General features: G+C 35.9%; 1 protein-coding gene across 7 annotated transcripts; it reads left to right on the top strand.

Annotated features, from left to right (window-relative positions):
* Positions 1 to 13,955: 13,955 nt before the first annotated feature.
* NAALAD2 (N-acetylated alpha-linked acidic dipeptidase 2) lies at positions 13,956 to 71,701 on the top strand. Of its 7 annotated transcripts, none has more exons than XM_037011025.2 (19): positions 13,956 to 14,143; positions 14,808 to 14,919; positions 27,306 to 27,492; positions 28,968 to 29,069; positions 31,725 to 31,850; positions 33,489 to 33,675; positions 37,033 to 37,126; positions 38,236 to 38,328; positions 41,316 to 41,401; positions 41,689 to 41,808; positions 41,916 to 41,998; positions 44,054 to 44,117; positions 44,882 to 44,949; positions 47,898 to 47,989; positions 49,277 to 49,367; positions 50,927 to 51,191; positions 53,713 to 53,794; positions 54,871 to 54,963; positions 61,462 to 68,001. In XM_037011025.2, the coding sequence occupies exons 1-19, from the start codon at positions 14,062 to 14,064 to the stop codon at positions 61,649 to 61,651; spliced, it is 2,217 nt and encodes a 738-aa protein (XP_036866920.2). In that variant the 5' UTR covers positions 13,956 to 14,061; the 3' UTR covers positions 61,652 to 68,001. The 7 variants fall into 7 exon arrangements, with proteins under 7 accessions (XP_036866920.2, XP_073072004.1, XP_036866922.2 ...); XM_073215903.1 differs by lacking the exon at positions 61,462 to 68,001 and adding an exon at positions 69,964 to 71,701 and having other exon boundaries at positions 13,968 to 14,143; XM_037011027.2 differs by lacking the exon at positions 61,462 to 68,001 and adding an exon at positions 69,887 to 71,701 and having other exon boundaries at positions 13,968 to 14,143.
* Positions 71,702 to 72,089: the final 388 nt, after the last annotated feature.

Here is a 72,089-nt window from a genome sequence, read left to right as displayed (position 1 = left end):
AATGGGTACAGGCATTAAGAAATACCTAGATTGAGTAAATGGTTAAATAACTTCATGCAATTTTATGTTCCCTGATTAGTTTGTATGCTAGAAGCAGGAATTATTGTTTTTATTTTTGATTTTTTAAAATTTTGAGATAACTGTAGATTCACAGGCAGTTTCAAGCTATGATACAGAGAGGTTCCTTATGGCCTTTCCCATTTTCCCCCAATGGCAGCATCGTGTGTAACTGTGGTACATTATCACAACCTGGAAATTGACATGTGTACAGTTCACAGGCCTAACTCAGATTTCACAAGTCTTACATGTACTAATTTGAATGAGAGCTTTTATTACATGTGTGGATATGTGTAATCACCAACACAATCAAGATACAGAGCATTCCATCACAAGGGTCCCTTGTCTTACCAGTTAGAGCCACAACTAACACCTTCATTCTCCCTGGCAACTACTAATCTATTCTTCATCTCTATGATTTTGTCACTTCCAGAATTTTTAATAAATGGGGTCATATAGTATTAAACCTTTTGAGACTGACTTTTAAAATCAGCATAATTCCATTGGGATGCATCCAAGTTTTGTTTGTATTTATAGTTTGTTCCTATTTACTGCTGAGGAACATTTCACGGTATGGATTGCCATGATTTGTTTGACCATTCACCTACTGAAGGACATTTGTTTTCAGTTTAGGGCTATTGTGAATACAACTTATAAACATTCATTTGCATGTTTTTGTATGAACATGAACCTATTTCATGTCTCTAGGATAAATGCCCATGAGTTCAGTTGATGGGTTGTTAGCGCATATTTAGTTTTATAAGAAACTGCTGTAAGAAACTTTTCCACAGTTACTCAGCCACTTTACATTCCCACCAGCAAATGATCTGGTTTCTTTGTATCCTTGCCAACATTTGGTGATACCACTATTTTTATTTCAGGCATTCTGATAAATGAGCAATGATATCTCATTGGGGTTTCCCTGTGCATTTCCCTAATGGTTAATGATATTGAATCTATTTTCTTGTGCTTATTTTCCAGCTGTGTATCACTTTCAGTGAAATGTCTATCCATGTTTTCTGCTTGTTTACTAACTGGATAGTTTGGGTTTCTTTTTAATTTTGAGTTTTGGGAATTCTTTATATTTTGTAGACACAAGTCCTTTATCAGATGTGCAGTATGCAAATGATTTCTCCCAGTCTGCAATTTATCATTTTATCCTCTGCAAAGTCATACCCAGGACTAAGTTTTAATTTTTTTGAAGTCCAATTTTATACATTTTTTTCTTTCTGTGGATAGTGCTTGTTTTCAAGCTTAAAAATTCTTTGCCAGCTTTAGGTCCCAAGGGGTTTTCTCCTGTTTTGTTTTGTTTCTAAAAGTTAATAGTTTTACATTTTACATTTAAACCTGTTCCATTTAAGCAAATTTTTATATAAGGTATACATTTAGGCCAAGGTTCATTTTTGTGCCTGTGGATATCTAATTGCCTGAGCACCATTCATTAAAAAAGTTATGCTTATTCCTTTGAATTGCTAGGCATTTCTTTTAGAAAACCAGTTGGGTGTATTTGTGTACATTCATTACTTTAACTGAGATAAAAATTTGATGTTCACCAGTTATGGCAGTGGCATACTCTAAAAATTTTTAGAATTAAAACATCTTCACAAGTCAAACTGGTCAATATCCATAGTACTACTTCCTTTAAAAATATTGAAATGAAAAATAATTTAAGCCACTAAAATTCTCATCCAAGACTTTAAGTAATAAAATCTTATTAAGTTGAACTGCTTTATTCTATACATCAGAATAAATTTAGAAAGGCCCATTTTATCCTTGAGTAAGCAAAAGTTTTTAGTCCTTTAATTTCAGAGGCTGAAATTGATGGACTATTACCACATTGTGGAAATATTCTCCCATTATAGGCTATTAAAAAAAGCAGTGAGGGTTTTTAATTCTTGCAAAGGCCATTTCCTACTTTCCCAAATTTTTAAATACAATGCAACTTTAAAGAAGACTTTTGTCTTTTCTTATAAAAAGTTGTAATTTGCCTAACACTGGTAATATACCTTAATCGTTTAATTTGCTAGATCAGAATATATAATAAAACTACAAACCCAAGCAGGATTTTTTTTCTGTGAAAAATGAAAGTTGATTCTAAAAGCAACATAAAAATTTGAAGTGTTAAAAATATTCCAATTAATCCTGAAGAATATATTCTGCAGGACTTGAATTCAAGATATCAATTTATTTTAAGAACTTGAGCCCCTATGAGCCCCAATGGAGTTTGTATGTTTTCTAGACCAGTGTTTCTCCAAAGTAAAGTATATTTAGATAACCTGGGTATCTTGTCAAAGTGCACATCCATTATTGAGTAAATCTAAAATGAAGCCTGAGACCATTCCCAGACGATACTTCTGCTGCTGACCATTGATCTTTGACCAAACTTAGAGTAACAAAGTTATAGATCAGTGGTTTGCAGCCTATGCTGTATATTCACCTGGGGAACTCTTAATTACATCAATACCTGGTGTCAGACCAATTAAATTAGAATCTCTGGGATTGGGCTCCAGTCATGTTTAAAACTCCAGATGATTCTAATGTGGAGTCATTATGTTAAACATAAAAGATCCAATATATAGAGAGAAGCAGACATCTAAAGTTAAAAGCTACAAGGAGCAGTGCTGTTTATATCTTTTACTTTATATCTTCCTCTTGGAGACCTCAAATGAATGTCAAAGGTAGACATGTAAAACCATACAAAAATTATTCTGAAAATACCCAGCAGTGAAAGACAGTGATAGACATTTGTGTACAAGCTGAACCATATGGCATGAGGTCAACTTCCTCAGACCATTATTAAGAATAAAGTCTCATAGAGTCTAACAAATAAGTGGAAAATCACCCTACATTCATGGTTTGGAAGAATTAATTTTATTAAAATGTCAATACTATCAAAACTATCTATAGTTTCAGTGCAATCCCTATGAAAATTCCAATGGCATTTCTCAGAGAAGTGGAAAAAACAGTCCTAAAGTTTACGTGTAACCACAAAAAGATGCAAATAACCAAGGCAGTACTGAGAAAGAAGAACAAAATGAGAGGAATCACACTTTCTGGTTTCAAGTTATACTATAAAGCTATAGTCATCAAAACAGAATGGCACTGAAATAAAAACAAATGCATCCATGGAATAGAATGAAGAGTCCGGAAATAAGCCTAGACATATACAGTCAACCAATCAATATTTGATAGGGGAGCCAAGATTACTCAATGGAGAAAAGACAGTCTTTTCTATAAATGGTACTGGGAAAATTGATTATCAATCATGCAAAGGAGTCAAACTAGACTCCTTACACCACTCACAAAAACTAACTGCTAATGGATTAAAGACTTAAACATTTAGTACCTGAAACCATGAAATTCCTGGAATAAAACATAAGAAAAAAGCTCCTTGTTATAGGTCTTATAAATGATATTTTGAATATAATACTTAGAGCACAAGCAACAAAATAAAAAATAAACAAGGGGGACTACATCAAACTTAAAAAACTTCTGCACAGTAAAAAGAAACCATTCCCAAAATGAAAAGCCAATCTATGGAATGGGGAAAAATATTTCCAATCATATATCTGATAAGGGGTTAATCTAACATATATTTTTTAAAAAAACCCTCATACACTCAATAGCAAAAAACAAACAATACAATTAAAAAGGCAAAAGACCTGCGCAAACATCTTTCCAGAGAAGATATATGAAAGGCCAACAGGTACATGAAAAGATGCTGGTAAAGGAAATGCAAACCGAAACCACAGCAACATAACCCATGATCAAAATGATAAATGGTAACAAATGCTGTTGAGGATGTGGAGAAAAGGGAACTCTTGCACACTGCTGGTGGAATTAAAAACCAGAGCAGCCACTATGGAAAGCATTATGGTGGATCCTCAAAAAATGAAAAATAGGACTTGTATATGACCCAGCCATTCCACTTCTGGGAATATATCCAAGGAATACAAAAACACCTACTTGAAAAGATATCTGCACCTCATGTTTATAGAGAGCAGCATTATTTACAATAGCCAAGACTTGGAAACAACCTATGTCGGATGAACTGATAAAGAAGCTGTAGTATAGTTACACAATGGAATATTATTTAGCCATAAAAATGAGGACATCCTGCCACTTGCAGCAACACGATGGACCCTGGGAGGCATTATGTTGAATGAAATAAGTCAGACAGAGGACAAATACTCTATGACCTTATGTATATATGGACTCTAAAAACCAAAATCATAGGAAAAGAGATAAGACTTGTGGTTACTATAGGTGGGGTGGGGGGAGAAGAGGAATTGGGGGAAGGTGGCCAAAACGCATTTCCAGTTATAAGATAAATAATTACTAGGAGTGTAATGTGTACATGGTGGCTATACCTAACACGGGTGTATAGGAAAGTTAGAAAAGTATATCCTGAGTTCTCATCACAAGCAAAAACAAATTTTTTCTTTTTTTGCTTTTTATTGTATCTATATGAAATGTTGGATGCTAACATTATTATGATCATCATTTTACAAAATATTTAAGTCAAACCATTACACTGTACACCTTAAACTTACCCAGTGATGTATGTCAAAAACTTTAAAAAACTCAGTGTTAGGCTGATTGATTCTTCAAGATGATGTATTTTTCTTAAGTTATAAAAAAAAAGTTTAACTTTTGAATAAAGCCAACTAAAGGTTTCTCAGCCAATCTGAACGGGGCCCTTAAGAACCATGCTTGCAGACCATGTGATTGAGTAAGTGGTTCTCATGTATAGGGCATATAAGAATTTTCTAGAAATCTTGTGTTCAGTAGGAATCAAAATTTTTGAGTAGAAAAGCAGGCAAAAAAATCAGTGTTGGTCTAAAAACAAAAACGTTCTCTAAATTTTCCTACTTGGATTCTGTGAACTCAAGCCTGTTGTTTATTACAATATTATAATAAATGTGAACATAATAGTGAGTGATAATATTGTCAACATATGAAAGGTAGAAAATGCTGTTGTACCCATGACATATACAGGAAAATAGAGGCTCATATATAAGTTGCAACTTTAAATTAACCTTCCAGGTTACTTACTCTCAAAACCATTCCACTTAAACATATCTGTATGCTAATATGTATGAGACATAACTTCTAATGTCTATAAAGGCAGAAGGAGAATATTGGTTGAGTCCATTGTTTCTATTTCCAGTGGTTGGGCTAAAACAGGAAAACAACTACCAATTTTCCTTTTTTAAAACAGCGTTGTTGAAGTGTAATTGGCATTCAGTAAACTTCACATCTGTAAATGTCTCAATTTGGTAGGTATTACATACGTATACATGTGTAAAGCCACCACCACAATTAAAATAATAAACACCCACCACCCAAAGCTTCCTCCTGCACTTTGTAACCTCATGCCCCTAACCCTCCATTTAGCTCTCTTCTTGGCAACCACTGATCTTCTTTGTCACTACAAATTAGTTTTCATTTTCTAGAATTGCACATAAATGGATCATATAGTAGATACTTGTTTTTACCCAGCTTCTTTCAATCAACATTTATTTTGAGACTCATCCATGTTGTTATGTGTGTGAATTTTTATTGCAGAATGAAAGGAGGGTAAGGCAGTTTCTCTGCAGGGGCCTCCCCCTCCACTCCACTTTAAAATGCCAGTTTTTGACAATACGCATAGTGTGTGTATATGAGTGTGTAGATTATGCTTTTTCTACTGATTACAAGTAGACTGAGTTGGAAGTGAATTTTTCTACTCAAAATAAATGGAATTGCAGTTCACTTAAACTCCTATGTAGAGCTGGCCACTCAGGCGTTGTGAATAAGGCAGACTGGGGATTCCATCAAATTCAATGACTTCAGCCCTTGGCAGTAATTTTCCCTACCTAGAAATCATTCTGGGAAGGCACGCTCAGCAGAAGATCAAGGACCACTGAACACCTGCTGTTTTATATCTTCTAAGTAGAAGACTTCCAGAATTCAACGAAAGCAACACGTTGAGGAGAATGAACCCTCACTATTAAATACATTTTGAACAGTTTATTTAACTACGTTCCTTTAGGATGGATAGCAGTAACTAATACATTCCTCTCTGTTAGAGTGCAGTAGGAAAAACCTTCGTTCTGAGTGTCCTGAGAAGCACGTGTTGGGATTCTGGTCTAGGCCCCCTTCCTTTCTTTGCTTTGTTTACTTTCATACTCTGCGTCTGCATCCTGTGATATGCACACCCTCAACTGGGGATAACGCTGTGTCACAGCTGATACTCTAATTGCAGAGATGATTGTAATAAAGGTTTCACATTAAAATACTGAAGGCTGAAAGGTTCACAAACTTACAAAATGTTGCCAATATAGTGCAAAGATTATTTCTTTTTTCCAAAACCATCGGAAGTTTTGACCTGAGCCCTATTACCTGTGAATGTGTATTTCCTACAAGTAAGGATGTTCTCCTATGTAACTACAATACCACCATTCATTAGAAAGGTAACACTGATACGTTACTGTCATGTCATCTGCAGACCCCTTTCAAGATTTGCTGGTTTTCCCAATAATGTCCTTTGTAAACAAAAGGATTCAATTCAAAATCTCAAGTTGTATTTGTTTGTCATGTCTCTTTAGTTTGTTTATTCCAGAACAGTTCCTGAGTCTTAACTTTTACGCACTTGATACTTTCAAAGATGAAAGATTTCGTGGAATATTTCTTAACGTGATTTTGTCTGATGTTTCCTTATGATTAGGAATGGCTGCATATTACAAGAAAATCACGAAAGTAATGCTGTGTTTTATTGTTTTAATGGTGTAAGATTTCAATGGGTTCATATGATGATGTTCATTTAGATCACTTGTTGAAGGTGATGTCTGAAAAGTTTCCCCATTTTAAAGTTCCTTTTCCCTTAAATGTTTGTGTGGCTGGGTACTTTGAAGCTATATAAATAGCTAATTTCTCATTAAACTTTAACATTAGTTATTTATATCATTTCAATTTATTTATTCATTTATAACTTTTGGACTCAGGGTTTCCATTTTTATTCAGTTATTTAGAGCTACTTACAAGCATTATTTATTTTTATGTCAAATTATCCCAGATATGGTCAATAATACATACATCTTCTAAATGCCCTCCCTGTCCTTTTGACATGTCTCCATCATTCTTTGAGCATTTCCTTGATTTCGGGCACAAGAAGATGTTCTATACTTTTCCTGTATTTTCTTTGCCACAGTCCTGGAATAAAGCATTTCTTGAAATATCCTTTGCCCACTTGGAGAATGGTAGTTAGAAGTAAGGATCTGGGAGATAAGTGTATTCACTATCATTGAGATGTGTGGCTTCTGGATCCTCTCAATAGATAAAGCTAGAGAATATATGTATATGTCTTTTTGTTTGTTTTTAGAGTTCCCTTAAGTGAGATTGTATGATATGTGTCTTTTTCTGTTAGCATAAGGCACTCACGGTATATCCATGTTTTTGCAAATGGCAAGATTTCATCCTTTTTTATGGCTGAATAATATTACTTTGTACATATATAGCATATCTTCTTTACTCACTCATCCAATAATGGACATTTAGGTTGCTTCCACTGTCTTGGCTATTGTACATAATGCCACAGTGAACATGTAGGTGCATATATCTTATAATTAGTGTTTTCATTTTCATCAGATAAACACTGGGACGTGGAATTACTAGCCCATATGGCAATTCTATTGTTAATTTTTTAAGGAGTTGTTTTAATTACAGGCAACACCCATACACTTGGGTGAGACGCCATTTCCCAATACCTACAGAACAAGGATCTAAAACAATTTTTAAACTAGAAGATAAACAGGAATCACCTCACTCTAAATTCTGTCTTTATAGACCAGTTTAAAATTGGGTTTCACTAAAACTAATTAAATAAGAAAAGGTATAAAGTTTAGTGAATCTGATTGTCCATGAGGGAAGAGCCTCTCTCCTTGGGTGTATTTTGCTGAGAGTGGTGGTGGGGGGTCTCTTGAGGCCAATAAATTGCAAAAACAGAATCTTTCTTTTCTAAGCAATACAGAAAACACAGTGTTTTGATGTTAAAATGCCAGCTTTACAGTACGCCTGCTCACCACATCCCTTTTCTTTACAAAGGTGACAAGGATAGACCACGTTAATGGTTCTGGGGTCTATCTTTCCAAGTTGATTGGAATTAAATGCCTTTTAAATCCTTTTGAAGAAAACCTGTGACAGTGTCTACAGATGGCTATAATCATCCTTTGAATGTTTTACGCACTTAAAGTCCAGCTTATTTATTTAGTCCTAGGGGCTTTTGTCCTTCTCTGCAAGATGCAAGCTACCCTTAGATATTTTGTTTTAATGTAAAGGAATTTTCATGAAATATTCTAATAACATTCTTATTTATGAAAAGAGACTTTAAAAGAAGCACATAAAATGTCTGTGTTTTTTAGAGACTTACTTTTGTCGTGGAAGGATGACCTGTGTTTTAAGAATCAGGATAGATAGATGAAAAGTTTGGTCTCTGAAAGCCAGAGAGGTCTACTGAATCACTGTTCATCCCCATGCCCGTATGGTTTTCTTACTATTTTGTCTCTTCTTTTGATCTTTCTCACCCTCTTTCTATGTCCAAAACAGTCTGCAATAATGTCACCAATCGATAATCTAAAAAACCTCTTTCACTCACTCACTAATAGCCTTGCTTGTCTAGATCTAACAAAAAAAAAGAAAGAAAAAAAAAGAAAGGCATTGTACCTGAAAACTGGCAGCAGTGAGAAGCCTGGAGAATGTCTGGCAGCCTTTTTCAGGATGGTTTGAGATTTAGGGAACCGAGGATAAACACTGAATCCCAAATAACGGCAAGGCAGTTCAGGGAATTGTAGGTTTGATCTTCATTACGGATAGGGTTTGCAAAATAGGGACTATATTGCTACTCCTATGAATTATATGGTCCTTGGCCGGTCTAGCTAGTCAAGAAGAGTTACCAGTTCATTAAAGAGTCACAGCTCACTGGAGTAAAAACACGAAATTTTGTTTTTTTCCAATACCTGCTTCCAATTGTGAAGTTGTTGAATTTTACTCCTTTCTTGCTGTTTTGTCTTCTTAGGGACAATGAGGCAAGAAGGCTTGGCCATTTGCCATTTACCGGTGCCTCCTTCATCTGTAGACATATGGGCACACTGCACTATCCCTAGGAGATTGTAGGGCCGCAGGCCTCTCTTTGCGATTGGCTGGCTCTTTGTGATGCTGGTGGTCTCTGCTGACTGGTGGTTTCCTGGTCTTCCTGCGCTGGGTTTTCATGTTTCCTTAGTGCGGTCCTCCCTTGACGAGAGGAGAGATTCAAAAGCTGGATCACGGGGCTTTGGCTGTCCCTTGAAGGAGTGCGAATTTTATTTTTAAGTTTATCGAGAAAGAGATGAAAGATATTAATAACAGGATCCGATTGCTACTTTAGGAAGAAAACTCTACTGAGTCAGAGATGGTCTGTATGAGAGCAAGAGTGGAGGCAGAGACCAGTCAGGGGGCTGCTGCAGAAGCCTAGATGAGAGATGATTGGCTACGTTTACATGAATACTGGTGAAGCATCTGGATTCAAGCTGTGTTTTGATTGCAGACCCAGCGGAAGTTACTGGTGTACTGGATACAGGGTGTGAAAGAAAATGCAGAGTGAACGGCCAGAGGTGTGCCCCAAATTGACAAGGCAGCCATTAAAACCACTGCAGAAGGTGGGAGAACATTTTGGTGCTCAGCTGGGGACAGCGACGAGAATAGGAAGCAAATGATGTAATCGGAGGGTAGCAACTTCAAAAGAGAATACATAGTGGAATGATGGTGACAGAGCAAAGTCCATCCTTCCTCTCTGACCCCATGAGGCCCCATGGGACTCATTTCTACTTTCCTATGAAGTGGGAATTTATTTGGTTCTGGGAAAGTGGTATCATTGAGGGAAAATAGGGGTCCGTTAAGATGTAGTAGAGAAAGGCTGCTAGAAGGAAGATCCTGAATCTAGACGGATTTTCCCATAACGAATGATACTGATGGTACATGTGACTGGTTGTAAGTGATGCTAGAGGATGAAAGGGTAGGAATAAAAGTCCTGAGGAGTCTCCTGATCTTAGTACTATTAGGTAAAAGCTATCATGGAAAACAGGCTGAAGGCATGTTAATAATAAAGAAGGAGAAATGCCAAGCTGGACAATTTGCTTTAAAGGTCGGCCAAATAACATACCTGTGCCGAAGTTCCGCCTGAAACGGGAGCATCAGTGCACACCCCCTGTGTTAGGAAGGCACGGGAGCAGGTCCACTTTCTGTTTTACACTTTACCTGGGTGGGTGTTCTCTGATTTCTCCATGTACTGTTGAGGTGAGTGATTGTGACATCAGAAGCAAATCATACAATCGTGGTTTTCTGCTTTTCTTTTAAAATGCCTTCTCACTTTTATTATCTTTTACCCTTTTCTTATTATCATCATTTCTCACCTGCTTTATATCTCATAGTATATTGTACAATAGACTAACATCCTAACATTGTATTTTAAGTCTGAAACTGACTGTTGGAAGTTTTTGGACCCAGGATTTTGGAAATACTTAACTGAAATCTATCTCTTGTCATGAATCTCAGTCAGCATGATATCAGCCATTCACGTTTTCGAAAAGTGAACATTACTGTCTGGATAACCAGACCATCATGTCACTTGTGACATCATTAATGGCATAATGTCCATATCTGTGTAGTGAGCACTTAGGTGATGAAAGATAGTTCAGCAGCATCTTCAAAACAAAGCAAAAGGAATTTCAAAATGAAATTTGTGACCCAGATAATCATTTTAATGAATTGTGACATTATTCCTTCCCTTTTAGATATCAATTTTAGGTATGTTTATTAAGGAAATTTACATATACTGCTTTATTAGTACATATGTCACACTTTGCTTTCAAACCTTGTTATGACACATTTAATGGGATTTGAACTTTGAAGTTATAGGATTGCCTCTTCTAGGATATGAGAAGAAGGAGTAAAAAAGATTAAATAAGAGCAGTTTAACTTTATGAATGGAGAAGATAATGAGTTCTGTCATGTTAGAGGCTCACTGAATAAGGAGCAGGTAAAATATGTTAAATAATCTTACTGAAAAACTGGTTTACTAATACTAAAGTTTCTTATATGGTCTTTAGCTTTGAAGGAAAGATTGGAAGGGGTTGGTACAAATCAAAAATACTACTTTGTTGAAACGTGCTTTGTGAAATGTAATTATCTTCCAAGATGCTGATAATTAGAAACTGTGATAGCAGCCTTCTGTTATAAGCATAAGTAAGAAGGAATAATGAATCTGTATCTGAATTAACAAGAGGTCAAAGACTTGCTGAACCAGCTAACTGAACATTTTACAATGGATTGGCAAGATAAAGATCGCAGATGCCACCTACTGAGACAGAGGCAACATTCACAATTAAGGTAATGCAGTTCCTTCCTAAAACTCCTTACATCTAGTTATGTATTCAGTATTTGCCATCTTATATTGTAGACTTCCTAAAGACCAGGATCATATCTTCAGAATTTTTCATAATGTCTGGCATGCTACAGCCTCTCAATAAATTGATTCAATAAATAATCTTTTTTTTTTTTTTTTTTTGCTTTGAGAAGATGATTCAAGTTGGGAAACTGTGCTAATGAATACACTGATTTCTTCCATTAGTCAAACGTCAGCTATAGAAATTAAGACAGGAGAGGAAAATACAAATTTACAAATAATGTAGTCATTTTAATCATTAGTTCCTACCTTCTTTCTCCAACAAACCTTTTTCTAGAGATTATTTTGATCTGCCTTTTGAGAGATATATGGTCAATAGCCAATGGTCCCATACGTAGCAGACAGAAAAAGCCAAAGGTCTAGAAATTATTATCTAATCAATCCTGAAAAAGTGGATGTGTAACACATTTTGTATATACCGACATAAATAACATTTAATATTGTGGCGTGGAGGACACTCTTGTTATCTGTTAAAGGAGAAACTGGTTATTTACTGAAATCCCAGTATTATTTAATAATAAAACATGAAAATAATTCTAGATGCTCTGGAGAACTGTTTTTTACCATGTTTGAGGAGTATAGTTGCTTCACTGGCTATCGCTTCTGTTTGAGTAATTTCATTCTAGTTCGTTGCACATGCTGCTGTATGTGTATGTGAGTGTGTGTGGGGGGCTTATTTTGTTATGAAAATGATGTATTTGTAAAGGTGTTTGTTCATCTTTAAAATAGAAAACTTTGGAGGCCTCAGTTGAAGAATGGCAAATGGGCTAGTAGTTGAAAGAGCTGATGTCAGGGATTTCACAACAAACGAGTATTTTGAAATCAATTAGCTCACTAAAGATATCAGTTTGAAGTTAACTATCAGGGATTCTACAAAAGCTCTCTTAATGGTTGAGTTTGTTCTCCTCCTTTCTAGTCCCCGCCAAAGCAAAGAATTGAAAGGCGGAGACACAATAGCGAAGCAGAGTGAAAGTTTTATTTGAAGGCACTCCAAGGAAAGGGTGGGCCAGGGTCAAGGGAGACAAAGGCCCCAAACTCTCGGGAGGATTTGTTGATCTTGTCCTAGCTGGGACACGGAAAACCCCTGGGGAGTAAACCGCAATTTTATTTTAATGAGATGAGGTGTAGTTTTGTTCGTTTGCGCCTGCATTGGACCTGGTTGGGACCTGGTTGAGACCTGGTTGGGAGCTGTTAGGCCTGTTCGTGATAGGCAAGGAACTTCCTGCAAATCCTTTGTTGTTTTCAAATGGGACCCTCTACATGGGTGTTTCTTTCCTTGAACCTTATCTCTGCCTTCCCCGGCTGCTCATGTCTATCTTTCTACCTAACAGTTCAAAGGGAAAAAAACATCACATAGATATATCCATTATGGATATATCTTACAGAGCAAGAAATGGATATTTCTTACAGAGCAATAAAATATTCAATAATGGATATTTCTTACAGAGCAAGAAAAAGAAATTAGACTTTTCTGGCAACTTGTTAGTGGAAAGAAAAGTGCCTAAATTAGCTCATTAAAGCCACAGACAATCAGTGAAGACTGGGGATACAACCACAGATATACTTACTATCCCCTTTAGAATCCACCCAGTAGGCATCTTTGCTGTGGCTGCAAAACTGCTTTCGCTTGGACATGAGTCCAGTCATGAATTCCTAACGACCTCCTCTAGAGTGAAATGCATGGATGCAGGAATCTTATTTACTAGGACCACCATTTTGCAAACCTTCTGAAGGCTTTTAAGAAAAATGCTCTATGAATGCGATAGGAGGGGGAGGACAGGGAAGATGGCATTTGTGGAGAACGTGCTGTCAGTTACCGTTCAAGGCACTTTCAGTGGTTCATTTTACTAATTTGAATCTACAACATTCTAAAGAGGGAGGAAAAATCCCTGTTACAGACTAAGAAAGTGAGAGTTAAAGAAATCTGGAGACGTGTCAGATAAGGGGCAACGGAAGAAGTCAATCCCATCAGTTTTGACGTTGCCGCCCATTATTTAATGTGCTAATAGTGGAGCAGCAGGACCAGAAATGTTTCCCGAGTGTGACCAGTTAGAAATTAGGGCAGAGAATCCGGTAATCAACAGACAGATGCCGTAGATTTAATTGCACTTTGCTTCCCAAATTCAGCAGTTTCTGGAATGGGGGGTGGCAGAGAGGATCAACAGAATTTTTAGGAGATAATTAGCATTTTTCTGGAGCCCACCGTGGACTCCATCTGCGTTACTGCGGAGTCAACAGAATGCAAGTCGTCTGCCAAACGGAGGAATGAGCCTCCTCCCGCTGCAGGACTTCGTCCGTCCGCCTGAGGCCTCCCGGGGACGGAAGGGGCCGGGAGCCCTTTGGCTCTGGTTTGCGCGGCCCGCGGCCCGCCCCGGAGGGCGGAGGCAGGGCTTCGCGGAAGGTCATTGGCGCCCCTGCTCCGGGGCGGCCTGACGCTCACCGCGTGCCCGACGCGCTCTCTCTTCGCCCGCAGTCCCGAGGCTCGGCCCTGCAGCCGCCGCTCCGAGCTCAGTCGCGAGGAAGCCATGGCGATGTCCAGGGGCCGTCTGTACCTTTGGATGTGCTTGGCCGCGGCCGTGGCCTCCTTCCTGGGGGGATTCATGGTGGGTAAGTGTCGGGGCGCCTCCCCGCCCGAGCACAGGCTGCCGCTCCTCCCTGCAGCCGGGCCTCCCGGGACGCGGGCGTGCTGTGCGCAGCGCTTATGCCGCCGGCGGAGCTCGCCGCGTCTGGCGAACTCCGCGTATGTCAGCAAAACTGCAACCGATGGCATTAATGTGTGCCTGGAATTCAAATGTCTTAAATGCTCAGTGAGCTCGGGGAAGGGTTCCTGGAGAGACAATTTAGAGCTGTCACTGTCTGCAGGGATGAGACACATGGTTTCATTTCCAAGCGCTATTAAATGAGTCCAAACTTGCTGCTAATTTGTGTAGCGCTGCAAAAACACAGCTCTTCCCTCATCATTTATTAAGTACATACTTTTGGAATGTGCCCTGTGTGTCAGGCACTGTGCTATGAACTAGATCCCCGGGGAAAACAAAAAAGACAGAGGCCAGTGCCTTGGTACTAACGCTCAGGGAAATGAAAAGAAGACCCCATATAAAATTAGATTACACAGCATATTTTGAAGATTTTTCTGTGTTTAATAGGAACATTTACATAAAGCTTACCATCCTATTTCTTAAGTAAGGGGTATTTTTTGGCTTCTGGTTTTTATGAAAGTCAAAAGCAATTACGTGTGTATGTGGTATGTATATATCTGTTCTCCACACAGGGTGGTTTATTAAACCTCTCAAAGAAACAGCCACTTCACTGCGCAATCACCAAGGTCTACGGTGGAAACTGGTATCCGAGATGAAAGCCGAAAATATTAAGTCATTTCTTCGGTAAGTTTGTTTTGCCCAGTTTGATCTCAGAAATAGTGTTTGAAACATTGCAGTTTTTATTGACTAGTTTTTATTCATGCCGGTAATCTTAGTGTGAAATCATGATATCACAATTTATGATAGTTTAAAATGTCCTTTTTAATGACTCTTAAGGTCAAATTTCTTTGTTGCAGAAGTAGGTCTTCTCTAACTTCATCTGTGCAAAAAGTATCTGCTTGCTGTATTGAGATGTTTCAACTTCGTGAATTTTGGACTGCAGCTGAATGCTAGCTACTCTTTGTTTCTTAGGCCTAGGTTTAATCAGTAGTTTTATTTAAACATACTCTGGTCAGGAAGATTTAAATGGTTGTAAACTCTAGTTTGAGAGGAGATGAAAGTTTCAGATTCTGTGTGCCACAAATTAAACCTTTATCCCAAGTTGCAAATATAAGGAACACAAATAGGACAAAAATGACAGGAGAAGGATTAGTGCAAATTGACCAGCATTTATGCATGGAAAAGAGTGACATTCAGGGGAGTGGTTTAACTCCTTGAAGGCAGTCACTATAATCTTTATTTCTGTATTCAGATTCTTCTAAAGGAGTGTCGTTAAAAACCAAAACAAAATCAGCTTTATTGAAGTATACTTTGTATAAAATAAACTGCATCCATATAAAGCCTGGAATTTGAGAGTATTGACAAATGTGTAGTAAACTCAACAGACCTTTCTCAATGGAGATACAGAAATTTTACACCATTATCTTTGTAGTTTATTCCTCCCTTCACCTCTAGCCCAGGGCAATCACTGATCACTTTATGTCAATATGGGTTCCTTTGCATTTTCTAGAATTATATGTAAATGGAATCATGCACTATGTGCTCTTTTGTGTTAGTGTTCACCAAACGTAATGATTTTGGAATTCATCAGGTTGCTGTTTCTATCAGCAGTTTATTACTTTTATTGCTGAATATCATTCTATTGTTTGGATGTATTATAATGTATTATTAATGGACCTTTGAGGTGTTCTTAGTTTTTGGTTATTGTGAACAAAGCTGCTATGAACATATGTTTACAAATTTTTTGTAGGTATGTTTTCATTTCTTTTGGAATGGTTGTGTTGAATGAGAAGCATGAGTTTAGTTTTTAAGAAAATGCCAAACATTTCAAAAGTGGTTGTGTCATTTTATGTGTCTATTATGTATGAGTGTACCTGTTGCTCCATGTCCTGGTCAGCACTTAGTATGGTCCCTTGTTTTAATTTCAACCATTCTAATGGGTGTATAGTGTTATCTCACTGTGATTTTAAATTGCATTTTCCAGATGACTGGTCATATTAGGTGCCTTCTCATATGCTTATGGACATTTGTATGAATTCCTTATAAATTATCTGCTCAAATATTTTCCTATTTTACATTGTTTTCTTATATTGAGTTGTAACAGTTCTTTATTTTGGATACAATTCCTTTGTCAGACATGTACTGCGAATATTTTCTTCTGTTCCAAATTTTTAATTTTGGTAAAGTCCAGTTAATGAATTTTTGGTTTTATGTTTCATATTTTATGTCCTAACTTTGCCTATCTATGAGAAGTTGTAAAGATTTTTATTTCTGTTTTCTTTTAGAAATTTTATAATTTCAGCTTGCACACATAGGTCAGGATCCACTTCAAGTTAATTTTTGTAAATGGTATGATGTAAGAGTTCATTTTTTAAAAATTGAAATTAGTTGATATACCGTATTAGTTTCAGGTATACAACATAGTGATTTGACAATTGCATGTATTATGAAATGCTGACCGTGATATGTGTAGTTACCATCTGTCACTACATAAAGTTGTTACAGTGTTATGTTATTGAATATATTCCCTATGCCGTACCTTTCATCCTTGTGATTTATTTATTTTATAATTGGAAGTTTGTACCTTTTCATCCCCTTCACCTATTTTGCCTGTTCCTCTCCATGCCCTACCTTATGGCAGCCACCAGTGTGTTTTCTCTGTGTGTCTGAGTCTGTTTCTGTTTGTTTGTTTTGTTTTTCAGATTCCACATATAAGTGAAATCATTTGGTATTGGTCTTTCTCTTTTCTGACTTATTTTACTTTGCATATTACCTTCTAGGTCTATCCATGTTGTCAAAAATGGAAAATTTCATTCCTTTTTATGTCTAAGAGTTATTGCATATATGTACCCCATCTTCTTGGTCTGTTGGTCTATTGATCCATCGATGGACATTCAGTTTGCTTTCCTATATCTTGGTTATTATAAGTAATGTTTCAGTGAACCTACGGGTACGTATATCTTTTTGAATTTGTGATTTTATTTTCTTCAGGTAATTATCAAGAAGTGGAATTACTGGTTCATGTGGAATTCCTATTTTTAATCTTTTGAGAAACCTCCATACTGGTTTCCATGGGGGCCACACCAGTGGTAACAGTGCTGAAGGCTCCCCTTTCTTTATGTTCTCGCCAACATTTGTTATTCCTTGTATATTTTATAATAGCCATTCTCTCCTAGTGTGAGGTAATACCTCATTGTAGTTTTGATTCGCATTACCCTGATGATTCATGATGTTGGGCATCTTTTCATGTGTCTGTTGGCCATCTGTATGTCTTTTTGGGAAAAATGTCTATTCATATCCTCTACACCATTTTTGGTGTTGAATTGTAGGAGTTCTTTATATATTTTGGATATTAACTCCCAACTCCCTATTGGATATATCATTTGCATATTCTATTCAGTAGATTGCCTATTTGTTTTGTTGAGGGTTTCCTTTGCTGTGCAGGAACTTTTTACTTTGATATGATCCACCTGTTTACTTTTGTTTCCTTTGCCTGAGTACACATATCCAGAACAAAATTGCTAATGCTGATGTTTAAGAATTTATTGCCTATTTTCTTTTAGGAGTTTTATGATTTCAGATCTTATATTTAGGTCTTTAATACATTTGAGTTCATTTTTTTTTATGGTGTAAGACAGTAGTCTATTTTATTCTTTTGCATGTAGCTGTCTAGTTTTTCCAATACCATTTATTGAAGAAACTGTCTTTTCTACATTGTATATTCTTGCCTCCTTTGTCATATATAATTGACTATATAAGCGTGGGATTATTTCTGGACTCTCTATTTTGTTCATTTGATCTATGTGTCTATTTTTGTGCCACTACCATACTGTTTTGAATGCTGTAGCTTTGCAGTATAGTTTAAAATCAAGGCATTCATGTGATACCTCCAGTTTTGTTCTTTCTCAAGATTGCCTTGGATATTTGGGGGTCTTGTGGTTCCATACAAATTTTAAGATTATTTGTTCTAGTTTTGTGAAAAGCACCATTGGTATTTTGATATGTATTACGTTGAAGCTGTAAATTGCTTTGGGTAGTATGAACATTTTACCAATATTAGTTCTTTCAATCTGAGCATGGAATATCTTTTCATTTGATTACATTATCTTCAGTTTCTTTTATCGGTTGTAAAAAATGGGATTGTTTCTTAATCTCTCTTTCTTCTAGTTCATTATTAGTGTATAGAAATGCAACATTTATTATATTAACTTTGTATTCTGCAACTTTACTGAATTCACTTATTCATTCTAATAGTTTTTTAGTGGCTTGGGGTTTTCTATATGTAGTATTATGTTATCTGCAAATAGTGACAGTTTTATTTCTTCCTTACTAATCTGGATGCCTTCTATTTCTTTTTCTTGTCTGACTGCTCTGACTAGGACCTCCAGTACTATGTTGAATAAAAATGAACTTGTGCATCCTTGTCTTGTTGCTGATCTTAGTGGAAAAGATATCAGCTATTCACCATTGAGTATGATGTTAATTGTGGGCTTGTCATATCTGGCCTTTATTATGTTGAGGTTTGTTTCCTCTATATCTTTGTTGGGAGTTTTTATCATGAATGGATGTTGAGCTTTGTCAGATGTGTTCTCTGCATCTTCTGAGATGATCATATGGTTTTCATCCTTTTGTCAGTGTGGTATATCACATTGATTGATTTATGGATATTGACTATCCTTCATCCCTAGAATAAGTCTCATTTGGTCATGGTCAATTATCCTTTTAATCTATTTTAAAATTTGGTTTATTAATGTTTTGTTGAGAATTTTGCATTTATACTCATCAGGGATATTAGTGTGTAATTTTCTTTTTTGTAGTCTTTATCTGGTTTTGGTATCAGGGTAATGCTTGTCTCATACAATGAATTTGGAAGTGTTCCTTTTTTTGGAATAGTTTGTGAAGGATTTGAATTGACTCTTAAGCACTTGGAAGAATTCACCTGTGAAGCCATCTTGTCCTGGACCTTTCTGTTTTGGGAGTTTTTTTTATTACCAATTCAATTTTGTTAGTAATCCTACTGTTCAAATTTTCTATTTCTTCCTGGTTCTTTCTTGGGAGATTGCATGTTTCTAGAAATTTATCCATTTCTTTTAGGTGGTCCAGTTTGTTGGCCTATCATTTTTCATAGTAGTCTCTTATAATTCTTTATATTTGTGTTGTGTTTGTTGTAACTTCTCTTTCACTTTGGATTTATTTATTTGAGTCTTCTCTTTTTTTTCTTGATGAGTCTGTGGTTCTATTTTCATTAGTCTCCAAGTATTTTTTGATTTTATCTTTGGTATCTTCGTTAACCCACATGTTGTTTAGTAGCATGTTGTTTAGCTTCCATATGTTTGTTTTTTCCAGTTTTTTTCTCATATTTGATTTCAAGTTCATACAGTTGTAGTCAGAAAAGATGTTTAATATGATTTCAATCTTAAATTTATTGAAATTTGTTTTGTAGCCTAACATGTGATCTATCCTGGAGAGTATTCCATGTGTACTTGAAAAGCATATGTATTTTGCTGTTTTTGGATGGAAAGAATATGTATTCTGCTGTTTTTGGATGGAATATTATGTATATATCTGTTAAGTTCATTTGCTCTAATGTGTTGTTCAAATCCACTGTTTCCTTATTGATTTCTTTCGGGAGGATCTATTCATTGATATAAGTGGGGTGTTAAAGTTTCCTACTATTATTTCTGTCATTGTTTCCTTTTATTTCTGTTAATATTTGCTTTATATATATAGATGTTCCTCTATTGGATGGATAGACATTTATAATTGTTAATCTTCTTGCCTGATTGAACCCTTTATCATTGTGTAATGTCCACTTATCTCTTGTTACAGTCTTTCTTTTAAAGCCTAGTTTGTCTGATGTCTGCTAGTACACCTTTTCTTCATCTCCGTTTGGGTGAATATCTTTTTTCATCCATTTACTTTCAGTCTATGTTTGTCTTCAGGTTTGAAGTGAGTAGGCAGCAAAAAGATAGGTCTTTTTAAAAAAAATCCATTTTATTTAGTCACCCTATGTCTTTTGATTGGAGCATTTAGAGTAATTATTAATTAGTATGTACTTGTTGCCATTTTGTTAAATGTCTTCTGGTTGTTTTTGTAGCTCTTCTCTGATTTTTTCTTCTTCTCTTGCTCTCTTCCCTTGTGCACGATGACTTTCTTTAGTGATATGTTTGGATTGCTTACTCTTTTGTGTGTGTATCTATTATAGGTTTTTGTGGTTATCATGTGGTTTGTATGACATCCTACAAATATAGAAGTCTATGTTAAGTTGAAGGTCACTTAGGTTTGAACGCCTTCTAACAGCATTATATTTTTACTCCCTCTCTTCCATATTTTATGCATATGATGACCTATTTTACACATTTTAATATTTTGATGCCCTTAACTAATTTTTAGATGTAATTGATTCTACTTTTATCTTTTAATCTTCATAGTAGCTTTTAAGTGATTGGTCTACTGCTTTTACTATGTATTTGTTTTTAGCAGTGAAATCTTTCTTTTCACAATTTTCTTACTTATGGCCTTTTCTTTTTCTCTTAAAGTATTTCCTTTAACATTTATTTTAAGGCTGGTTTAGTGGTGGTGAACGTCTTTAACTTAGTTTATCTGGGAACCTCTTTTATCTCTCCTTCAGTTCTGAATAATAACCTTGCCATGTAGGGTATTCTTGGTCGTAGGTTTCTTTCCTTCCAGCATTTTGAAATACATCATGCCACTCCCTTCTAGCCTGTAGAGTTTCTGCTGAAAAAAATCAGTGAATAGCCATATAAGGTTTCCCTTGCACATAGCTCATTGCTTTCCTCTTGCTGCTTTAAATACTCTCTGTATCTTTATTTTAATCTTTGACATTTTAATTTTATGTGTCTTGGTGTGGCCCTCCTTAGATTCATGTTGTTTGGGACTCTGTGCCTGCTTGTCCTGGGTATCTATTTCCTTCCCCAGGATAGGAAAGTTTTCACCTATAACTTCTTCAAGTATGTTTTCCACCCCTTTCTCTCTCTTTTCTCCTTCTGGGACTTCTGTGTTGTGAATGTTAGTATGTTTGATGTTGTCCTAAAAGTCCCCTTGCCTATTCTCATTTTTAATTTCTTTTTTCTTTTTGCAGTTCAGCTTGAGTGCTTTCTGTTACCCTGTATTCCAGATAGGTTCCCCCCGTGCTTTACTTTATTGTATTCTTCCGCTCTGATTGGTTCTTTTTTATAGTTTGTGTTTTTATTGAATTCCTCCTTGAGTTCATCCACTGTTCCCCCAAGTTCAGTTAGCTTCTCGGGCCGTTACTTTGAATTTCTAGCAGATAGATTGCTTAGTTCCTTTTCATTTAGTTCATTTTCTGATGATTTGTTTTGTTCCTTTGTGTGGAACATTTTTCTCTGTCTCTTCGTTTTACTTCACTGTCTTTGTTTCTGTGAACTAGGTGAAACAGCTACCTTCCCAGTCTTGTAGGAGTAGCCTTGCGTAGGGACATCCCCTGGCTAGACTGCTTGTGCCTGCTGGTTCTGGCTGGCCGGACGCTAGGTAAGTGAAGGCCAGGAGTCCTGGGTGCTCCATGCAGGTGCATCTCCTATGGATGTCTGTTTGCTCTAGTCCTGTTTGTTGAAATGCTGTCCTTCTCCCATTTAATTACTTTTCCACTCTTTGTCAATTAATAGACATGTGTGAGTCATTTTCTGTGTTGTCTGTTCTGCTCTGTTGATCTATATGTCTATTCTCTGCCAGTACCACACTGTCCTGATTATTGAACCTATACTGTAAACTTTAACAATGCATGGAGTGATTCCTCACATTTTATTCTTTCAAAAAATTGTTTTAACTATTCTATATGCTTTGCCTTTTCATATAAAGTATTGAATAGTATTCTATGCCTAGAAAAATCCTTCCTGGGATTTTGATAGGAATTGCATTAATCTTTAGAATAATTTGGGGGCACTTGACATTTTTTCTGTTCAGTCTTCTAATCCATGAACATGGAAAGTCTCTCCAATTATTTAGGTATTTGATTTCTTTTATCAATATTTTATAATTATTAGGATGCATATTTCTGTATATGTATTATTGGATTTATAGTAAGTATTTCATTTTCTTTGGAGCAAATATAAATTATATTATGTTTAATTTCAGTTTCCACATATTTGTCATGAGTATATAGAAACACTGTTGATTTTTGTGTGTTGATCTTGCATCCTGTGGCCTAAGGTCCAATGTTAGTTCTAGGAGATTTTGTAGATTCATTAGGATTTTCAATATAGGCTACCATGCCATCTTCAAATAGGGACAATTTTATTTCTCCAAAATTATGCTTTTTATACTTTTTTTTTTGATCCTTATTGTGCTGACTGGAATTCCAGTACTATGTTGAGTAAGAGGGATGAGAACAAACATCCTTGCTCTGTTTCTAATTTTAGGGTGAAAGCATTCAGTTACACCATTAGATATGATGTTCATGTGTAAATCTTTTTGTAGATGCTTTTTGTCAATTTAAGGAAGCTTCCCTCTATTCCAAGATTGCTAAGAGGTTGTTTTGTTTGTTCTTAATCATTAGATAGTTTTCTTGCATCAATTTATATGATCATATGAATTTTCTGTATCTGGTCAGTGTTGTGATTCTTTTATTTCTCGACTGACTTTTTTGGGGGAGGGGAGATCAAATTATGTTAGATTGTTACAGTTTCCTACAGAGATGAGAAATTGCCTATTTTTCCTGTTACATTTTTGCCGTATATATTATGAGGCTCTTTTACTATGCATATATACATTAATGTTGCTATGTCTTTAAGGCAGAGCTACCTTTTTATTTTTATGAAATGACCTCTTTGGTAATAATGTCTATCTTTAAGTCTATGTTATTTGGCATAAAGATAGTCACATCAGCCTTCCTATATTTGCCTGGTATGTCTTTTTCCATCCTCTTACTTTTACCCTTTCATTTTCCTTTTAATTAAAAGGTACCTTCTATAGAGTGCATGTAATTGCCACTTACTCTTTTATCCGTTTTATTAACCTCAATTAAAATGTATCCTCTGTGGGCAGCTATAGTAGCAACTTGCTGTTTTATCCATTTTGGTAATCCATGCCTCTGATTTTGGGAATTTATTCAATTAACATATAATTTAACTCTTGATAAGGTCAAACTGAGTTCTACCACTTCCTGTCTTCTCTTTGCTCCCTTTATTTTTGTTTCTGTACTTCTCATTTTCGACCTTGTTTTTGGTAGTAAGGGGAATATTTGAAATTTTGTTTCATTTCAGTTTATCTTTTGGCTATAGTTCTTTGCATAGGTTTGTTAGTAGATGCTCTAGTTATTACATGATACATCTGTAACTGTTCACTAAATTCTTAAAATTTCTATTGTACTCCTTAATATAAAATGCAGAAAATTCACATTTCTAATATCTATTTGTTCTCTCCCCTACCATCCTTTATACCGTAGCTATCTAAAGTATCCTATATACAATATAAACACCAGGAAACAGTTAAAAACTTTTTTTTGGCCTTCAGTACATATAACTGTTCAGGTAAGAGTTAAAAATAGTATTTTATATTTCTCAGATATTTTTTATTTCCAACGGCCTTCATTTGTTTCTGAAATTTAGGTTATCCTATACTATTTTATTTACTCTGAATAACTTTCTGACACATTCCTGTGATGTAGGGTCTGGTGGTGACAAATTCTCTTAGTTTTTCTTCATCTACAAAATCCTTATTTCACCTTGATTTTTGGAGCATATTCTTCCTGGATATAGAATTCTAAGATGACTTTGTTTTCTTCTCCTTTCAGAACTTCAAATGCTTTTTCACTGTCTTCTGGCTAGTATTGGCATCTGATGAGAAGTCCACAGTCATTTAAGTTATAAAGTATGTCATTTTTGTCTTTAATTTTCAGCAATTTTACTATGTACGTAGGCATAGTTTTCTTCAAATTTATTGTTATTGGTGCTCTGAGATTCTTGACTTTGTAAATTTATTTATTTGTACTGATTTAGGACGGTTTCATTGATTATTTCCTAATTTTTCTGAAGCATTCTTTCTCCCCTCTGAGATGCTATTTATACCCTAGAATCAAATAAATGAAGTGCATTTATTCTCTCCCCTACCATCCTGTGATTTGATGAGGTCACAAAGTCCCTTCTTAGGTTCCGTGGATGAACAAAACCGAGTTATAGTAATGAGGAATGAAAACACCTATACCATTCTTATGAATTTTGAGATGATTTACAGTTGACATGCGTCAGGTATGAGGAAGCTAAGTCTGTTTGGAGGTGCTTGTTTGGAGATAGATGTCCTCTGAAGGGAGACTCCCTCTATACTTCCCAGTCAAGACAGTAAAATGGCAGCATGTCTTATCAAGTGAGACAGAAGGCTAATATCTAAATTTGCAAAAGGTAAAAGACCAGGTAAAATGTTCACATATTGAACTGTCTGTAGCATATCATAAAATGTCCAAAAGAAATCATGTAGAAAATAACATGTGGTGGTCAGAAGCAAAACTTGGTGATTCTCATGACCGAACATGTCTGTTTATTTATCTTTTATTTTGCATTAATGTGTGATATAGTGTAAGTGATAAGTTATATATGAATAGTTTGTATGATGATTATCTTTTTGGAGTTGGCTTTCTTTCCTTCACATCCAACTGAACACAGAAATTACATACCAAGAATGATGACAAGAATAGAGGTAGAGTGAAGTGAATTGAAATAGAGTCCTAAGACTTTAATGAATGCCGAGGAGTGATCCACAGTTTTGACAGCACCTAGGAGATATATAGGTGGGTGACTTGACTTTTGGTGTGTGCTCTAAAAGAATTGTTATTTTTTAAAGAAGAAGAAGAAGGAAAAATATTTTGAAGAAGTCAGTGGACAGTCAGAAGGACTTGTGATCTCTGAGCCCTGATATGTGGGGGTCATGGGCAGTAAAACAGCTTTCAGGTGAGCAGGGTCTTCTGAGGAAACCAGTTAAGAGAAGGAAGTCAAGCAAACACTCAGGGACAGGGCTGAGGATACAGAACTGTTGACCGTCGATCTGAGGGCTTATGGTCAGTGAGAGAGCCTAGGAGGGAAAGGAGGGGTTCGAGGGATTAATATAGTGGGAGTAACTGGAGTTCTCCCCAGCCACCCTCTTGTTGGCAGAGCCTCACCTGTTGAGCGTTCATCCTCTTCCTTGTGTTGCATAAAGGTTGCCTTCCTTCCAGCCCAGGAATCCCTCAAATCATCAAATCATTATAACTCTCTTCCCTCGGCAATGATTAGTGTGATAAGAGGCATATGCCCCTGTTATGCATAATGAAATGGAGGGAAAATTTAGCTGAGATCTTCTACAAAAAGTTCGCCTCTGTTAAAGAAAAACATAAAAGGAGGGAATCGCTGTTCTTGTTTGTACTTGTTTCTCCTGAACATGACAGTGTGAATGTTTAATGCCTGATTTGTGATACACAATTTGGGATCATAACAGAAATTCAGATGTGGAGTAAAGGACATTTTACCTTGCTGCTCTTTTTCATACTTCTGTAATTCATTTCAGTGAGTTCTTTAAAAGATGGGAGGCAGAAGTTCATGGTTAATTCTCTATCTTAATTTAAGGAAATGCATATATTTTTTTCCTAATTGTAACATTATTATCTGCTCACTGTGGAAAATAAAACAATAACAAATTATATTCGGGAGAAGTTAAATGTCTCCAGCCTCAATGTTTTTGTGTGTATATAAAATAAATTTTGCCTGTAAGCCCTTTCATACCTTTTTGAAAAATGCATATTGTAAGATACTAAATATCTGTAGCCTCTAGTTTTCATTTAATGATATAGAAAGGAAAGCTTCACAGAAGAGAAGAGGCTTGAGGGGTCCTAATGGACGGCTAACAGCTTGCAGGTAGGAAAGGGAAAATGATAGAAGGAAAATGATAGAAAAAGCTAAAAAGCAGTCATTTGGGGAGAAAAATGAATATCCCAAATGACATAGGAAAGAAGTTTATAAGGAGAATGGTAGGAAATGAATACAGAAAGGTAGAAGGGTGGATAAGACGAAGAAAGGCCGTATACGCTGTGTTTGAGTGTGACCTTTATAATGGGTGTTAGGAGCCACAGAAGGATTTTAAGCAACTGAATAATGTGATCAGATGAATAATTTTAAAATAATCACTATTTCTCAAGGTCAGACCACTGTGACTTTCAGAATCTAGCTGCAGCATTTAATACTATGAAATTATGAATAAGTTAGCTACTATCTCAGTTCCCTCAGTTGCAAAATGGGGCAATGGAAGAAGGGTTGTGATAGTTAAATGAGATAGCCCAGTTGGAGGGAACCTGGTCAAGTGCCTGGCATATGGTAAGTTTTCAATAAATGTCAATTTTCCTTCACTGCTGATTTTTATTTTTTTGGTTGTCCTATGGTGGTCTAAAAAGCTAATTTACAAAAGTATTATTGCTCTACTGGTTGAGGGGACTTTAAAATATTATTTATCCTCATGTAAAGTGAATCTCAGTAAGAACTATGTAAGGTCACTTAAGTGCTATGACTCATTTACTCTCAGAACCAAGAGAACACTGCCTAAATTCAAATCAACAGGCTTATAGAGCATAACTGATGGATAACAGGGAGGAACTAAGCAAAGGGGAATATAAAAACAAGAATGCATGGACTCTAACTTCAATGAGATAAACAACAATATGATAAAAGCAACAGTAGAAAGTATATGTTAAGTAGATTGCCCAACTGGTTTCTGGCAAAAACTATGATCTTTTTTTCCAAAATATCCTCACTTAGTGATGAGCAGCTAGAAGGAGCACCATTAGTATAGAGGAATGACATTTTTCTCAGGTGGCTTCTCATATCTGGGCCTCTGCTTATTGTATTTATCATGGAATGTGTTATTTTGAGGAGCCTAAAGTGAAAACTGAAACTATACACAGATAATTTAAAAATTGATAGACCCAGAAGTTGGTATGTCTAGCTGGTTTTTTGTATGTCTGATGTAGAAACGATAATACCCAATGGATGAGTAATGCATCTAGAATAGTTCTCAGGCATATTGTCTGAATATAGTCTTTAACTCCTACTTCTATTTTGTTTTCATTTTAGTTCTTTTACAAAGCTCCCTCATCTGGCAGGAACAGAACAAAATCTACTTCTTGCCAAGAAAATCCAAGCCCAGTGGAAAAAATTTGGACTGGATTCAGCCAAGCTGGTTCATTATGATGTTCTCCTGTCTTACCCTAATGAGACAAATGCCAACTATATATCAGTCATGGATGAACATGGAATTGAGGTGGTATAGAATTGCTGGTACCTTTGGTATTTTTAATCCCACCTTTAAAAAAATGTGAATTAGAATGTAAGGTCAGTAAAAAGATAACTTTGTTGATAGTACAGTGGAACCCATATTTTATAGAAAGTAAGTTACAAACTACTGAATTCCGTGTTTGCTATGTTTCAGGCATAGTTCTAGGTCCCCAAGCCATAATGAAGACTGGGATGTGGTTCTTTTGCTTAAGTAGGGTGAGCTAGACATCAGAACACATCATCTCAAATCAATATCACAAGTGCTCCAAAGAATATGATTAGGGTTGCTTATCTGTGTAGAGAAGGGTCCTCAGCCTGGGAGTTAGAGAAGGCTTTGTGAAAGGTTTGATATGTGAGTCTTGAAAGATCCTAAGGGCTTAACCACATGAAAAGAAAGGTAAGAGAATTCTAGGCAGAAAAATATTGGCAAAGGTCTGGAGACATACACTAACTTAGTATTATGGGGGAACTTAAAGATTTTTCTGTACTATCAGAGTGTGAAATACAATGTGGCCCATGGTAAGAAGTAAACCAGTATGTATGTTTTGGGGACAGGTCATGGGAAGACTTATACATTGTCCTTAGGAGTTCAAGTGCTAAGCAGTAGGGCGATACTGCTAGAGAGGCATTTTGGGCCATCTATAGGTTAGACCTAGATTAGGCAAGGAGTTAAAGCTGGAGTCTTAAGACAACAGTCCGGGTAGAAGATGAGGAAGCCCTGCATTAGGATGTTAGCAGGAATGAGGAAAGAGGGATGGATTTAAGAAGTAGCTAGGAAGCCGTATCATCAGGACTTGATTTGTGATGATGGACAGGAGGAGGGGGTGGACACAGAGTTCCAGTCCTAGGTGTCTGGTGTGCGTGGCTGGCTGGTGCTGCTGTTAATAGTGGCATGAATGCAAGACCAGAAGCAGCTCAGAGAACATAAATTCAAATGCTGATGTGACATGTTGAGTTTGGACATCCAAGCTGAAAAAACTTCCAGGCCCTTAAAGATACAAGTCTGAAAAGCTGGACATCATAAGCATATTACCTACGGATACAATTTTGAGAGTCAATGAAATCTTACAGGAAAAGAGTGTAAAATGAGGCAAGCCGCAGACTGGGGCACATTGTTTAAATGCAGTTGAAAGAAAAGGGGCCCACAAAGAAAGCTGAAAAGGAATGACTGGAAAAAGGAGTTAAAGTCATGAAAATGCCACCTTCAAGGCCCTGTTTTTAATACTTCATATGGGAAATCTTTCTTACCTGAGATTGCATCCATTTACAGCAGTTTCCAGTATTTGAGGGCCATAATAATGATAAAGCTCTTTCTCAGTGTTAGTGGAATTTACCTATTTAATTATGGAAGTTGGTATCAGGATGCTTAATTTTAAATGTATATTTGGAGGCAGGATGCATTATTCTTCACTAACAATCTGGAATATTTCTCTCCAACTTTTGTGTTTCAATTCTTGCAAGGTTTTCAAAACATCATACTTTGAGGCACCACCAGAGGGATATGAGAATGTTACAAATATTGTACCCCCATATAATGCTTTCTCAGCCCAAGGCACGCCAGAGGTAAAAGATCTTTTCTGTTCAACTCTTTAAACCTTTCTTTGTTATATAAAACCTATGTAGAGGACGTAAGCCAAGGAAATTAGGTGGATTTTACATGCTGATCCATGCTTTGAAGTTCAGTGCGATGAACACCCTCCCTAGAAATGATTAAAAAAAAAAAACCCAACAGAATAAGAAAAAAAAAAAGAAATACATAAAAATCAGACCCTGGTAAACAGAGCCACATAAAAAGCAGATGCTACTCTGAAATAGCCAGTTGCTAACCATGCGTTTAGTTCAGTAGGGGCTATAGATTTTTTATAACCTCTTCTCTTCTGTTCACTGTCTGACTTTGTTATAGATATATAGGTCTGATTTTATAGAGCAAACCTCAAAAGTTCTTAAGTTAATATCATGGTTGAAAATTAAACATAGTTGGGATTTTTTAAATGACTTTTGTTTACTTCCTGTGACTCAGTATATCCTGATAATTTCTTCAAAACAGAATATACTGTGTAAAATATATTTTATATGCTGTCATTTTTTAAAACTTCTCAGCATTTTGAAGTATTTTTCTAAAGACTTCTGTGGGATTAGCATGGATCTCTTTAGTAAGCCCAAATGGAGAAAGATAACTTTTGATGATTCAATAAGGTGGAACAAAGTCTTTGGTTTTCTTTTCACTTACAGCAGTATTATATATACATATACATATATATATATTTTTTTCATTTTCAAATCATATTGATAAGGGCATGGTATCCAGAATATATAAAAAATTCTTACAACTGAAAATAAAAGACAACACGAAGGCAAGAAAGTCGATTAAAAAATGGGCAAAGAATTTAGATAGATATTTCTCCAGATTAAAAAATATTTAATTTTTAAAAATGAAATTTCAAAAAATACTAATTTATAAAAATATAGGTCTCTGATTAATACCAGCTGGACTTCAGTAGCATATAAAAACTTTGCACCTATTCAGCTCCATCGTCTTATGCTGTTATCACAAATTACATCTTTATTCAGTGTTCCTATCAACAGATTTATAATCATTGCTTTATGTAGTTGTCTTTTATATCAAATAGGAAAGAGGAGTTATAGACAAAAAATACATGAATACTTTTCTATTTATCTTTACCAGTGAACTTTACTTCTTCATGTGGATTTTAGTTACTCTCTAGTGTGTTTTCATTTCAGCCTGAAGCATTTCTTTGGCATTTCTTGTAGCTCTCTCAGATTTTGCATACCCAGGAATGTCTTCATTTCTCCTTGTTTTTATATTTTTTATTTTTTAATTAAGGTATTATTGATATACACTCTTATGAAGGTTTCACATGGAAAAACAATGTGGTTACCACATTTAGCCATATTATCAAGTCCCTACCCATACCCCAACGCAGTCACTGTCCATCAGTGCAGCAAGATGCCACAGATCCACTATGTGCCTTCTCTGTGCTACACTGTTCTCCCCATGATCCCCCACACCATGTGTACTAAACATAATACCCCTCAATCCCCTTTTCCTTCCCTCCCCACCTGCCCTCCCACACCCCTCCCCTTTGGTAACCACTAGTTCATTCTTGGAGTCTCTGAGTCTGCTGCCATTTTGTTCCTTCAGTTTTGCTTCATTTGGCATTTGTTTTTCTCCGCCTGGCTTATTTCACTGAGCGTAATGTCCTCCAGCTCCATCCATGTTGTTGCAAATGGTAGGATTTGTTTCTTTCTTATGGCCGAATAGTATTCCATTGTGTATATGTACCACATCTTCTTTATCCATTCATCTACTGATGGACACTTAGGTTGCTTCCGTATCTTGGCTATTGTAAAAAGTGCTGTGATAAACATAGGGGTACATATGTCTCTTTGAATCTGAGAAGTTGTATTCTTTGGGTAAATTCCATGGAGTGGGATTCTCAGGTCAAATGGTATTTCTATTTTTAGTTTTTTTGAGGAACCTCCATATTGCTTCCCACAATGGTTGAACTAGCTTACATTCCCACCAGCAGTGTAGGAGGGTTCCCCTTTATTGGCATCCTCTCCAGCATTTGTTGTTCTTAGTCTTTTTTTTCTTTTTTTTAAAATTCATTTTATTATCATTAATCTACAATTACATGAAGAACATTATGGTTACTAGACTCCCTCCTTCACCAAGCCCCCCCCCCCCACAAACCCCATTACAGTCACTGTCCATCAGCATAGTAAGATGCTGTAGACTCACTACTTATCTTCTCTGTGTTGCACATCCCTCCCTATGCTCCCCCCTCCACATTATAAATGGTAATCGTAAGGCACCCTTTCTTTTTCCCTGCCCTTATCCCTCCCTTCCCACCCCTCCTGCCCAGTCCCTTTCCCTTTGGTAACCATTAGTCCATTCTTGGGTTCTGTGATTCTGCTGCTGTTTTATTCCTTTGGTTTTTCTTTGTTCTTATACTCCACATATGAGTGAAATCATTTGGTACTTGTCTTTCTCCACCTGGCTTATTTCACTGAGCATAATACCCTCTAGCTCCATCCATGTTGTTGCAAATGTTCTTAGTCTTTTCGATGCTGGCCATCCTTAATGGTGTGAGGTGATATGTCATTGTGGTTTTAATTTGCATTTCCCTGATGACTAGTGATGTGGAGCATCTAGAAGTATTATATATTATTTTTCCTTTTTTATTTTCCCTACAGGGAGAGCTTATTTATGTAAACTATGCTCGGACTCAGGATTTTTTCAAATTAGAAAGAGAGATGAACATCAACTGCACTGGAAAGATTGTTATTGCACGATATGGAAAAATCTTCAGAGGAAATAAAGTAATATGTTGTTTGCTTTTCTTGGGGGGAGAAAATACAATTTATGCTAGAAATGTAAATGACCAGCATGCGTCATGTTTTTCAAAATTCCTTTAAAAGTACACGAATATTTTGCAATTTGCTATGGTTACATAGAAAATCCTGTTCTTATGTTACTTATGTAGCTAGAAAGGAAAGTTATTTTTATTACAAGAGCAAAGTTTGCTTTTTAAAAATTCAATTGAAGGAAATTTTATGTAAACTAATAAATGAAAAGCTCCCCTACATTACCAACTTCATTGCCCACATAATCTTAACTGCTCTTTCCAGACCTAATTCTGTGAAATATGAATATAAATGGTTCTATATATTAATTTTACATTTTTTTCCCACAAAGAAGGCATCATACATTACATTCTGTACAGCTTTATGTTTTCCTCAGTAGCAGCTCGTAGTCATTCCTTCATGTCAGTACATTGAGAGTCGTATAATATGGTTAAGAGAGGGAGGTGTAGATCCATAGAGGCTGGGTTCTGGTCTAGTCTGGGCTTCCTACGCTCTAGATCTTTTATCATGAGCAAGTTATTTAACTACTCCGTTCCAGTGTTTCTGCATATATAAAATGGGAATGCTAATAATAGCACTAATCTCAGAGTCCTTATTAGGGTTAAATGACTTTATGGGTAAGAGCATTTAGGCTAGTGACTGTTTTTTTCTAATTTTATATAAATGTTAATTAAGTAAATACTATTTTAGATGGTGTATAGAATTTTGCAGAATTGATAAGCAGTTTAACCATTCCTCTGTTGACGGACGGTTGGCTTGAATTTATTACTTTCACAAATCCATTGTGAACATCTTTATCCATATGTGTCTAACATTTGTGAAATTTTTTCTAGTATAGACACCTTGAAATTGCATGGCTGAATCAGTGTATATTCTTTCAGAAACTTGAAAAGCATCATCAAGTTGCCCTTCAAAAACGTGACAAATTGTACTCCCGCTAATACAGAAAAGTGTATTCTGAATATTGAAATGCGTTTTAGTTAATCAAGACTGATGGTTATATCTATTTTTTGCTGTAATACTTCTGGTATGAAGAATTCAGTATCTAACAGGATAAATTTTCCTATTCAGTTGACATTAGAAAAGTATTTACAAACTTCTCTGGGCAATTTTCCACACACTATGACTGTTCTGAACAGAGTTTTAGATTAGTTTATTTCCACAAATATTTGTAGAATGTTTACGATAGGCCAGATTTAGGAGAGTGGATAGTTAAAAGTGAGTAAGATATGATCCCTGTTCTCAAAAACACCCTTAGTTTAGTAGGGGAGAAAGATATTTAAAAGATATTTTGAAGTCCTATGACCCATCCTATTATAGAAATACATACAAAATATAGAAGAAGTTCAAAGATGGGGGACATTAATTTTGCAATTTTAGGGGCAATAGGAATATTTCACGGAAGAGGCAATAACTTTTTTGAAGCTGTCAATGAGAGTTGTCAGGTCTACTAGAAATTGTATTCAAGGCAAAGAGAACTGAATGTGTAACAACTTGATAAAAAGCAGTGTCTAAATTTCCCTACGTTATTAAATTGACTGTCTTGTCAGTCATTTGTCATTTCTACATTATGGATTACACATTCCTCTGCAGGTTAAAAATGCCATGTCAGCTGGCGCCATAGGCATCATCTTGTACTCAGATCCAGCTGACTACTTTGCCCCTGAGGTGCAGCCATATCCCAAAGGATGGAACCTTCCTGGCACTGCAGCCCAGAGAGGGAATGTGTTAAATTTGAATGGTGCTGGTGACCCACTCACTCCAGGCTATCCAGCTAAAGGTAATAGGGGAGCCTGTTACGGTTCACCCTGTTTTGCAAAAATACTACTTCCTCTTATGGAAGGCATAAGATGAAGCATCTACAGAATAACATTAAAATTGTGTGCCATTATAATATTTCTGATTATTGCTAGAATTGGAAAAAAAAACGTTTCCCTTGTGTTATTTTAATTTAAAATTTTTATGAGGTGTAGACATGGCGAGAAAAGGGTCAGTTGGATTCCCTCTATTTTTAGTATAGTAGAAGTTTAGAAACACAGAACTTGCACCCACATACCCAAAGTGAGAATTCTCTGACCAAAATAGAACTTAGGTTTCTGAATCGCCTAGTGATTTCATCCTTTTCTAGATCATACATTTGTATTTGTAAAAATCCAGTGAGTTTTTTGGTGTTATTAAATATGTAAAATGTGAGAACTTTTGACACCTCTGTCACTGCCTCTACACTCAAGATAGTGAACATACCCATTATCCAAAACAATTTCCTCTCACCTTTTTGTATTTCTTTCTCCCCAAGCCTTCCTGCCCCTTCCTTGTTAATCCCTAGGCAACCACTGATCTGTTTTGAGTCAGTATAATTATTTTGAGATCCACCTGTATGATGTCTGGGTCAAATAGTTCATTCCTTTTTTTTTTGCTGGTAGTATCCCATCAAGTGGCTACACTACAGCTTATTTATTCATTTACACACTGATAGACATTTGGGTTGTTTTCAGCTTTGGGGCTATTTATTGTACATAAAGCTGCCAAAAACAGTTGTTGTATGTGTATGTACATATGCTTTTATTTCTTTTGGAAAAATACACAGACATGGGATGACTGGGTAATATGATGTATGAATATTTTTTAAAGAAAATTTCAAATTGTTTTCCAAAGTGATTGTACCATTTTACATTCGGCAGCAGTGAGTGAGTGAGCTAGTAGCTAACAGTATAGTCAATCTTTTTACTTTACCTTCTAGTAGAGATCTAAGCCTCTGAGTTACAATTCTTTCTCAAAGTTCTGTGGCTATTCCAGGCCCTTTCCATGTGGATTTTAGAATCAGCTTATGACTTACAACAAAAGACCTCCTGGTAGTTTGAGACTATAATTAAAATCTATAGGTCAGTTTGAAGAGAACTGACATCTTAAAAAATATTAACTCTTTTGATCCTTGAACATGGTGCAGCTTTGTACTTACTTATTCTTTAATGTCTCTCAACATGTTTATAGTTTCACTGTCCAGATCATGCACATCTTTTTTCCTTTATATATATGTGTGTGTGTATGTGTACATATATATATATACAAATATATATATATATAATTTTTTAAATTAAGGTATCATTGATATACAGTCTTATAAAGGTTTCATATGAGCAACATTGTGGTTATTACATTCACCCAAAGTATCAAAGTTCCACCCCCCCACCCCCACACACAACCCAGTGCATGCACAGCTTTTTTCACATTTATTCAAATGCATTTCATAGTTTTGTTATTTTTAATTACATTTTAAATTGCAGTTGCCTATTGTTTATTGCCAGTAGTTTGAAATACTATTCTGTTTCTAGAAGAAATACATTGATCTTGTATCCTGTAAGCATGTTAAACTCACTAATTAGTTCTGTTAGGTTTTTGTGGATACTCCAGAGTTTTTACATAGATGATGATGTCATCTGCAAGTGAAGACACAATTTTGTTTCTTTATTTCCAGTCTAGATGCCTTTTCTTTCTTTTTCTTGCTTTATTGTACTGACTAGCACATTTTTAGAAAAAGGGTGTTAGAGTAGAAGTCCTAACCTTGTTCCTGCCTCAAGGAGAACACCGTCCAGTCTTTCTCTGTTAAGTAGGATAGTAGCTGCAGAGTTTTGATAGATTCTTTTCATCAGATTGAGGGAGTTCACTCACTTCTGTCCTAATGTGCTAAGAGTTTTTATCATAGCACATTTATCTAGGAATGTACAGTGGATTTTGTCAAGTGCTTTTACTGCATCTTTTGAGATGATCTATTATCTATTTTTGTTGAATTACACTGACAGCTTTTCAGTGTTGAAATACTGTCATCCTGGGATAAACTCTACTTGGTTGCAGTGTATTGTCCTCGTATGTATTGTGGTTATATTGTTGGATTTGTGCTAAAATTTTGTTAAGAATATGTCTGTCTTTAGTCATAAGGAATATCAGCCTATAGATTTATTTTCTTGTAATAAGTTTGTCTCAGTTTGGTATCAGAGAAATAATGAGTTGGGACCCATTTCATCTTTATTTTTCTGCAAGAGTTTATATAGTATGGATTTAATTTTTGTCTGCAAACGTTTGGTAAAATTCCCCAGCAAATCCATTTGGGTCTGAAGTTCTGTTGGTAGGAATATTTTAAATTAAAAATTTAATTTCTTTTAGTATATAGCTCTTTAGGTTATCCATTTATTCTTGAGTGATTTTTGGTAATTCGTATCTTTCAAGGATTTTGTCCAGTTATCTAAGTTTTATTGGATAGAGTTGTTCATAATAGTTTCTTCTTTTTTTTCAGTCTGCAGGAACTGGAGTGTAAGTCTCATTATTCCTGACATTGGCAATTTATGTTTCTTTTCTTTTTTCTGTTTTTTTTTTTCCTAAACTGTCTTGCTAGAGATCTATCCATTTTATTGATGTCAGAGAACTTGTTTTGGGTTTCATTGGTAATCCTTACCATTTTTCTATTTCTTATTTTTTAGATTTCTGCTGTGATCTTTATTATGTCCTTTCTTCTGCTCATTTTTTGCCTTATTTGCTCTTCTTTTTCTGGCTTCTTAAAGTGGAATCTGAAGTTGTTTGTTTGAATCCTTCCTTTTTTCTAAGATCGATGCTTTCGTGTGCCACAACTTCATTTTCCCTGAAAGCCAAAATCCCAGGGAGGTTTTAAGCCTGACAATACCTTCCCAGCTTCCTTTAAAGAGGGACTAGTGTGCTAGTTTTGAGTAAGATCTTTATCCTCTAGTTCCACGATCCCCTAAATTCCACCCTTTTCCAGTCATGTCTAGTTTCAGAATCTGGGACACCTTTTCTGGACAACTGGTTAACTGAAGCTTCTCTAAGATTCAAGATACTCTGAGGCAATAAAATATTCTTGTAGAATTCAAGAGAACTTTGTGAAGTATCGAAACAAACCTGGGAATCTATAATCCCTATAATTGATTTTATGCTAAATGATTTAATTTCTTACTATTGAATTAAATAGGCTGTATTAGATGAAACAATCATTGATTGACTCATGGGGAACTTTAAATTCTGACATAATTTCAAGGGGATAGCAAATCTGCAATAGTAAGAAAAAAATTCCTTTGTATGCCTTGCTTAGGTTCTAACTGTTTTCATTTTATGCAACTGATTTTTGCAGAGTACACCTTTAGACTTGATGTTGAAGAAGGCGTGGGAATTCCTAAAATCCCTGTACATCCCATTGGATATAATGATGCAGAAATATTATTACGGTAGAGTTTTCTCATTGGATATGTGATTAAGATATTTTGCACGAATGTGTCCATTTTCTCATCTAAAACCAATGTAACCTAGTTATGTTAAAAGTCAGTTCTTGTCATACCTGAAACCAACATAATGTTATGTCAATTATACCCCAATAAAAAATATCTTAAAATATAAAAATAAACAAAGTAGGAAAAAGAGTTTAAAAAAGTAAAGGCTGGTATCAAAAATAGGTCCTAAGTAGAAATAACAAGAGTACAGCTTTTTATTCTAGAAGAGAAGGGCAGTCAGTTTAGTGACTAAGAAATAGTAAGAAAACATAACTACAAACGAAAGTCTCAAGTGCCGAAGTATGTCCAAAAATTAAAGTAATGATTTGAGATTTCTAAGTAGTTGGACTTTCTTAGTTATTCATTTGATATTTGTACTTAACCTGCATTTTGAAAATGATAATGCCCACCACTTACTAGGTGTGTGAACTTGGACCAGTTACTTAATCTTTCTCTAGTTCAATTTCCTTATCTGTAAAATGAGAGTAACAGTTTATCCCTAATAGGGTTATTATGAGAAGTGGATAGATCTATGGAATCATTTAAGGTATCCGGAATGGAGTAAACATTCAAATAATGTTTGCTGTTGCATTCTATAACATGTTCCTTTACAAATCTCCAAACTTCTATTTTTTAAATGTCTGTACCAGTACAATATAATTGCTTTGAGTGCTTTCTATATCAGCAGCTTCTCTAGCAGTTACTTGCTTCTCCTTAACACAGTCATGAATTTCCTCTTTTCAGGATTTCTTGGACATCATGCGTCCTTACATAATTAAAGTCAGTACAGAGGCTGATACTTCCCATGTTCCCTCACTATTATGTTTTTTCCCCCTCCTTAGCTCTTAATACTAACATTAAATATTTTACTTATTTATCTCAGTTAAGACTCTCCCTAAATTACAAGTTTCACGAAGGAAGGGAATTGTGACAGTATCTGGCACTTAGTAAATGTTCAATAAATATGTGATAAAAATGTGAATGAACTATCTCATCATTAAAGTTTGTTCCCCCTAAGAAACTGCAACACTCAGACTTTTTCTGTTGTTTTAATTTTCTCTGGACAGGCATATGGGAGGAATTGCTCCGCCAGATGAGAGCTGGAAGGGGGGCCTTAATGTGGATTACAATATCGGGCCTGGCTTTATAGGGCATGTCAGGTAATTTTAATTAATGGTCTGGAAAACTTTTATGTTTAATGGAAAACTGCCAAGATAACTGTTCTGCCAAGTATATTTTGCTTATCTTTTTCTCATTTTTCAAAGCATTTGATCATTTTATATCACGTAATAAGTACTTACAGAATGATGTATCAATTTCTTCTTTCAATAGTGATGTCACAATATTTGCTTCATAAAGTCTCAGAAATGACTGCATTTGAGTTATAGGTTTAACATTTTAATCTCCCATTTCACATAAAGATTTAAAACAGTTTTTCAAATAGCTTTCAAAATGCTATATACATGGGAAACACTAGGTTAACTTACAGGAGAGGATAAAAGAGAGGAAAGGAACCAATATTATTGATGACTTAACTGTGTGGGTAAGTTAGATGAATTGAAATGTGTAAGCACATAACTACTGTAACGATCAAAACATTTACCATTATCATTATTATAAATTCCTTTAATATAAGAAAATGTATTATCTAATTTACTAATACCCTCCAGAGGTAAGAAAACCATATATACCCTGAAAGATAAAGGCCTTTCTGATTTACAAGCATAAGAGAACAGAGAAAACAGACAACATAGCTTCAGTTCTACCATTTCTGTCACAGTTGAAGACTAAGTTCAGAAACAGAAATTTCCTGTTCTAGATATCAAAAAGCTTCACTGTGGGTACAAAATTCTTAGTTGATTTGAGCTCACAGTGGACAACTACACACAAAAAAATCACCAAAACCAGCTTTTCTGTCATTTCTCACCCCAAAGGGATCTTAATAATCTATTACCCACTTAACAGGGATTGCCAAATGTCAAGACATAAAACCAAATTCCTAACTGTTGCTGCCACCAGTGGGGATTAATTCCGCCATAAGCAAACTAGAAAAATAAACAGAACACAAAATCAGGAAAAAATATGGAGAGATACTGAGAATCAGCAAAGTTAAAGTTTTATTGCCGTTTGGGACTTACCCTAACCAAAAGAAGAAATGTCTAGGTTTAAGCTGCCCATACCTGGTTCTCTGAGATGAGTCCATTGTACATCTCAGTGGGGTTTCCAGAAATGATAAAGGATGATTTTTTTTATACAGTAAGACCATGATTCTTATACAAGTATAAAATGAACATGTGTCACAATTTTAATTCATGACTTTAAGGGAATCAAAAAGGGGTTAAAATCGGTTCAAGGAAGAATCCGAAGATCATACAAAAAGAAAAAGACCAAGAATGCTGAAATGAATGTATTTAATAGCAGAAAAACTGATTTCTTCCACACTGGGGGAGTGAAGTCAATTGAACATTCACCAGACAGATTGTATGTCTCAGTGGACATGAATTACCTGCATTCCCTTCATGTTTCCACAAGGTAACTTCTGTCCTTATAAAGTTATAAAGTAGGCTAGTCAAAGACTGATAGGCAGAGGTGCTTTTGATACATGAGCTGGGTTTTTCAATTTTTCCTTCATTTCATAAATGAAGTGTATTCATTCATTTCACATAAATATTTATTGAGCATGTACTGTAACCCAGGTAACTTCCTGGGTACTGGGGATTCAGCAGCAAACAAAACAGGCTAAGATCCCTGTCGTGTGGAGTGTACATATACAATTCAGTTTTGAACATGATAAGTTTGAAGTGTTAATAGGGAAACAGCTATTCTTTTAGGGACTTCTGAAGGCAGTGATACTAAAAATTAGAAAGACACAGGGATTAAAGATGTGGATGAGCTTCTTTGAGACTCTGAGCAAATAGCCTATGTTTATTTTCATGTCTAAGTTAAAATAACTTTTTTCTCCTTCCTTATTTGTTACAGTAGTCACATAACATAAATGAACTTGGGTTTCTTACTAATTGATCTTTGGCTCATATTTTTAGAAACACATGCTACTAAAAAATGTTTCTGCTTTTTTGCTATTAAAGTTTTTCTTCTCAATCGCAAAAATAAATCCTTCACCTTAATATCTTAAAATGTAGAAACATCCATTGATCAGTTTCCCCCTAAAGGTACTTTTTGTTGAATACTGTACATGTATTAAATATACATTCAGAAGCATAATGTATTTTTGGAGGGAAAAACCAGAATCTGTTCTTAACAATGTGCAGGATTGACAGCTTCTTGGCTCTTCCATGAAAAAAATAACCACAAATTAGAAGCTGTTGCGATTCCCTGACCCCCATAAAGACTGAATTTTTTCCTTGTGAAAAGAGGATCAGCATTTTCCCATGTCATTTTGGATTCATAAAATGTGAATAGCATTTTTTTTTTTCCTGAGCTTGATTGTATTTTCCCTTGAATTCTGATTTTGTTAACTGCAATTCACAAATGAATATTTAAAAGTCTGGCCCAAATCAGAATCAACGGTGATGACCTGGACAAGTTTCATTATGTAGGTTTCTTGTACATTTTAGCAGGGGCTTCCCAAATGCCCATTTTACAATAGAATTTATCTTGTTTCTATTCAGCAGCACTCAGCCAGCTCCTTAACAATGTACCAACATTCTACTTCAATAGTGTTTAAGTTACTGAGTAGCAGGAATTAATGTAAAATACAAAGACACATTTAAAAGTATGCTTGTTTGTCTCTTAATACATAATGGGCTGTCGATCTTATTTTTGTAATTAATATGGCATATTGAAAAATTTTAGAATAAATACCCAAGACATTTAGAATAGTACAGTATTTTAAATATCAACAATATAGCTATGTGGGAGGTGGAATATAAAATACTGATATTGATTTTTTAAAATTTGACTTTAAGGTGTGTGTTTAAGTACTTAGAAATAAAATGTCATGATGTCTGCAACTTCTAAATGGCTCAACTATATTAACAGTGATCAAATTCAGGTGATGGACATATGGAAATTCATTTTCCAATTATACAGTTTTCTGTACCTTTGATATTTTTCATAATAGCACTGGGAAGAAAACTGTTAGACAGAATGCTCTATGTGAAGTAATTTATTCCCTTTGAAATCCTAGGAAGGTTAGAATGCATGTTTATAACACCAATAAAATTACAAGGATTTACAATGTAATTGGAACTATCAGAGGATCTGTGGAACCTGGTGAGTCAGTGAATTTTTAAATTTTGTTTTTTAAAGATTAAAAAAGTATGAGAAAATACATTTTAGCCAACAACAGATTATCTTTTTTGCTGGCTGATGATAAGAAATTGAAACTAAATTTGAAAACAGATGTACAGCTCTAATGAAGACTCTATTTATAGCAGAGACTTCTACTGTTTATTTTTTCTGTGGAGGGAATTCAACCAAGAGGAAGTTTAGTTTAAAAGCATAAATTACAACGATTTATAATGCAGAGGTGTAGTCCTTTTGAACACATTCTTTCCCAGACAGGTATGTTATTCTGGGAGGTCACCGGGACTCCTGGGTGTTCGGAGCTATTGACCCAACTAGTGGGACCGCTGTTTTGCAAGAAATTGTCCAGAGTTTTGGAAAACTAATGAGTAGAGGTAAATAGTATTTCTTTGATAGTTGATGACAAAAACTGACTCATTTAATTTTTCTTTATTTTTTTTGGGCATGTGTACCTAACTATGGATGTTAACAATTATTACAGGCTGGAGACCTAGAAGAACTATCATTTTTGCCAGCTGGGATGCAGAAGAATTTGGACTTCTGGGTTCCACAGAATGGGCTGAGGTAAATAAGACAGAGAAGGTACTTGTTATCTTTTTTGGTCCACAGAGAACAAATAGTATGTATCTCAGGATGATCATAAGTAGATACTGTCACCTAACATGGTTTTAATTTGGAGAAAGACTCAAGAGAATTTAAGACATAGTTTGTTTTTACTTTCACATCAGGTTCGCAAAACAGAATACCCTCTTAATAACTGGACTATGAATTTATTCATTATTGTCAAAATACATTGTTTTCTATTTGTATTTGCTTTGTGAAAAATAAAGTCTGTAAGCTCAGAAAATGATGAAAACTAGCAAGCTGTTTCTGACAAGTGAATTATATAAAAACTGATAAAGATCCTTGGGGGTTAATTTTCAAGTTTTTGAAGTTTCCTTGGAAATTTCCTAAGAAAACATATGATGTTCTTTTATGATGACTATACTTTTTGATTTTAATTTCACATTTTACAGAGCCCATATAAAATTGAGATCATAGATATATTTTTACCATTCATAAAAAATAAGTGCCTTATTGTTGAGAATGATAATTTTGTTAACTGAATTATTTTAGTAAGTTTTCTTAACTTTACAGTTTCAGAGATGTATTTTTTTCATGATGTATGATTGATTTTCATTTGTCACTGGTTCTTAATGCTTTAAGTGTCTCTCTTAGGCCCCTTTTTTACCTTCTGTCCTTAGCCTCTTTGTCGTAACTAAATTCTTTAATATACAAGGTAAGCTCATACATTTTTATAAAGTCAGGGGGGCATTAAATAAGCACTTAATCTCCCTCCAGCATTCTCTGTTTATCTTTTATAAGTCCAGAGTTTATAGAATCACTTTAAAACATGTCATATACTTCTTGTCATGTGTCTTGTTTTTAAAAAGCTTTCCTTCTGACTCACTTTCTCTTTCTTTAACTTAATATGAATTAAGTAAATATGGGGGTAAAATCACATATAGTTACTTGTCTGATATCAGGTATCCTTTGCTTCCATTTATACTGCAGAGTTGTATTAATACATTGGTATTATGAATACACCTTTTGGAAGTCAACATTAGTTGAACCAAATTTCATTCATTAAGGTCACTTACTTTGAGACATGTAATTTCTTTTGAATACATATATATAAGTACGTCTCTATAATTTTAGCAGCTTGAGATAAAGAGCAAAGAAATCTAAGATATAAAATGATAAATTTGCTTTGCATTAATTTAAATAAATTGAAAAAGACAATTTCAGCACTGTTTCCAGATTCTTCATCATACTCAGCAGCATTCTTGCCCTCTTTATAGTTAAACAATCTTTATTTCCACTGTAAATCTGTTACAATGGAGACCCCAACTCTATCTTCATCTAGAGCAAGGGAAGCTGTCGTCCAGCCTGTGTGGGCAAGTGCAGGCGACAGTCTTCATTAGTACTGTGATCCTTCACAGCTTTACATGTTTTTACTGTAGCATGTTCTTGTATGGTAGCAAGTGGAGAGAGAGGGAAGTATAAAGCACTGTGTACCATACTCCCGTCTGCGTGTGACACGAGTCTTTCTCCACTTTGTCTTTCTTGGATGTGTGTGTGAGAGACAGACTTGTCTGTCCTGATGTCCTTCCTTTTCTACTGTAGTATTTTCTCTATCTTCCTCTCCTTTTTCTGTTCTTTTTGTCATTACTTTGAAAATAATACACTTACTTGGGTATCTGATCTCCAAGGATCTCAAAGTCAGTGTATCTGAGGATTGCTAGGAATAACTTTTAGACAATGCAGATTTCCAGGCCATATGTTCGGCAACCTGACTCCGTAGATCTGGGGTGGGACCCACTCTTTCAAATTCTGGTGCAGGGCTCCCTGATATTGCAGTAAATAGTAGCTACAGCATTGTACTAGTTTTTCAATTTTAATTGCGTTACTGTTGTTAACCCATTATCAGTATTTTCTCAGAAGTTATGATCACAGGCATGGGTATTTGATTCATAAAGGTATTTGTAGACCACTTTCATACAAAATTAACTTACTTTGTTTATATTTCACAATTGCAAATACTGTGAATTAAGTAACAGCTTTGCTTCAACTATACAGGAGAACACAAAAATACTCCAGGAGAGAAGCATTGCTTATGTAAACTCAGATTCAGCTATAGAAGGTAAATTTTATTTCAGGTTGTTACTAAGCAGTATACCATCTTTTAGGTCTGTAAATTCCAACTTCTAAGTTAAGATTATCCTCTTCTTATGAGATACCTCATAAGATCTCTGTTCTATTATACCCCAGAGAAAATCATTATGATTCAAAGGAATATTGCTTCATAACTAAGATATTAATCCTGATTTCTTTAGTATATTTGATATTTGCCTATCTTAGATTACTGCTTCAAACCCTAATATTAACCACATGCTTTCTAAGGAGATATTAAAAGAATCTGGCTAAAATATTTCAGAAGATGTACTTTACATAATGTTTCATGCACAAATACTTTATGTGTATTGGAACGATTTGAAGTAAGCAGAAGCTTCAGACTTCCTTTTGAACCTGACATATGAAATTTGTGTCTCTAGGCATTCATTGTATAATTATTTCTAGGCAAATGTCAGAACATACTCAAGAGCTACTGAAATGCTGTAGTCTGTTTTAATATACTCTGTTGAATGAATAAGATGTTGTAGCCTTACCACTTCCTTTGCCAAAGTCCCCCTTAAGAATGACCCTTACAGTTACTGTGGGAGCTGCCACTCTACCAGCCAGGGTCTGCCTATACCTTCTTCTGACCAAAAGGTACTGTACCCTCTCTCACTCGTGAAGACTATTTGAAGCCTATTATATCTTGTTTGTAATTAGAAAATAAATTTAGAGTTAAATATAAATTGTAATTTCACTTGGAGGTAATAAAATAGGTGTTTTATTTTTCAGGCAATTACACTCTCAGAGTTGACTGTACACCCCTTCTTTACCAACTGGTGTATAAACTGACAAAAGAGGTATATATGTAGGTCTATCTTAATGTTTTCTGATGAATGGATAAGTGAGTAACACTTGTTTTTCTTAATTGTTTTTAAGCTGGTGACAGACATACCTGATTTTTATAAAAAACAAGCTAGAATAAAATCTTTAATATACTACTTATGTGACTTAAATCTAAAGATAGCATTGCTAGTCTCTTTTTCTAATAATAGTTCTTATTATAATCATATACCTGTTGTACGCATAGGAAATATTATTTCGTCTGGCAGAGGCATTTTGATTTAGCAGAAAGAACAGTGAGCTGGCATGGAAAAGGCTTGGGTTCAAAGCTTGCTTTGGCTATTTGTTCATTCATTCATTTAACAAGTATTATTGAGTGATTACTACATGTCAGGCCCTAAAAAATGAATTCTAGCAGAAACAGTGATAAAACAACCAGGTCACTGAAACCAAATGCTTTGTAGTCTAGAGAGAATACAGACCTGTAAATGAAGAATTATTCACTAGAATAATGAATATCATATGCCACAGAGAACAACTGTGGAATAGAGGACCTAAAATCCTGGAGTGGCTAGAGAAGTTGGGAAGCATAGATGACAATGACAGAATAATTCATGCTTGGACTATAAAGTGAAGGGTGTGAAAAGTAAGGGAGAAAGCATTCTCAGCAGCGGACACAATACTAAAAATGATGTGGAGCTATGAAAGAACCTACTGCCCGACTGGCAGGCAGCTCCGTATGAACTAACCCCACGATGTTCACGGAAAGATGATAAGTAATGGGAACTGACGAATAGGCCAAGCATTTCAGAAATCTGGTGATGGAAAAAGTAAAGAATCTTTAATAAGGTTATACATTATCATATTTGTTCATTAGAAAGATCACTCAATGTCAGTGTCATGAATAATTCAGATTGAACTGTAGAAAGCCTAAAAGTAAAATGGACGTAATTCCACATGCTTACTCATCACACAGAAATTTATATTATGAATATAAAAAGTATTCTGAAAACTCTAATGTACTCTGAATCTCTAAAAATTATATGACCTAATCATTTAATGTCTGTGCACTTCATTTAAATAGTTCCCTAAGACTTTGATCAGCAATGTTTCTTTCAAGCAGGTCTGACTTAGACGACAGTGTGATGTAGCTGTCACTTTGCTGTAGGTACTATTTTCCAGTCTCCCTTAATCTTGCTCTTTCCTTTACACTGTTAGTGTCTTTAAAAACTAGTTCTCCCAAATGAGATTCCTCATTCCCATCACAGTCTTCTCACCATACTGGGTAGCTTATGCCCTTGTTCTGTTCACTGGAATGCCCCTTAAAAACATCTGACATCAAGCTGTAAAAAAAATCCTTGATGGGAGACCCCCGTCTCAGCACATGTATTTAAGCTTTGTGCTGTGTCCCCCCCCCCCCCCCGATTGCTCCTGCCTTTGATACAAGAATTTCAGGACCAGTAAGGTCTGTGCCCTTTTGTACAGAGCCAGATGTTTATGTATGGCCATACTAAAACCCAAAGAAGACTTCTTTATTCTCCTGTAAAGTGATTATTACAATGTTATCAACTCCCCCCATTGTGTGCTGGCACAAATAGTCAAACTGTGCTGGTGGCATGAGGACAGGGCGAAGGTGGTGGAGAGGGCTGGGCTTAGAGAGAAGGGCAGTGGCCTGACAAAGGCAAGAAACCGGAAAAGGTGTTGATCTGATGTCTGACAGTGCATATAGCTGAGACAGAGGGGTGTGTTCTAGGATGGTCAGGGCACAGGGACACAGTTCTGGTTAGCGCTAGCCCAAGATGAATTCACGCCAGAGAATGAAGGGGATTTGGCAGGGGATTCGATCTGAGCAGGACGTGAGCACTGGAGCAGGAGCTCAGCTACTGCACATTGGCAGGAGCAGAACCCAGGCGATTGGCTGGTAACGAGCAGAGCATCCCTGCAGCGGCAGCATGCTGGCGTGGGAGGGAGGCCTCTGTGGGGTGCCGAGACTGTTTTTAAGCTGAGGACTGTGTGTGATGGGGAGCGATGCCCGACTCTGTATAAAGGCCAGAGATGTGAGGGAAGAGGGTGTTTAGGTTGAGATCGGTACCATTATCCCCATTTCCACAGGTAAGAAAAGTAGGGTTCAAAGAGGGGAAGCAATACACTTAAGGTGATAATGCTTTCAGAATTGCATAATTTCTGAATTGCCTAAGGAGGGTCTGCCTTGGGTCCATAATTGAATAAATCAGACTGACAAACAAAATTCAGCCAATATGTGTGATAATCTGGATCTAAAATAGACACGTTAGACTCCACAGTCCATGATCTTGCACCATGTAGCACGGTTTTTCTTCCAGTGGAGAAAGAAAAGTATGTTTGTCGGTGTCCTTTAAAGAGGGTAATAAAAATATGTTTATAATACACAGGTTACATAGTTTTTTGAAGCCCATCAGATTCCAACTTAGTTTAAATATAAGGAGACTTTCTAAAATAACAGATCCCCCTCACCCCACGCACCCTACAAAGCCAGGACTTCACGTCAGTTTCAAGCTCCGCATCTTCACCTCAGATGGCTGCTCTGAGGCTTCTTTGTAGGTCTTCTTAGACAAAAGCAATTGGCTAAAGTAAATATTATATCTCAAGTTTTCCCCCAGTGACTTTCCACTAAAAGAAACCTAAGATGCCAAACATTAAAAGTGATGACATTTGTTAAAAATCTGCAACTATTAAAAAATTTACCAAAAGAAGGAGGAAACTTTATCCTAGGTACGTGGCAAATCTATCGATAGGCTGGCATCATAAATGAACAAGAATTTGGGCTGGATTTTTTTTCTCCTCATTTGCAAAAACATGTTTTCCTATAAAGCACATGATATACAGATGTACATATAGTTAGAAGTTGATGTTAACTAATGTGATATTTATTGGCATAATTTAGTTGCTTCTGCTTGGAATTCCTAGTATGGTTTGTTTTTCCCAGATCTCCAGTCCTGATGACGGTTTTGAGAGCAAATCTCTTTATGAAAGCTGGTTGGAAAAGGACCCTTCACCTGAAAATAAAAATTTTCCCAGGTAAATTACTTGTATGTCTCTTTTCTACCAGAGGATAAATTATGAATTCCTCTTTGCCTCTTGTTTCTCCAGACATGCAATTCTCAGATCTCTCATCAAGTCTGAGAAAAGATAATCCCAAGGGATCCTTCTGTGCAGCTTTCCTGATGTGCTGGTCAACTAGAACAGCCAACTCTTTTAACCTATAAGCAAGCAGACACATCTAGTTTTGCAAATTTTCAGTCATAATTATTTTGCCACATTATTAGAAATCGCTTTGCATTCTTGCCTAAAATTTCCTTCAGATGTGTCCTAAATACAATAATAAAGAACTTCAGATGATGATGAAGTAAAACACAGAGGATGGATTATTTCCTTTTAGAGGTACTATCAACAACCACCAAATTGTGTCTTCAACCTGTAATCAATTTAGGTTTCATACAAGTATTAGTTTATTTTTTAATTCTCATTCATTCAACAGCCACTTTCTTGAGTTTATTTTATATTTGTTTTCTCCTGCAATAGTATTTCTAAAATCAGCACATGGTGACAGCTTATAGCTTCATTCCGTATTCCAATTAAGTCTTGTAAAAATTTAGATGCATTTCCATTATAACAACAAAAATGTTTACTAAAAATATTAAAAGTTCATTATTAAAAATAGTATTAAGAGTACTAAAGTAGAAAAAGTATTTTAAAAACTCTGAAGGTCTCGATCTTCATATCTGTTTGGAAATATATAGTTATAATCTTAGTGCATATGCAATTTCATATTCTGTTTTACTCACCATTATGAAAGTGTTTCCATGTCATTATGTTATATATATATATATGTATATTGCATATATGTATAACATTACTTATGTATATAGAAGTCTCAATTATATGCAAAGAAATACATTGTAATTAGTTTTGTGAAATAAGGCACAATTAGAATTGTGAAATAAGATCTGAGGTACACTTTCCTCACGGCAGTTTTCTTATATAGTTCTCTGAGGGCAAGGGCCTCTTATTTGTTTCCCCTCTAAACACTACAAATGCTAAAAATAAAGCAGAGAGCCCAGTCACTAGGCTGCTGTCTTTACTGGCACTGCCTAACTCTGGCTGTAGTCAATACAGATTTATAGGTTCATCACACCAGTTTCTATTAGATGATGGAAAAGTGGGGAGGTAGACCATTTCCTAAATCTTATAAATGTGCCATGCAATTCCTTGCTATTCTTGGGACAGGGTTGTCTTATCTGCTTAACTTCATATTGTTTACTTATTTCTGCACTTCTCTGTGTATTTGTTTATATCTGTATCTAGAATCAGCAAGCTAGGATCTGGAAGTGATTTTGAAGCTTATTTTCAGAGGCTTGGTATTGCTTCAGGCAGAGCCCGTTACACCAAGAACAGGGTAAGCCCTTTTATTTTGGGTACATAGTATGTATCCACATTCATTCTGTTAGGAATTCGGTCAATTGATTTTTGGTACCAGACCCTGGATGGGCATGTGGGAAGAATTACAGGGATACAGACAGACCTCATGTTTCTTTGTAGATGAGTGGTAGGTACTTTGGTGATTCTGTAAATTTTTACTGCTAGAGTTATTCATTGAAATGGTTGTTGACAGAATAATGCTGGGTACTTGGCTGGTTATCAGTACCAAGTAGTTCACATCCCTTTCCTGATGCTGGCTTTGTTGGAAAGTCTCATTCTTCTAATTGTATGGGCACTGATGTACTTTTCCTGAGGAAAATATGCAGGAGGAGAACACGTTTCAGTCACCAGCAATGCAAGGCTGAGATTCTTTATTGTCAAAGCCCTTCTCTACATTCTCACTCCTGCCTGTCATCTGAGTCCAGGGTTCTTGGGAATAAAATAAGTTTCTCTTAATTTTTAACTTGATCCTCTTCTCTGTTCTGCACTGTGACTGGTTTGTACCATTGCCACTCAGACACGTTGGTGATGTGCAAATACCTCGATATGCCGACATGTTTTCTTGTTATGTTATGAATTATATGATAAGCAAACGAAAGATCTCAGTAGTAAGCTCAGACTTGCCACAGACTTCAAAAATTTTCAAATCACAATTGCAATATACCAACCTCTTGCTTGTATAACGTATCCCTCGCAGTTGACTATCCAGAATACAATTAAGAACAATGATGTAAGCAAAAACAGCCCCAGAGTAACCCCCAATAAATGAAATAACCGGCATACTCCTACTCATTACACTTAATACATAAAAGATGTGCTTTCTCTATTTCAAGGCCTGTTCACTTTTATATTCTGTCATCCGTCCAAATAAAGTCATCTAGTTCCTACAAAGAATGCAGATTAAAAGCAGAATATTAGGAGAGAGACTGAATCAGGGATTCCTTTTAGTGACACCAAAAGCAGCAGAATGCTAACCTGATAGCAAAGTAACAGTTAGGTGAAAACTAAAGTCAGGAGAGGCAGACCTGTTACGCAGAATACCACCAGGTTAACTACATTTGTAATGATTGTCCATAATTGCGTGATAAAGTTGAAATGGCATGCGGTTATATACTGGGAAGGCAGGGAAGATGCTTAAACACATAATCCTTCAGCCATAGAGACACTTGTTTTCATTCCTAATCAACTGCTAATTTCAAACTGTGCTTGATACTCAATTGGAGTATGTACTCCTTAATTGTGGTTATCAGAAAAACAGTAAGGAAAATTTTCAGGAAGCAGTATTTGAGTGAATTACGTAGAGATACATTATATGTATTTATATGAATTACAAAGTGAATAATGGTAACATTTAAAATTGGTAAACATTTGGTAGTAGAGTTTTAGTTACTTTTTTGCTTCGTTGTGATAAAACTCAGGGCACCATATGGTTGTATTTTTTTCTACAACCATTATGATTACACAAAGTTCTGTAATTTGAACATTTAATGTCTGTCTATATTCAGTCCTCCCCCACCCCCTCTGTTGTTTTTTTAGAAAACAGATAAGTACAGCAGCTACCCGGTATACCATACGATTTACGAGACATTTGAATTAGTCGAGAATTTTTATGACCCTACATTTAAAAAACACCTTTCTGTGGCACAATTACGAGGAGCGCTGGTTTATGAACTTGCAGACTCTAAAATCATTCCTTTCAATATTCAAGATTATGCAAAAGCTTTGAAAATCTATGCAGCAAGTATCTACAACTTATCCAAGAAACACGACCAACAATTAAGAGACCATGGAGTATCATTTGGTAAGAAATGGCTGGGCAGATATTTTATAATCTGTAATCTGGGGCTTTAAGGTATCACCTCGTATCATCAGGACATACTGTTTCATCCTAGAATTGATCCCTGTCTCACTCACTGATTCTGACTTCTAGAAAAGAAATTGTGAACATCTATTAAATAATATGGTTTAATCTGATATTGGTAGGCTAAATCCATTTTGCTTAGTGCTACAAAAACTGGTAAATATTTCCCCTGTAATGCTACCTTTCAACATATTTTTATTCTTAGAAGAACAGTAATATAAAAATGCAATGTAACACAAAGATGGGAAAGTCGAGAAAACAACCAATTTTACTACATATATATAACTAGTAGGTATTATTACTGCATATATCTTTTAGTGTTTGTCTACACAAAATATATTTTTTACGTAGTTTTAAGTATTCCTTTTATATCCACCAATTTTGTGGCTGCTGTTCCATATCATATATTCCCTGCAATGCAGGGATGAAATATAGTGTAGGGTAGGAACATTAAGGTTTGGGTCTCTAAGCAGTTTCCTGGTTCAAATTCTGGCTCTAATACTTAGTCACTCTGTGACCTTGGGAAGGTTACTGAACCCTTTTTTGTGTCACTTTTCTTACAAGTGGTACAGTTAAGAATATAACAGGTTTACAAGACTTCTGTGGAGGTTCAGGTGGTTAATATATAGAAACAATGGTGACTGGAAATGCTTACAATGTTACCTATTATTACTGTTACTATTTTTTATTATTCTAGGAGTACATATCCTTAGTATACACAAAAATTAACAAACATGTGCTTAGTGCCTACTAAGTATGGTGTAATTTCCTGGAGATATAAGAATGTTTAAGATACAGACATTGTCCTCAAAGAGCTTAAAATCTCATTTGGGGAAGAAGACAAATGCGAAGGACAAGTTGTAGAGGTGCCCAGAGAGCACACAGGGGCACAGCGTCATAGTGGCTAATGAACATTACTACGTAAGAATTAGTATCTTCAGAAAGTTATAAGCAGAGGGTGCTAAGATCTAGAAATAAAGCAGAGAAGGTTTAGCAAGTTGTGTTTACATCAGTATGACTGGAATCTCTGTAGTGATGGGGGAAAGGAACTGGGGAAATAAGCAGAGCCTGTAGCAAGGTGATTATCCACGGTGCTGTGGATTCATCTCTTTTCCTAAATCGCTGATTTCCTTTCCTTAATTTGTCTAAGTCAGGGTCCAATCAAGAGAGAGAAACTACACAGAGTGGAATGACTTTTTATACAAGGCTAGTAGATCCACCTGTTTACCTTCTTAGGAACCTAGTCTGATCCATTAGTGCTTTTCTCCTCGTGTTCAACTCCCCATGTCTGTTGGGAACTGTATCAGTATTATTTGCCTATCTTTTCCATCTTTTAAACACCATTTCTTCTACCTGATGTGCCCTACTTCCTTCACAATCAAAATTTTTCATTTAATGCCAGGTAAAGAGAGTCCTTCAAACGTTTTAAGGAATGATGGTTATGTAATCTACATTCCTTGTCTCCGGTTCTTTACCTCCCCGTGAGCAATCTACTGCACTGTCTTATTTCCTACTATAGTGAAATTGCTCTTAAGTTTCATTCATCTGTGTCACTAAATCCCAGGGACACATTTCAGTCCTTGACTTCTGTGCTTCATTTGATATTTAAAATTACTTCAAAGCCTTTTTCCCTTAGCCTCCACAATATTGACTTATTCATGCATTGACAAACAGCAACAATAATTAAAGCTTAATGAATAAACTAGGACTAAAAGATCCAATTTCTTATATTACATGTACTTACACACTGAATGCACCACTTACAGGTGTGCATAGAAATCCCATGTCTGGAGCTGTAAGTGCTTTATCTGTACAAGGAATTCTGTAACTTCTGCATCACAAGATTAGTGCAAGAAGCAAATCACTAATGTATGGTCATGTCTAGTTTAGAACAGATGAAAAATGATAAGTAGGTTGTATAAGGAGCATATATTGAGAACCTAATCCCTTTCCTTAGAAAGTTTGTAAAAGTTTGACTAGACTGAACCTGATCTTGCTTCTCAGTCTAGATAGATCAGCTGGTCACAGATTGCTTCTAAACAAGATCTTAAATGTACTACTTAAAAAACAAACAAGGATTGGCATTATTTTCATTCTGTAATAATTGCAGGAACATAGCTCATTTATAGCTGTATCCAGTGTCTGTGTCTGATATATAGTAGTTCTCCTAATAAATACGCATTGAATGAATGAATGAATGAATGAATGAATAGCTTTCTGGTAAACTGAGTTAAATTTTTTATTTGTCCTGGACTCTTGAAAGTCATTTCCTTAAGAATCAGTTTAGCCATTTTTCTACTTTCTGGTAATTTCCATGGATCTGCCAGAAAGATAAGTAGAAAAGTGGTTTCAGTATCTATTCAGTCACATCAGCCTGGAATGGCGGGAGGGCAGGAAAACGAACCTCTGAAATATAAAGCACTTGTCCTTACTTATTCTATTTTTTTTATTGTTAAAAAAGATTCCTTATTTTCCGCTGTGAAAAACTTCTCAGTGGCTGCTTCAGATTTTCATAGAAGACTTACACAAGTTGACCTTAATAGGTAAGTTACAAATGGAAAGCTGCCTACTGTTTTGAAAAGCAATTTGGTTTCTAGTATGAACTGTATACTCATAAGCATTTGACTCCAAATCATTGCTACTCAAATTATGGTCTGCAAACCAGGAGCATTGACATCACCTGGGTACCTGTTAGAAAGGCAGGATATCAGACCCCACCCTAGACCTAGTGAATTAGAATTCTGTGCTTTAACAAGACTCTCCAGTCTTGTTTGCCTTCACGTTGAAGTTCGAGGAGCACTGCTCTAAATGTAGCCTAAAAAACTTCCCAGAGACGTGCTTTCAGAAGTTTGCATTGATTAAAACTTATAACTATTGCTGGTAATTCGTAGTTCTCTGGAGTTCTGTGCATTTGTAGTATATTTCTTTACAGTCCCAATACTCCTATGCCCAATATTGAAATTCATCTTTTATTAAGACAGTTTTTTCTTATCGTTTACCTTTTTGCCATTTCGGTTGAAAATAAAAGCATTATTTAACAAGCATAAATTGTTCCACAGTAGTGTCTATGTCCTATTTCTTTGTGCTTTTGAGATTTAGTCAGAATAAGCTTTCACATCTCCCATGTTGGCAGAAAGCTGTGTCATCATTCTGAAAGGCCCCTTTCCCTTGGGTTGTAGAAGAGACCAGAGAATTTATGCAGCACCCCAAAAAAGAGCTGACGACTCCAAATGTGAAAGGGGAGTCCCTGTGCACTGTGTGCAAATTCTCCACCTTTCAGATTTCTGCACCTTCCCTTCATTCTTTCCTATTCAGCCTTTGTTCTCTTTTCTTCCACAGCAGAACTAAATGGCTTACTAAGAATAACTTGATGTATTGTTCTCCTAGAAAGAATTAAAAATCTTTGTTTTTTCTGCTAAAAGTCTGTAGTCTTAAAAAACAATTTCCCAATGTCTGTGTGCTTACAAATACTAGAGATGCCCCTGCTGTTATATATAGCTTACCATGTAAAGCATTACTGTTAATGTGCATTTGCTTAAAAACCTATTGATTTTAGTTTTTTTTTTCCTGTGCCTTATCCTTATTTATCAAACAAAATCTATTTTTTTAATTCTCAAAGTCCCATTGCAGTGAGAATCATGAATGACCAACTCATGCTCCTGGAAAGGGCATTCACCGATCCGCTGGGATTACCAGGGAGGCAGTTCTACAGGTAAGGAAGCAGCAGGTGCCCCACCTAAAGGGCCCCGCCTACCTCGCGAGGGCCAGGGCGAGCCTCTCTGAAGTCTGCTTTGATCTACTGCTATCAGAATAGTGGAAGCTGAATATGTGCACTGAGAGGAACATGGTAGGATTATGCAATAACACTATATTATCAGAAAAATGGATTTATTACTAATTGTTTTGCTGCCATGTAAATGGTGATAGTTGAAAAAGAACTCTTTGTAAGAACATCTAAAAGCCATAGAATATTTTTTATTACAATTTTTTATTAAGGTATTATTGATATACACTCTTATGGTTTCACATGAAAAACAATGTGGTTGCTACATTAACCCATATTACTGAATCCCCCCAACACTCCATTGCAGTCACTGTCCATCAGTGTAGTAAGATGTCACAAAGTCACTACTTGTCTTCTCTGTGCTACACTGTCTTGATCCCCCCACCCCATGTGTGCCAATCATAATACCCCTCAATCCCTTTCTCCCGCCTTCCCTCCCACCCCTCCCCTTTGGTAACCGCTAGTCCCTTGAAGTCTGTGAGTCTGCTGCTGTTTTCTTCCTTCAGTTTTGCTTCGTTGTTATACTCCACAAATGAGGGGAATCATTTGGTACTTGTCTTTCTCTGCCTGGTTTATTTCACTGAGCTTAGTACCCTCCAGATCCATCCATGTTGTTGCAAATGGTAGGATTTGTTTCTTTCTTATGTAAAAGCCATAGAATCTTAGCTCATGTAGTTCAAACTTCTACATGAAAAATTTCTGTGGGATCTCAGGTAGGTACTTACCAAGCCTCTCTTTAAATCTCCCAGTGATGGGAAATTTACTACCTGATGAAGTCCATTTCATTTTGAGAAAGATCTGTTTTAATAGAAAGTTTTCTTCATAAAGATCTGTTTCCCTGTTATTTTCCCCCTGACTCTGTTCTGCTCTCCGAAGTCACACAGAGTCAGTCCCTAGATCTATTTCCATATAACAGTTTATGTCTTTGATGACGGCTGCTATGTTTCCCCTAAAGAATGATCCTCTTACTCTCTCTCTGTCATGTTTTCTTTCAGTATCTTGGCTGCATGCTTTGTATTGTTTCCAGTCTTTCATGGTATCTCTTAAACTGTGGTTCCTTGGTGAAAAAATTAGAAAGGTTCTAGCATTTAGAGTCATAAAATTTGTTCTAATTCACTTACACATGTATGATTGAGAGCAAATCCCTTCCAGGGTTTCCTCCTCTAAACCAAGATGGTGATAACTGATATTTCACAAGGCCATTTATCATCAAATAACATATGTGAGATAACTGTTAGTTATCTTTCTAATATAATAATAGTGATCAGTACAAACATTTAACTAATTAGAAGCATAGGCTTTTACAGCCCAGCTCTGCCACATACTAAGTGTGACCTGGGCAAATTACTTCTCTAAGCCTCATGTTCCTCAGCTGTAACCGTGGCAGTATTTATATACACCAAAAAGCTGAAAGCAAATCTAAATGTTAATAATCCTCTCTTGTCTGTTAGTCTATCATCTACATTATTTAAAAGCAAAACAATCTTTGTCAGAATCAACTCATACTTTATAGAATCATACTGAATAAAAAAGGGACACTGCCCCTTCAGCCTACCTTTCTGTAACCCAGACAGCCATTTCTGTTTTTCTCTTCAGAGAAAATCAAGGTTAAATTTGATGTGAAATTTTTAGTGCATTTGTGTACACATCTACATACATTTATTAATCTATACACATATAACTGTATGGGACCATATATTATTTTGTAACTTGCTTTTTTTCTTTATAAATTTATCTTGGAGATCTTTCTGTATCAGTTTATATAGTTTTAGCTCATCAGTTGCATAGTGTTCCACTGTATGGCTTACATAATTTAGTCCTTATTGAACTTTTAATTGGATCTGTTTTCTCCCCAATTATTCACCGTGGAAAGTCCTCCCATAGGATATCCCTGTGTCCTGTTTGAAAATTTGTTTTACTATCTCTATTGGGATTTCAGGGTCAAAGGGTACACACATTTAAAATTTAACTGCCAAATGGTCCTCCAAAAAGACTGCACTACTTTAAAAACGTATTTGGGACTATTAACTTGAGTAACACTATATTCTAAAGGCTGGGAGAGGAAGTTCAAGGCGGCAATATAGGAAGATCCTGCACTCACCTCCTTCCAGACACACTGAACCTACAGCTACGTACGGAATGATTCATCTTTACAAAGACCTGAAAACTGAGCAGCTCCTTTATATCTGGCAAGCGAGAAAAAGACCACATTGAAGCAGGTGGGAAGCTGAGACCTAGGGTACATACCTCGTCGAGCATCCCAGCTTTTAAGACCTACAAGTGAGATGGTTAGCCCCTAAAATGTCTGGCTTTGAAAACCAATGCGGCTTGTGTCAACGAAACCCAAACTGAGAAATAGCTATTAAAGAGTTTGCATGGACCTTCTCGCCATGGGCACACCACTTCTGAAATGTCTTTTGAAAAGTGTCCAGGTTTTGTGTGAAAAAGATTCACTTTCTAATCTGAAAGCATTAGCTGCAGGAGCATGCTAGGATACTCCATAGGACAAAGGCTGATGGACACCCTGTCATGCTTTGCTATGCTCAAGTTGGAAGGCACTAGCTTCATGCTCTCCCTCTGTGAGCACCAAAGTGCCAGTTTCTCCTGGAGACGAGCTTTTACTTGCATCTGGTACCCCAATTTTTACAGTTACTGCCCAGGAGACACTCCTTGATCACTTGGCTCTGGGGCCCAGAGCCTTGCAATCCTGGGTCCCATGGTACTGTAACAACAGTACAGCTCTTGGCAGCCTACAACACACTCCCAGTCTTTCAGAGAAAGAGGCCTATTTGTCCAGGAGCTTTGGCCTTAGAGGCAGGCTTCTGGTCTGGCACACTTTTGGGGCCTACAGAGTTGCCCTGTAGGGGAAAAACAGACTTTGCGCACTCTCTCTGCCTTGCACCAGCTTGACAATATCTCCTAAAAAGCTTGTATCTTTGCCTCATGCCCTGATTTTTGCAGCTCTGCCAAGGGATGCTGCTACACTGCCTGGCTCTGCAGTTCAGAGGGACTTAATGCTGTCCAGTCCCACAGGACTTTAAACAATGGAGAAAGTTTTTAAAAAGCTGCCACTCTCAGGGCACAGGAGGAGGTGACAGGTGTAGGAGCTTCTGCCTTCCAGTGAAAGAGGCCTAGAGGACTCTCATCATGTTTACAGTCTTAAGAGCGTGACTTCTAATTAAACACACATCTAAAGGCTAACTGTAGACCTTGCCAGAGACCGTGGAGGGGAGTGCTCACACGTCTGCTGCCCTGGTTTTGCAGCTGCCACACGGGGATGTCCCCTTGATCACCTGGTTCTGGTGGCCAGAGGGGCTTGTGTTCTTGGGTCCCCTGGGATCATAACATCTGAGACACAGTGGCAGCTCCCACCCCTCCATTCTCCCAGTCTTTGTATGAGAGATGTATTTGCTTGTCCTGGAGCTTCAGCATGAGGAGTAGGCTCGAGGGCCGTAGGCTGGGGAACACCGTCTTTGTTCCCCCTCTGCCTTGCTGTAGCTGTGTGTAGGCACAAGGGCTTCGGCTTGTGGTCCCATAAGACAGAACATATTTGATACTTTAAAAGCTGCTCTGAGGGTCTGGCTTCCAATCAGCCTGAATCTGAATGTCTGCTGACAGGGATAATCTCTTTCTTTGATACACTGCTAGGTACTGGCACACCCTCAGCTACTGGGACAATGATAAAGGTTTGAGAGGCAACCACAAGCCAGGGCAAGGCTGGATGATTTATCTGCTACAGGAAGCCACTCCTTCAAGACTGGAGAGGTGGATTTTTCATTTAATGCATATAAATCAATCCAGAGAGTACAGCAAAATGAAGTAACAAGAACATGTTCCAAATGAGATAATAAAATCAAACCTCAGGTAAAAACCTTACTGTGAAACATAAGTCATCTACTTGATAATAAGTTTAAAATAATGATAATGAAGCTGGGAGAATGAACACAGTGAGAACTTCAACAGAGAGAAAGAAAATTTAAGTACCAAATAGAAGTCACTGAGCTGAAGAATACAATACCCGAACCAAAAAATACACTAGAGGAGTTCAACAACAGACTACATAAATCCCAAGAAGGATCAGCGATCTAGAGACCTTGCAGTGGAGCTCAATTAGAGCAGCAAAAAGAAAAGAATAAAAAAAAGTGAAAATAGCTTAAGGGACCTCTGGGAAGACACCAAATGTACTCTACCTTTGAATTACTGGGCTCCCAGAAGGAGTGGAGAAAGGGGCTGACAGCATTCCTAACCAGAGTAAATAAACCTCCAGATCCAGGAAGCACAGACAATTCTAAATAAGATGAACGCAAAGAAAATGTCACATTAAAGGAGAGCATCTTAACAGCCACAAGAGAAGAACCACTCATTACATAAAGGGAACGTCCATAAGACTTGTCATCGGGTTTCAGCAGAAACTCTACAGGCCAGAAGGGAGTGGCATGGTAATGGTCAAAGGGCTGAGAAAATCAAAAAAACAAAAAACCAACCTTCCAGCCACAGATACTGTATCCAACAAAGTTATCATTCAGAATTGACAGAGCAATAATTTTCCAGACAACCAAAGGGTAAAGGAGTTCATCACCACTAAACCAACCTTTTAAGAAATGTTAAAGGGACTTCTTTAAGCTGAAAAAAGCTGAAAACATGGTAACACATCCAAGTAAAAATCTCAATTATACTGGTAATATACAGTAAAGTAGTAGATTAACCACTTACAATACCAGTATAAACAAAAGTACTAAAAATACTATAATTAAGGGATACACAAAAGTAGTAGTAAAACGTTGACATGGAAAACAGAATGGGGAGAGTAAAAACGTAGAGCTTTAGAATGCATTCAAACTTAACTTAATATAGACTTTTGTAAATGTAAGTTGTTACATGTAAGCCTCATGGTAGCCATAAAATAAAAATCTATAGTAGACACACCAAAGATAATGAGAAAGGAGTCTAAGCATGCCACTAGAGTCATCAAACTACAAATGAAGAGAAGAAAGGAACAGAGGAACTACAAAACAGCCAGAAAACAATTAACAAAAAATGGCAATAAGTACATACCTATCAATAATCACCTTAAATGTAAATGGACTAAATTTTCCAATAAAAAGACATAGAAGGGATGAATGGATTTAAGAAACACAAGATCCATCTATAGGCTGCCTACAAGAGTCACTTCAGATATAAGGACACAGACTGAATGTGAAGGAATGGAAAATGACATTCCACGTAAATGAAAACCACTGTGATGTTACAGATATGATAGTGTGCTGACTATAAAACACAAGCACTCTGATTCCATAAGCCACTTAGTCATAACTCTGTGCAGAGATTATATATTGCAGTTCTTTTAAATTTATGGGACACATTTACAGAAGTCAGGTAATTTATAAAAGGCCACAGAGGCATTAGATGTCATGTCAGTGATTCAAACAGGTATGAATCCTTTATCAGTATTTTTTTACTATACTTGTACAGTTCTTCAGAAGAGAGCAACTATACTAAGGAATACCTAAGACCTGTATCTCTAATAACTCATATATGTTAGATTAACAATACTTATCAACAACTTAGCACCTATACTTGTTTTAATAAGAAAGATCCATTTGAGATCCTGTTAAGATTTAAAAGCCAAGAGCAATAAATCCTGATGTACTTTGGGAAATGATTCTACAATTATAATCTAAATGATTAGCATTATAAATTTCTGGTTGATCATTAATATTGACTTACATAGAGTTCCATATTGTCTCCTACAAATTATATCTAGAAGCTCTAGGATTGGGCTGTTGGACCTAATTTATGATAAGTGTTTAATAAACTATGTACCTTTTCTGAAAGAATTCCAGTTAACTGGAGAGAGAAGTAGCTTGGTTGTGTGAGCTTTCCTTCTAGATCAGAAATTGTGACTTTGAAATTATTCTTAACATCTATAATATTTTGGGGAATACAAGCTTCCTTAATTATTCTTTTTAATGTCTGAAGAGTATTGGTAACAACTGTCATTCTTGTTGAATCCCTAAAAAAGGCAACACAAATTTTATCAATCTCCTCTCTTTTTAAGTATAGTCACAAAGCATACACATTATCACTGTTTATCTATGTCCAGGCAGTTTGACAAGTAATGCACACAATTTACAAGAAAGAACTTACCTTTCTCCCCACTGTGTAGATTGGCAACACGATATGACTCATAAGACATGTAATGAATGCATAGTCAATTTCTCTCTTTGCTTAAAATTATGCCATTATATATATAGTACCTCATCAATTATGTATGTCTTCATTTTGGAGTAACAAAAATGACAGAAGGAGACATAGGACACTTGATGAGATATTGTAAAACAAAAAAGAGTAAAGAAAAAGTATATAAAATGTAATAGTATGTTACTCTTTAGCTCCACCTGTCTTGTTTATGTATTTTTCTACTAGGCATATCATCTTTGCTCCAAGCAGCCACAACAAATATGCTGGAGAATCATTTCCTGGGATCTACGATGCTATGTTTGACATTGGCAATAAAGCAGACCCTCATTCAGCCTGGGAAGAAGTAAGGAAACACATTTCTGTTGCAGCCTTTACAATTCAAGCAGCAGCAGGGACCCTGAAAGAAGTGTTTTAAGGTCTCAGATGAGTGGCTAATCATTAAAAGTATTACTGAGAGGCTGAGGATAAAATCCGTATTTGTGTTTGATAACTCATGAAGCCAAAGTATCTAAAATCCTGCTTTTCATGTCAAGTTTTTATTTTAGACTTCTACCTTGTTCATCTGCAGAGGTTTTTTTACTCTAAAAATTCAAAATTCATCACCAAAGTGTTCTAATAAAAAAACTCCAATTATGCAGCACAAAGAGATAAAGTAACTGAAAATTAACCTAAAATAAAGTAAGGAACTTGAACTCTCAGACACTGCTGGTAAGAATGCAAAATGGTAGAGCCTATTTGGAAGACACTTTGGTAGTTTCTTGTAAAGCTAAACATATACTAACTTTATGACTCAAAATTCCTTAAGAGAAACAAAAGTAATCAGAGAAGGACTGTACCAGTCATGTTCATAGCAGCTTAAAGTGGAAACAACCCAAATGTCTGTAAATGGATGAATGGATAAATTGTGGTATGTCCACAATATACTACTACTCAGCAATAAAAATGAAGTAACTCCCTCTCTCAGCACTCCTATTCAACACCACAGTACTAGAAGTCCTAGCCAGAGCAACCAGGAAGGAAAAAGAAAAGATATCAGAACTGGAAAGGAGGAAGTCATATTGTCTCTGTGTCCAGATAACATGGTTTTTTATATAGAAAATTAGAGACTCAACTATGAAAACTGTTAGAACTAATCAATGAATTGAGTAAAGTCAAAGGATACAAAATTAACATTCAAAAATCCATCCATAGTGTTTTTATACATTAACAGTGAATTTTCTGAGAAATGACTGATCCCTTTTATAATAGCATTACAAATAATGAAATACTTCTTAGGAAAAAATTTAAGGAAATGAAAGATCTCTACTCTCAAAAATACAGGAAATTAATAAAGGAAATTGAAGATGACAAATAGAAAGGTATCCTGTGTTCATGGACTGGAAAAAATGTTAACATCAAAAAATACCAATAGATTCAATGCAATCCCTATCAAGAGTCTAATGACATTTTTTTCAGTAGAAAAAACACTCCTAAAATTTATATGGAACCACAAGATTCCAAATAGCCAAATAAATCCTGAGAAAGAACAGAGGAGGCATCACACTTCCTGATTTGTTAGGTTGCCTCTAACTCATATCATTTCTGAAGGTGACAAAATACAAAAGTTCATTAATCTATCTTACGTTTCTTCCTGGTGGTAGCTAACCTGAAGACAGACAAGGGTTGTTAAAACAGCATGTGTGGCTGGAAATACGGGTTTGATGGAAAAACCTTTGCAACTCATTGTTTTAATTTTTAATTATTTTGTTTTTGTCATATTTAATCACCATCTGGCCATTAGAATAGAACAAGCAATTATGTGGCATGCATGGTAATCAGGGACATAGATTAAATGATGTGCTACCACATGCTGAACACACAAAATATGTATTAAACTTTAAAACTTTGCTCCCTAGAATTATTTTATGTTCTTTGTAAGCCACCTGGTAATCACAAGCAATCTAGAGTTGAGTCCATGAAACATAGAGACTAAGCAAATCACCATGGTGGAAACCATCACTTTACAAAGGTATACAGAAACAGGGAAAAAGAAGCAAAGGAAATACAAACAACCAGACGGCAAATGGTTAAGAGGGCAGTACTAAGCTGTTACCTATCAAGAATCATTCAAAATACAAACAGTTGAATTTACCAATCAAAATGCAGACAGGCTGGATGATTAAAAAAAAAGATACAGCTACACAATGCCAACAGCAAACATCAGTTCTAGAGACACACACAGGCTCAAAGGGAAGGAATGGAAGAGGGTATTCCATACAAGTGGAAACAACAAAGAAACCAGGCATAGCCATACTCACATCAGACTAAATAGCCTTCAAGCCAAAAACCATAATGATAGACAAAGGGCCAAGAAGATATAAGTCATAAATATAAATGGACTCATCATTGGAGCACCATAATATATTAAGCAAATACTAACACATTTAAAGGGAGAAATAAGCAGCAATATATTAATAGCAGGGACTTCAATATCTCACTGTCATCAATGGATAAATCATCCAGATAGAAAACAAGAAAACAAAACACTGCAATTAAACCATAGTCTAGAACAAATGGACTTACTAACAAATGTAAATAGAACATTCCATCCAAGAGCAGCAAAATAAGCATTCTTGAGTGCATGTGCAACACTTAAAGGGTAGACCATGATAGGTCACAAAACAGATTTCAGCACTTTTAAGATCGAAATCATAACTTTTTTCTGAATATAATATAAAACTAAAAACAGTTGAAAAATTACAAATATGTGGAAATACATTTATGAACGGGTCAAACAAAATTCAAAAGGGAAATGAAAAATCTTAAGTGAAAATGGAAACATGGCATATCAAATTTTATGAGATGCAGAAGCTGTTCTGAAAATTTAGTGACAAATTTAGAAATCAGATCTCAAGTTTACACTTCAAGGAACTAGAGAAAAAACAAATTAAGTCCATAACTAGCAGAAGGAAGGAAATTATAATAAAGATCAGAGCAGAAATAAATGAAATAGTGACCAGAAAATAGAGAGGTCAATGAAACTAACAGATCAACAAAACTGATAGCCAGGCTAAGAATAAAAGAGTTCTCAAAATTAGAAATGAAAATGTAGGCACTACAACTGATACTACAGGAACACACAGGATCATACGACACTATTATGAACAATTATGCCAACAAATTAGACATCCTAGAAGAAATAGATAAATCTCTAGAAATACAACCTACCAAGACAGAATAAAGCAATAGAAAATCTCAACAGAAATAATAATGAGCAAAGAGGCTGAATCAGTAATCAAGACTTCTAACTCAAAACCACAGGACCAGATGGTTTCACTGGTAGATTCTATCAAACTTTCAAAGAATTAACACCAGTCCATCTCAAGCTCTTCCAAAAAATTGAGGAGGGAATACTTCCAAACTCATTAAAGACATCATTAGAAAACTCTAGACCAATACTCCTGATGAATATAGGTACAAAAATTCCCAACAAAATTGGCAAACCAAATTCAAGAACATATAAAAAAGATTATGCACCATGAATGAATGGGATTTACCCCTGGGACACAAGGATGGCTCAACATATGCAAGTCAATAAATGTAATACATTACATTAAAAAATATAAAAAGCACATAATCATCTCAATAGATGCAGAAAAAAAACATTGATAAAATACAAAAGCCTTTCATGATAAACCCTCAGTAGACTGGTTATAGAAGGAATATATCTCAACACAGGCCATCTATGTATGACAAACCTTACATACTACTCAATGGAGAAAAACTGAAAGCTTTTCCTCTATCAGGAAGAAGACAAGGATGCTCACTTTCATTGTTCAATATAATACTGTAAGTACTAGGCACAGCAATTAGGCAAGACAAAGAAAAATGGCACTGATTTGGAAAGGGAGAAGTAAAACTTAACTATTTGCAGAAATGATTTTCTATGTTAAGAACTGCAAAACAAAAAAATCATTGGAAATAACTAATGATTTCAGTGAAGTTGCAGGATACAAAAACACAGAAATCAGTTACATTTCTATACACTAAAGATGAAACATCTGAAAAAGAAAGAAAACTATCCCACTCACAATAGAATTATACATACAAAAAACACTTAGGAATAAATTTAACAAAGGAAGTGAAAGATCTGGCCAATGAAAACTGTTAAGACTTTGCTCAAAAAAACCAAAAACACAAATGGAAAGACATCTTGTGTTCCAGGATCAGGAGAATTAATACTGTTAAAATGTCCATACTACACAATGCTATCTACAGATTCAATGCCATCACTATCAAAATACTAATGGAATTTTTCACAGAAACAGAAAAACAATCCTAAAATTTGTATGGAGCCACAAAAGACCTGCAGTAGCTAAAGCAATCCTAAGGAAAAAGAACAAAACTGGAGGTATTACACTTCCTCATTTCAAACTATACTATGAAGCTGCAGTAATAAAAACTGCATGTACTAGCACAAAAACACACATATACACAAGTGGAATGAAAGAGAGAGCCCAGAATTAACCCCCTGCTTATATGGTCAACTAATATTTAACAAGGAAGCCAAGAACACTCAACGGAAAAGTCTCTTCAATAAATGGTCCTGGGGAACTGATATAACACAAGCAGAGCAATGAAATTGGACTCATATCTTCACCACCCACAAAAATTAACTCAAAATGCATCAAAGATTTAAACATAAGAACTGATACTATAAAACTCTTAGAGAAAATGTAGGAAGAAGCTCCTTGACAAGGAACTGGTCTGGGCTTGATTTTTTGGGTGTGACACCAAAGTACAAACAACAAAAGCAAAGATCAACCAAGGATACTATATCAAACTTAAAAACTTTGGCATAGCAAAAGCAACAACAAAATTAAAATTCAACAGGATGGGAGGAAATTTTTGCTAACAATGAATAGGGGTTAATATCCAGAATACTTCAACTCATACAACTCAGTAACAAAACATTTTAAAATGAGCCGAAGAACTAGACATTTTCCAAAAAAAACACAAAAAAAACGAAACAGCAAATGGCTAAGAGGTACATTATAAGATGCTCAATATCACTAATCATCAGGGAAATGAAGATGAAAATCACAATGAGAAATCACCTCAAACATTTTAGAATGGCTAGCAAAAAGACGAATGATAGTAAGTGCTAGTAAGGATGTGGAGAAAAGAGAACTCTTGTGCACTGTTGGGAATGTAAATTGGTGCAGCCACTATGGAAACAGTCAGTATGGAGGTTCCTGAGAAATTAAAAATGGAACTACCATATATCATCCATTAATTTCATTTCGGGGTATTTATCCAAAGAAACCAAAAACACTAACTGGACAAGATATTTGCACCTCCATATCCATTGCAGCATTATTTACAATAACCAAGATACAGAAACAACTTGTGTTCATTGTTAGATGAACTTATAAAGATAGGGTGGTACATACAAATAATGGAGAATATTCAGCCATGAGAAAGAACATCCTGCACCATTAATGACATGTATGGACCTTGAGCACATTACACTAAGTGAGGTAAGTCAAGGACACATACTATATTATCACTTAATATGTGTAATTTTACAAAGCCATGCTTGTAGAAACAGAGTAAAATGGTAGTTAAACAAGGAGGGGGGTTTTGGGGATAAGACATATACAGATTTATAAGTAGTAGTTAATAAGCTCTAGAAATATAATGCACTTCACAGTGAATATAGATAACAATATTGTATTATAATCATCAAACTTGCTAAGAGACTAAATTATTACAACCACCAAAAAGGTTATGTGATGTAAGAGTGGTGCTAATTATTGCTACAATGGCAATCAGTATATATCAAATTAACATGTACATTTTAAATTTACTTTTATGTCATATATGTGTATATACACATATGAACATATAAGACACTTCTAGAAGAGGGATGGTGCCTAGTTTAAGAGGACTTAGCACCCAGCATGGCACCTCAAGTGCTCATTACATTTCACTAACAAACATAGATCATACAATAGACTCCCCATGTACCTATGACTCCAAGATAAAAAAAAAAAAAAATCCAATAGTATCCCTCAAAAAACTAGGCTTTTATTCTCTAAGCATTTGAGATCAGTTGAATTAAACTGTTAATCATTGTTCCCCTTTCATTCCATTCTTTGGTCCACATCCTGAGCAACATATTCTTTTTCATTAGGGAAATAATAAAAATATTTGCTAGTCACTGTATACTGCCTGTTTTATTACCGGCTTTTACAATCATATTCAAATAAGCCATAAAAGTTCCTATTGTAATGCAGTAATTTAGTCCTTTGTAGTAAAAAAAATTATGTGAAATGTAATTTAAGTGTAATACTTTAATCCAGAAATAAAAATTTTTCTAGAAAAACTTGGCAACCAAGTGCCAATAAATGTGAAAAGTGTTTACTGCAACTTTTACCATAGTAAAAAAGTAACAAATTACTCATTAATGATGAATTAATTTATAATTTAATAATAAAGGATCACAAAATTGATACAAGCATTTTTCATGTTTATGGTAAAGTCTGAGTTACTGTTGAGTTGGAAAAAATGGTGATAAAACTGATGAAGGTACATATATAACGCAGTGTCAACAAGTGCTTACATTGGGGTGGTGGACTTTTATTCTTTGTGTTTTTCTGTATTGCTTCAATTTCTTACATCACCATATACACCTTTTATAATAAAAACTACAGTAAGGCTGTTTGGATTTTGAACAGAAAAGGCACACAAAGTTATGGGATGAAATAAAGTTCACAAATAGAATCCTCTGTGTATCTTTGTATTTTACTAGTTTTTCTGTTGTGAGGATATAAATAACACTCATTTCACATATGTGTACATGGGCTATCAGTATTTTTCATATTTAGCTCAGAATTTCAAAAATATCAACTGACCCTCAAACTTTCAAGTTTATACACGGAAATGAGATACAACAAAAAGTACTATCAATTATTTTCTAATTCTAACTTTTTAAGTATAGAAATAGAGTTTGGGGGCTCAGCAAACCGAGTTCTCTGAACATGCCATTATTTGTACTGTAATACCTAAATTCATAACAGAATTTGTCTTCTAATTAAGTGAATTATAAAGTTGGGTTTTTATACTTTTCCTGAAGATTGTAAGTTATCTGACTGAAAAATGGGACTAGAATGCTACCTAAGTATCTTTCAGTTCTGATACCCTGACTTGGCTTTCTGTCCCCTTAAATTTGTTTACCTCCTCCACCTCCAACTCAGCCTTTTCCTGCAGATAATTTAAGTAGCTCTACAGGCAAGGGGGTGGCTGGGACTGGAAGGAATCCCTGAGGTGTTAAAAACCAGTCCAAGCTGGCCTCTACATAGTCTGGGATCAGGTCTGTTATTAGAATCCAGCTTTCATTAGTAGGGAGCTTTTAAAGTTTCATACAGAATTGTAAAGGGCCCCATTGACTCTAATAAGCCTGATGTACCAAACATTTAATCCACCTTAAGAATGTGTCATGCCTAATGAAATCATTTAATCATGATACTGACAGAATCAAGGGACTGTACTGAATGGATACTGTTTCTGTCCACCCAGCCTCCCTTCCCCATTCTTCTGGTAAAGAACTTTCAAGTAGGAGACTCAGTACAGATGGTTTAGGTGGCACACTGCATGTTCAGGGTGGTCTAAGCCTGAACAATCCTTTGACTGACTTACTTTAATGACTGTGTACTTCTACTAAGTCATATTCAAAGGCAGGATTGCCACTGTTTTTTGAATGAAACCAAGAAGCCCTCAAAACTTCAGAACACTCTTTGTAGTGTCCAAGTTAGCTGTATGGTAACATATTACTGCCTACTTATGATTTTTAAATCCTGAGGGCCAGACAGGGCCTCATTTACTGTAAGCTGGAGTGAACTTATCTGCAGCCTGGACTACTTCACCTGGATATTATGATTCCTTGGACTCAGCAGTCCTCTGTGAAAATCACTTCCTCCAAAGCCTTTTTCTATATTCCTTATCTTGTTTAGGGCTCTCCCTGTGTTCCCAAACCTGGGGGTTCTCCTAAAAGTTTCACTCTCTAGTCCCTAATTCCTATCACTTCAAGATCCTAAATCTCTTATTTACCCCTACTCTTCCTACTGCTGTTGTGTTTCATGCCCTCATCCTAACCAGTCTTTTCATTAAACAACTTCCAGATACACCTATCAAATTTATCTATAATAAAATAAAGCCTTATTACAAATACATGAAACAACCTTAATCAAAGAGGAAGGGGGAAAGGTACTCAAGTAACTCTGAGTCTGTAGGAGTCATTCTAGAGTAAGAATAAAGGCAAAAAATAAAAATTACATAAGCACTGTACTCTAGTTGATGTGTCCCATAGATTAAGTTAATAATTCTGACACTGCTACAAATTCTGTATGCTGAAACTGAACAATTAAGTAAATGGATAGCAGATGGTAGAAGCCAGGTTTTCACTGTAGGAGTGGGAAGTTGCTGATAAGCAAGGGAAGGAAGCTAGAAATAGCTATGTGGCAATATAGTAGTAGTGGAGACTTAAGTATGAACTCATGTTTAGCTTAATATAGATAAAAATGGTTACTTAAGAAATATTTATAGATATACATACAGACCAGTTAATACATACACATGTATTTCCTTCCTATTGGCACACTGTGCCTAGAAGCACAGACACCGCAGTAGCAGTGAGTACACCGAACATCCAGATCCTGGTTTCTAATACCATTCTCCTATGAAAAGAACCAGGGCTCCTTGGAGAAATGGCCGACTGGAGCATCCTGAAGTGCCCAGAAAGTAAGCAGTGACAAACAACAACAGAAACAAACCAACAGTGACAGCACAGGGCTACAACAAAGGAACAAAGCTAACTGAAAAGTCCACAATAATCAAAGTTGGAACAACTTGAGAAACAAAATAAATACTGGATTATAAAAAAGTTATGAGTCCATATTGACTAGATACATGACTAAATGAATTAGAAGAGTTATTCTAATAACTCCCATGCACAAAAATTGTTATTTATGTAAATGTACTGCTCAAGAGGTGGGACGTACCTTCCCATTCCTTTTTGAGTGTGGGTTACACATACTGACATCCTTCTAAATAAGGATAAAGAGGTAAATGAATAACTTCACAGTTAAAAAAACTGACAAACACTACATTAGCCAGGTGTTCAAAGTAAGTCATGTTAACAGTATGGACCCTTGATACTACCAATGACAATGGAACTTCACATCTGTGATTATTTCTCAAAACCTTTAACAGTAAAAACATCAGATAAATCCCAGTTGACGGTAATTCTACAAAATACCTGACCAGTACCTCCTCAAAACTGTCAAAATCAAGAAGAGCCTGAGGAGAGGAGACTTGACTAAATGTAATGAGGTATCCTGGATGGGATCCTGGAACAGAAAAAAGGTATTAGGCAAAAACCAAGGAAATTTAAAGTATGGATTTTAGTTAGGGTAACAATACCCAATGTATCAATATTAGCATGGATTCTAACAAATTTACCATACTAACATAAGATGTAATAAAAGGGGAAATGGGGTGTGGAAAATATAACTCTGTACCACCTTCACAACTTGTCTTTAAATCCAAAACTCTTCTTACAAAGTTAAAAGAAAAAATTAAATTGATAAACGGAAAAAACCAGAAGCCTAACCAGACTTCCATGTTGCTGTTTTTTAAACATTACTGGTATGTCAAAATAAAAGGGAAATGTTTCGATCCCATTCCCAGAGTTTCTGATTTAGTAGGTCTGACAATGACGACTGAGAATTTGCATTTCTAACAAATCCCACAATGCTGATCCTACCGGTCTGGACATAGTATTTTGGTAACCACTGGTTTGACCTGGAAGATGAAAGCCCAAAATTAAAACTATCCTTTGCTATCTGTCTCTATGTTTACAATCTTAATCTGTCTTTCCTATGGAGTTATCTTATGTTGCAGATGCTCTAAATTATAAAATTGGTTTTACCAGGTCTCATAGTAATGGGGAAAATAAAGATAAGTTTGCTGTACACAGATATGAATTAATCTACAAGCTACATATCACTACCAAAATGGCAATGGGAACTCTTTTTTTTGAACTTAAGATTCTGAAACTTCTTTGGAGGCTGTTTAGAGAAACTAGAGACCCTCCCTAAGAGATGTTGAATCACAAATGACAAGTTTTTAATTCAGCTATTATTATGACTAAACCATTCAGGCAAAAAGGCTACATATTTTATTTTATAAATTTTCTTACAAAACATGAGGTTAATTTGTTCCTGGTGACCACTCTGCTGCTAGTTTTCAAAACTATCAGCCAGTGTTTTATAGAACCTGTAAATTCAACTGACAGACATAATCAGCACACAATGGTAGTTAAGGGCACAGAACACAAAGTCAAGGTGCCCAAATTCGAAATCTTTACTGCACTAGTAGTTCTGACTTTGGGCATGTTACTTAACCTGGGCCATAAACCAGTTTCCTCACCTGTAATAAAATAACAGAACCTACCTTATAGGGTTATCATGAAGATTAAGTACATATTCACTGAAGTTAATAGAACAGTGGCTGTTAAGTGCTGCATGTCCTGGTATTTACAAGAGCTCAACAAGAATGGGAATATAATGGTTGGCCAAAACAAACAGGAAAGGTTATATTTGGTCTACAAGAGGATACAGACATTAATAAATTGATCATACCAGTAAGTAAAATATGAGTAAATATGTAACTGCAAACTGAAATAAGCATTATGAAGGGTCACAATGTTTTAAAAAACATTTACACACTCATGTAGTCTCATTATTGGAGTCGGGGAAAGTACCGCAGGGTTCAGGGAGGTTTCCCTCTTCCAGGCTTAATCACTAATCTTA

The sequence above is a fragment of the Manis javanica genome, chromosome 11 (genome assembly GCF_040802235.1).
Source record: "Manis javanica isolate MJ-LG chromosome 11, MJ_LKY, whole genome shotgun sequence".
In the NCBI taxonomy this organism is placed as follows: Eukaryota; Metazoa; Chordata; class Mammalia; order Pholidota; family Manidae; genus Manis; species Manis javanica.
Note: the sequence above shows the minus strand (reverse complement) of the source record. Positions and strands in the feature narration are given on the sequence as shown.

Bases quoted from the DNA above. Each gene is read 5' to 3' on its own strand.
- NAALAD2 (XM_037011025.2), top strand. From the start codon at position 14,062: ATGGCGATGTCCAGGGGCCGTCTGTACCTTTGGATGTGCTTGGCCGCG. The intron at 29,070-31,724 runs GTAAAAGATCTT...TTTTCCCTACAG, and splicing joins CAGCCCAAGGCACGCCAGAG to GGAGAGCTTATTTATGTAAA. The intron at 37,127-38,235 runs GTAGAGTTTTCT...TTCTCTGGACAG, and splicing joins GATGCAGAAATATTATTACG to GCATATGGGAGGAATTGCTC.